This window comes from Anopheles merus, chromosome 3R (assembly GCF_017562075.2).
Source record: "Anopheles merus strain MAF chromosome 3R, AmerM5.1, whole genome shotgun sequence".
Lineage (NCBI taxonomy): Eukaryota > Metazoa > Arthropoda > Insecta > Diptera > Culicidae > Anopheles > Anopheles merus.
This window is the reverse complement of record NC_054084.1, coordinates 24,825,064-24,897,152: the sequence shown is the minus strand read 5'-3', so window position 1 is coordinate 24,897,152 and position 72,089 is coordinate 24,825,064. Positions and strand designations below refer to the sequence as shown.

General features: G+C 41.7%; 1 protein-coding gene and 1 long non-coding RNA gene across 5 annotated transcripts in view; both read left to right on the top strand.

Annotated features, from left to right (window-relative positions):
- Positions 1 to 6,320, top strand: part of LOC121597540 — an 11,549-nt gene extending 5,229 nt beyond the window's left edge. For both annotated transcript variants that reach the window (XR_006005428.1, XR_006005427.1), the window contains 5 exons: positions 1 to 91; positions 517 to 607; positions 795 to 911; positions 5,461 to 5,558; positions 6,091 to 6,320. The exon at positions 1 to 91 is cut by the window's left edge and continues 362 nt beyond it. This is a non-coding gene — a long non-coding RNA (uncharacterized LOC121597540). The remainder of the gene's footprint in view (positions 92 to 516; positions 608 to 794; positions 912 to 5,460; positions 5,559 to 6,090) is intronic.
- A 7,896-nt stretch (positions 6,321 to 14,216) lies between these two features.
- LOC121595913 (netrin receptor UNC5C-like) lies at positions 14,217 to 70,185 on the top strand. Of its 3 annotated transcripts, none has more exons than XM_041920306.1 (11): positions 14,217 to 14,478; positions 29,867 to 30,907; positions 31,120 to 31,336; positions 35,138 to 35,334; positions 36,332 to 36,410; positions 37,470 to 37,640; positions 38,192 to 38,443; positions 49,480 to 49,605; positions 56,409 to 56,775; positions 63,133 to 63,239; positions 63,665 to 70,185. In XM_041920306.1, the coding sequence occupies exons 2-11, from the start codon at positions 30,233 to 30,235 to the stop codon at positions 65,068 to 65,070; spliced, it is 3,597 nt and encodes a 1,198-aa protein (XP_041776240.1). In that variant the 5' UTR covers positions 14,217 to 14,478; positions 29,867 to 30,232; the 3' UTR covers positions 65,071 to 70,185. The 3 variants fall into 3 exon arrangements, with proteins under 3 accessions (XP_041776240.1, XP_041776241.1, XP_041776242.1); XM_041920307.1 differs by having other exon boundaries at positions 14,219 to 14,307; XM_041920308.1 differs by having other exon boundaries at positions 14,224 to 14,334.
- Positions 70,186 to 72,089: the final 1,904 nt, after the last annotated feature.

Sequence of the window (72,089 nt, the reverse complement as noted above, 5' to 3'; positions counted from 1 at the left end):
TAAATAGAGACTTTTAATATCAGGAATGAAGAAACCTCCAATTACCATTCTATTTCACTATAACACCGATTCTATATCGTATGGTGGTTAGGTAAGAAACAATAAATATTCAAGATAACCAATAAATTTATTACCTGAATGTAACATGGTGAGGCATGCTTCTCTTATTTCACCATGGCTATAACTTGAAATGAATAAAATATTTAAACATTTGATTGAATTCATTTTCCATCATACAAAGGCACCATCATAGAAATTTAAGATTCCCATCCAATAATCCTTTTCATCACGAATACTCAGAACGTTAAAGAACGGACAGCAGTCATTGGACTGTGAAAACCCCTACCAACAATAAAAGACGTGCAGAAGACGGTATTTTCATTGTTGCTTTTGATCGTCTTAAAGAACTTTTCATTGACGAAAATCCTTAAAGGCTTACTTCATGCTTACATAAAATGAATACACTTTTCCATAAGACTGAAATTTCCTTGTTTTTTTTTACTCTCATTCGTGTAGCAATGAAAATGAATAGAATGTTTACCAGCTGTTTCAATCACGTTGGCAGCTTCGTTCTCATGATGGAATACAGTTGGGAATACTTGAAAAGGTAAATTTATTCTTTATTTGTTCATATTTTATCGCATAAAAGTCGCTTATATAATATATTAGTTATCCAATAGTAAAAGGCTTAGGATCACGGTTGAGCTTTTAATTTAATATAACTGTATAGAATCGACAGCTATCGTTTGCATTCTTTCATTTTTTTAATGATTTCTTTTCCTTTCATTAAACAGGTAATCGAGACCGAAAATATTTTTTAAAAATTGTGCAGAAATATCTTGGATTAAAGATGCCCAGGATACAGAAGCCAATAACATACGTTTCTGCATACAAAGAAACTAAGTCGTTAGGTAAGGTACAGCAATAAACTTCATTCGAGTTAAGTTTAATTTTAATACAGTTTTAAATATGTCATGTATTGATCACATTAAGAGTATTCCCTTAACGACAATGTATGAGCTCGTTAGAAAGGTTTGGGCCACACAAGAATCTATGAGATCATCAGCTCATGTGTTTCGGATGCAAACAAGACGATCATCTATCTTCCATGGCTAAACGGAATTGTTTGTGATGTACAATCAAATTTTCATTAGCTGCATTGAACAGACCGAACTGCGCTGCCCATTGAATATTAAATGAATAAATGTTGTGGCTTTCTCCAATAAATATTAAATATATTGTATAGAATTGCAAACTGAACTAATCGCTTGCTCTTTCTTGGGTCATGCTAATTGCCCTCTTTATTTTTCGCCTATTTTGAGCAATGAAGCAAAGGCATTCCTGTCCAATGGTTCACAACATACTCACAGTGCTCATTTTGAAAATTATTTTATTCTTTTAATGCAATTTACTTATGTGATTTCATGGGATATGCACTATTATTTGGAGCATAAGGACATATCAATTATTACCGTAAACTGCATACATTCAATATTCAAGGTTGATAAATGATCACATCCAGATTCCTTAAATTTGAGCAACTTAACGTTTTGGCATTAGTTTATAACGAAAACAAAACAAGATACAAACCAAAACTAGCAGAAAATCCATAGGCCTATGAAGTATTACGCATTGGGCCAACCAAACCCCTTTCAGTTCGCTATCTTCAATGACACCATTTGATATGTTCCATAAACGAAACGGCTGCAAATGCGTGTGCAATATGGAAGACCAACGATTATCATAAAATGATAACGTTTTCATCAAACTAAACTATTCACCGCACCATTACAGTCCTTCTGTCCCCATCTTTTTGATGGTGATGCTCGCCCATTTGCTTGGCACAGATAACGGCCCGAAAGGGCGATCCACATTAACAGACCATCAAGCGGGCCAGCACGAAGATCGAAAGGACGCCAAAATACCAGATGGAGACTTATCTTATCTGCAGCCCATCACTGACAGTGAACATTGTCCAGGCCGTCGAAAATGTCCAGCGAGTTGGAAGCCACGGGTTCGACAACGATTTCCCATTAGTGGTGTCAGCACAGTATGAATGTCTACTACCAAATGTCCACTATGTGCATACATGCAATGATACATTCAATGCAAGCGAATTGAACCGCTTCATCTTGCCGTTATGCGTTCCCTTTTTATCTCTTAAAGTAAGATTTCTCCACTAATATACCACAAAAAAAAACATCTCAGTAAAATCATCTTTCCGTCATCTAAAGTGGCCCACGGGTCTTCTTTCTGCTTTTCGTTTAATAGCCCATTAGTCAACACCTGGCTTTCCACATTCGTCATCATTAATGGTTGATGTTGGATGTGTTTTATACGCTCAAAAAGGAAACCATAAATTATCATTGCTTTTGAAATCACATGAATCCACCCCCTATGCAAGACACACTGACATTGACAGGCTAGAAACGCCGTACCGATCCACGCGCTGATCCATTTTTATGTCAATCTCTTATGGTGTCCGATTCAGATGCAGTCGATTGAATATTAAATAGGGAGGAGCAGTCATTGATTATACTATACTGAAAACAAGTTGTTAAAATGGTATTATCAGGTTTGTGCAAGGAAATTTAGATACTTGTTATTTTACACTTGTTTTTTTTTCTTCCATGCCGAAATACTTCTATTTCTAGCACCATGAAAGCTATACTTAGAAGCAATTCGACTAGTATTGGTTTATTTTTTAACCTCAATACTTCTACATAATTTGAAATAGAGTTAGTTTTTATAGGCCTAAAAACGCATACATTTTTATAGCGTTCCGTTTATGAGAGCAGAAATTAGTGCAAACGTAGATCGCATCATTGGCATTGAGACCATCATATAATGTTGCGCTGCTCTACGATGATGCCTCTCTACAATGAAACTGCATCAATCACAATCAAATCAATCAATCAAAATTCGTTTTGAAAAATCCTTAAATAGATAAATAGCTTCAGCCAGCATAGCATAAAGGTAAATAGTCAAATGCTTTTTATACCGAATTATAAGAGACACTATGCAAAGTTTTGTTGATTTACCGACATTCTTTGGTCAGTAGGAAAACATAGCTTTGAAAAGATTTATTGTTGTTTCGTAGTGGTCTCAAAATATTTGCTTTAAGATTTTATAATCTTCAAATCATTTGTGAGATATTGCCTGCAGCTAGCAGGAAAGAGAGAAGCTCTCTGTCCTTTCTAAAAATAAACTCATTTGAGATCAGCGCAAGATTTATTACAAGATTAGCAAAATTTATATCTCACTCTTATATAATAATTATTTAACTTACAACGGTAATTATATAATAATAAAATACCATGTCTAATGAAGTTACAAAAATCAAGGACTTTGCACTCAGTCTGCTTTGCCAAACTAACATGAAAAGAATATTTAATAATTTACGGACTTTAATTGCTATGCTCCAGAAATACTTGTTTTATATTCTCTTCGTTTGGTCGGAAAAGATTTGTAGACTTACATGACATGTGCATCTTACTCCCCAACATTAAATATCATGCTGACTGGTGATGTAATTATACGCACGTCTGCCACGCTCGACTTGTTATGCGCACGTGTCGTTAGCATGTCACGTCACTTAGTCGGTTTCTCCTTTTTTTCTGTTAGCCTCATGATCGCTTTTGTCACTTGACAACTATATACAAGCACCAGTTTGCTTAGTCAACAATCATTTCAATATTAATGCAAGAAATTCTTTTTTCTTATTCTACTTTAGGCCCTATGTTTAATGCTAATTGCAAAAGTGCAATTTTACATTTGCTTCCCATTTTCTCTCAACATAAAATAAGACACAACTTAACATTTACTTAACTCAAAATATTCAACCATATTATATCGTTGAACAACCAAATAATAGTAGTATCTGTATTTTGTATTCTTCACAAATAACAAATTAACTTTTACACAAAGCGATTTAACCGAGAAGTAGTGTCAAATCCAGTTCAGAGTTGATTTATATATTATCCCAACTCATGTTATTACTATGGTAAATTTAAAAATCCCTAATTGTTAAGTTTAGCAACTTCTCTAGAAGTCCTCATGTGATATGTTTCAAGTGTTTCAGCTGGGACTAAATCTACGTTGTCCGACAAAACGCGAACGCATCATTCTCCATCCATTGAGTGGGAAGAAACTCAAACAATTGATTTATGAGCTCGAAGCACGTAAGTCGTTGAAGAGGCTTTAATGCAACGATACTGGATAGGTACACTATAGCTCCAACCGAAATAATTTAATCTCAACCGTTTAATCAATCGACACATGTATTAGCGAGACAGGTAACAGGGCAACTATAGTTTATTACTGTTCAAACTGTCTAGCCGGGCAAAACTGCTGACATCAAATGCCAAACCACATAACAAGCTTTCAAACTATACAACGTCTTAAATGACAATCCGCCGTCCTCGATAAAATAACCACCGACATCGTGAGTGACCTTTGACAGCTCGCAAAAATACTTTCGGGAACAAGTCGTGTATTTGCTTTATAATTGGGATTGTTTTAAAGTAAAGTTTAAGGGAACTTGATTCATTTTGGATACGATATCAGATTGCAGTTTGGATATCTATAACAGTTTAGCACAATATTTGCTCCTCTGTTCTCCATTACCATTTTTTGTGAAAATTAAAAAATATTAGACAACCAACTAATGGTAAAACTTTGAGTATGCGAACTGTAGTTGGAAACAATGAAAAAGTGGTTTTGGTACCCATTAAATAAATTTCAAAGCTCCTTTGCCGAAAATTTTGCAAAAAAACAAAGAATAATGAACCGATTGGTTATGGCAACACCTCCGAGCAGTCAGAATTAGATGTGTCTTCCATCAGATTACAAAGACGTGCACTTTTTAAATTGATTCCTTATGAAAAAGGTAAGGAAAAACGTCACAATTCCTGTCACACTGCTTTCTTTAAGTTTCAATGCGATAAGTTGTCATGGCTAAAACAGTTCATTTATGTTGTCATACAGCCGTATATTGCATCAAGAAACCTCTCTCGTTTCCCTTAGGTTTGTTTTTAATTGCCAACTAGTGATTGCACCCTACACAGTGACTGTGTACATCTCCATGCCACATCTCCGTTTCTGCTATTTTTAGTCCAATTGCTACCACACACTTTTCCTCAAGGAATCATAATTTCTTTTATTTCTGGAACGAGCTGTTTCCGCTACGATCTCTGTTACAGAGAAAGAAACACATCTATTGAAGGAAACGTCTCAATTCAGACAAGAAAAAACAATAATTACTCAGTTACGCAAATTGAATTCAATACATCGAAGCGTTGAATTGTTTTCACTGGAATATTTCAAAAATATCAACATTTTGTTGAAAAAAGCTATTATTTTTAAAAAACGTAATAATTAAAAAACATAATAATTAATAATACATCATTCCCTAAATCGTAAAATTAACATAAATATTGTCCATTTTTTTTTTCATTCTAGATGCTTATGTTGGTTTTGCTTCAGGAAAATTGTAGTAATTACACGGTATCTTAAATTAAGAGTTCTAGTTGAAAGCCGAACCATAGCAAACAGTTCTGGTGAGTATAGTATGATTTTAATTTATTATATAAACGTAACAATATTTAACCAGTTTTTTCGTTGAAAGATGCGTAACAGCGTTAAGCATGTTAAAATTAAATTTCTTGAATATATTTGAGTATCCTATCCGCGCGCTTTAACTTTAAACAATAAATTTCCTCTGCAAAAGCTCAACCATGGTAAAAAATAAAGCAGTAGATTAATTACAATCTCTTCCTTTCCTTGCGAATACTGTTCCTTAAAGAACTTGATGAGCTATCTATGCGAAATAATTACCCTTAATTACTTACTGTTGGGAATCTTTTCTTCACCATTGTTTCTCCCGTTGGTAATTAACCTTTTTGTGTGGGATCATGTACCATTAGTGCCAAATGCTTCAAGCGATCGTAGATCACTGCTTAACGAAAGTTCTGAAACGTGCTTCTAAACGCTGCTAGTATATGCTATACCTTATATCTTTTGAATAAAATATTCATGTAACTGCAACAACAATCATTTGTTTTTAATACCTTTTTTCTTCATCTTTTCCAGGTTGTATATAACACATACAATAGCATGGAAAAAAGTACTGTACCATAAATCATAGAATTGAATTTTGCAACATCGGCTAGAAAATTATTTACAGCAAGTATGAAGCGATGTTCTTCTAACCCATATACATTTCCACTGTGTTGACCAAATAATACACAATATCCAACACTTCTCAAAAATATGCATTTATCACAAATCATACACAGACACAAAAATAAAAGAAATAATTAAAAAATGAACACTTTGTTTCTCAATTTATTTCGAAATACTCATTCTCTTTTACATATATTTGGTAAACATTTGAAAGAAACTTTTCTCAGAGGTGGCATCAACGTTGTATCGTGAAGGTTTGTTTGTTTTAAAATTACATTGATTTCAGATTTTGCAGAGCGTCAAAATAAAATGTATTACAATATTTTGATCTTTACCAAACACAAGTTGCAACAAGATATCTTTCGACAAATTAGTAATAAAGTCCCAGAAATGTATATCTCTGAGTTGAAGGAACATGATCGTTCATGCTGAGGATATCACGCGAAGAAAGATGGTTCATTTTAAAAATGTTTTTATTTCTTGCCTTCTGAACGCCACCTCGTTAGTTGCAGCTATACTTACGAACATTCTGAGAACTAACAAAACTGGAACGCATATACAAGTCGCTGGATCATGGGACATTTATCATCCACGCAATCCGTGACAGAAATTAATGCGACATGTGAGTAAACTTCAAGATGCTGCAAACCTGAACGTATTTTAATTCTAAACATATGTAGCCTTAACGATTGTGTTTGTTGGACGGCCATTAATAATTACTGAATCAGTTCTCATTTATAAGACGATCATCTTCATTTGTTTAAGACAACATTTCAGTTTCATTTATAAATTGCTATTTCCTTCGTTTTTTTGCAAATAAATCAGATAATTACACACATTTCTCATAATAATATTATTTTTGTTGGGCTTTCTTTATTTTAACAAGTGTTGCACTAGAAGAAATCGTTGTATATACCCTAAAATGTATAAAACATTTAACTATGCAATGCGCATAATGTTTGTAGTAAATCTTAAGACTGGTTTTCCATTAAAAACTTTATTATCAAACAAAAAACTGAGCAGCAAATGTGGAAAAACCACAGGAAACTTATCCTCGGAAGTTCAGACAGGGCATTCCGTTGGTGCACAGTACAAATTAACCTTCGCGATACGGTGATGATCCTTTCCTTCCTGGTTTGCGTTGGTGGATGCGTTCGATTCTCACGACCCATGACCGAAGCGCTGGCCATTTTCATCGAAACCATTTATCTTTCCTTCCTTCCTGTGCACGGTTTGAAAATATTCGCCGCGCCTTACGGTTTGAATTATGCACGCAATCGTGGTTTTATTTGCGTGAAATATCGCCCGATCTCCAGGGCCAGGGTAGGTGCGGAGATACGTGCCGTGGCATAAAAAATGAATCAGCGGAAAAGATAATCTGTTAAGCACAATTAGCCGTAGAGTGGTGTACGGGCAAACTAGTGAGCCTTCTACAAAATGAATGAAATTTTCTCGTTCGGATATTTTTTCAGCGAATTTCTTTCAGTGTGTTGAATAATGCTTTGCACTAAGAACAGGATGCCAGAATGGATTACGTTACAATTCTTTTTTTATCAAGACCACATAGTGTTTGCTGTGCAAAACACTCACATGTGGTTTCCCGAGCTTGTAAAAGTTAGTTTTTCTAGATTTCAACAAACTGTCAAAAAAAAGTGAACATGTATCGTAAATTGTCGTGAACCAAAAACATTGAGATAAGAACAATTTAAGAAAAATGGGTTAGAGATAAAACGTAAATCAATCAGCGTAAGTTCTTGTCGCTTGATCTTATTGTATTCTACATGCAGTTTGGACATAATTGAAACAAGAGTAAATTCGGATACTAATTGCCAAATCCTAACCTCATTTCCATTAAAATCATCAGCTGAAAATAGTTGACCTTTGATCGAAATGTTTTTGTAATCCTTTAAGGAAAACATTAACTCACTCTGTAACCCAAGCAGTTTAGCAAGCGTAACCCTATCTCTGCTTCTCCTCTGACTGAATGATTGCCTGGGAACGAGCTTTACATCTAACACATGTGTTTGAATGCGCCTCTTGCTTTCAACTGTGCGTGGGATGAGAACGTGGGATTCACATGTGATGGATTTAATCGACAACCAAGACAAGAATCAATATTAATCTGTCAATCAAGTTTCGCTGCTTTTTTCACTTTCACTCAAGATTCTGCGGTTTCGTGTTTCATTAACAGTGTGTGCTGAAACGTACACAGGATGCAAGATTTCGATTTTTGATTGACATCTTCATTGGCAGCGTTGATGGTTCCTTCATCACATTCGTGCAGATATGCTAATGACGAAGTTAAATGATATGCATATTTCCTTTCCAAAAACCACTCAACAGTTGCAATGAAACCTGATATGTACTGTTTGCTTAGTTTGTTGGGCCGAGAAATCGAAGCAAGATGCAAAGAATCAATGAAAACAATAAATGCTAAGTTATCGATTTTATACAACTTATTCCTAAACCTCCACAACGAATCTATCACATCGATTACTTGTTTTGAACAACCTTAAACAAATAAACAAGAAAACACATGCATAGCGAGGTGAACGTTGCCGCCTCTACACAAATGTGTTTCGTTAATCCCACTCAAAACCTCAAAAACGGATACCGCGTACAACCTATCAAAGTGCATAATCGTTTTCTCACACACAATTCGAAACAATTCAATTTGGTTTCGTGGGTAGAGAAACGCCCTTTCATGCGTGTAACGAAACTTGTTTCGCTGTAAAATCTGCTAAGTTCGTGTGTGGCATAAAACAGCAAGATTAATTGTTTTTCTTGAAGGCGGTGTTCGTTGTCACGAGTTGAAGTTAATAAACGATATAATTTATTTTACGCTGTATTATTAGCAAGAGTATCGTGGATACGATATATATATAGTGAATTATGTTAACGGATACTTTGAAATAGATAGGTACAATTCGTGTAACTTTAATATTGTATAGTACATATTCATTTTTTAGTACATTACGGTAAGAGACAATCGTAAATACAAAATATTAAACTAACTCCTGAAAACATACTAATTACAAACTATAGCAACACCCTTCCAAGCCAAGTGTGAACATTCTGTATCTTATTGTTACGATCTTACCACAGTAGTAGAGCACCATAAAGCATTATACACGATCTTGATGACAACAGCCACATACTTCTTTAGAGCACGTTCATCTTAACCCACCTCTTTTGACAATGGAACCTAAGAACGAAGATATCACAATCCGAACAAAGGTAACAGTAGTGGTTGATTGGATGACAATCGTACAATCATTTCCACGTCTGGCTCAACGTTTTTGTACGAAGATCACCTTTGTTGTATATTATGTCGTTTACACCTTTGTCGTCATAATTGTTATACCAGGCTCACATTAGTCTTATTTTAGGATTGATTTATAATGCCGGAACAGCACAATAGTAGCTTTTTCAGAATATATTCACGTAAGTAAAGGTCACAAGGTATAGTTATTCCAAGCACAATTTAATATCATATTCGTCCATCATGAAAATCGCGTATGATTAGCATAACTTTTTCATTACTAACATTTATTTGAAAAAGAGAAAATATTGCACCCTTTCTAATTGAAAACTAATAATTTGATTCTGTTGAAAAACAAAACTGTGAAAATCAAATTGAATTTGTTAATTTTACTTGAATGGGAATTTTCCGAGGCCCAGAATGCCTTGCTCTAGTTAATATGCATACATAAAATGCAAATGCAAAATGCTCTCCATTACTGTGCTTCCGTATAGCAAAGCCGAAATTTCAACACAGCAATTTAAATCGCTACAAACACTAACTAACTAGGTAGAGAACAGCATGCACATTGGACTACACACTCCTTCCCGTCCTACAAACTATCAGTGACTGGCAAACTACTGGCATGCGCAGCTACCAATCACTCCTCGGAGTGTCCTTAAGAATAAGTTCTTCCACATTAATATTCATAGCATGTGCAAACATTTTGAGCGAAATAGATTTTCCATTCGCTCTGCTTTAACCAACGAGGATCATCTTCAGAGGAAAAATAAAATCGTAACGGTACTCTCGTAATCGAAGCAAGTACAAAATCGCATTAAAGCGTAAAAGACCCTTGACAAACGTGCCATCCTGTATTCTACCTCATGACTTCGATATTATGTATGCAATTTTTTGCACTAAAAGTCTGACTATCACAAGCAGTAACATTTCCACTGGACTATGGCGAGTGGGAAAGGTAGAATTTTTCCCACCCGGAAATGATATGCAATTTAGTTTTGTTTAGCTTTTAACACCTTTTAGCGGAATGAAGTTTTGTTTTCATTTATCCTTTATCGGTAATTAATATTCACAATGAATGAACAATATTTTAAATGTTATTGTATAACTGTTTTGTTTCGCTTGTACCGCTTAGGTTCAATTATCTTAATCCTCTTATACAATTTTACAATCAACAATCAGTTTTGCTCTTGTCGTCAGAATGATCGAAACATTGTTAAACAATCGTTCATGATTGTACGTTGACATTTTCTGCCACGTTGTGTGGGATTTCGCATTTCCATAGCCGTACCATACAGACAAAGGATTTCCATTTCGAAACAGCTCAGCTGATGATGCAGGAATTAACACTAATTAAATGTTTGTCGAAAGGATTATGGCACGTTACGGTCAGCCCATTCCTCAAGAACAAATAAAAGCAAGGATTATATGGATGGCAGATCTCCCTGAACAGCTCGTAAGACATGTGCAATGTTTGCAGATGCTGCATTGAATGTTGCATGGAATTTGACCAGACTATTGTACCTTAAATTATGTGCAATTAAATATTTGGAACGTTCTGGGAATTGTGCTCATATTTGAATTACGAATAAAATTAAAGGTGAGGAGTAATATAAAAAATCGAAATATACTAAATAAAAATAAAATATTTAAATTTAGTTATTCATGAACTAATTTTGCCCCCCCCCTGTAGTAAGAAATATACAAAAAAAGACTACAGCTATAATGATCTCACACGCTTATACTTCTCTTGGATATATTACATGTTTCAATTATTTGTTCAACATGCTGGTAAAGCGAAGCGTAATGCATAACCATTGTTTTCTCCACATCCATCTTAAATATGCAGCACACGTTTCGAGTATCACACAGGGTGCAGTTTTATCGTAAACCATCTGCTGATACCCACACCAAAAACAAACCAAGCTGCCACCTACCTTAAAGTGGATAATCTACAGTGGAGTGACTGTAACACAATGTTTAACACTGGCCACCATTGAGCAGACGAAACATGTTGCAAGAGCAAATATTGTAGCAGTTTGTTTTCGTCTACACATGTCCCAAACTGTACCTACCATTTTGTGGCGTCTTCACGGCACGAACACATTGGTTTGCATTGTTTTGTACCATGATGTTTCATAAGTTTATAATCTATACAGTAGCACAACTCCATTATTCCTGATATTTAAAAAAATCATATAATATTCAGGATTTGTGCTACAGAGTTCTAGCAACTACTTTTTTATTTATTTCGTATGGAGCTATAATTGATTGATTTCGTATGGAACTTTCTCCAATATTATCACTAGAATAGTAAATTGAATTATTATGTTTTACTCCGACAATTTCCAATCATGCACAGTAATGCTATAAACACGCCTTTTCATATGAAAAACAATCAACAATAACGTGTTTGTGATTGGACTGGCAAAAATCCAAACTATACATTTAAAATCGATTAATCAATTCCAATCCTCACCTTGGGAAAAGTATGACAACTCAACAATGAGCAACAGGGATGGGAAAAGTGTTGATTTAATTAATGTGCACAGAATTTATTGCCGTACCGACAATCCATTAATACACGTTTTGATCTCGTGTCCTGGTTCTGGTGGGTTTTATTATGTGTATTGTCACCTATTTTATAAGATTCTGGCAGTTTATTCACAATAAGTTTATGCTGCTTAAAGTGCATTACATTGGCATAAAATCGCATTTCAATAATGTTTTCGGTGAATATACACCGAAATTTTTGCTCAATATTGATGACACGATACACACAATACCTTATAATAATATTAACAACCAATACAAGTAAATCACCAAAACGCAAAAAAAAAAATCTGTTTCCCATGTCTGCACAATTGCATCACATCCTTTCTATCAACCGTCACTTGGTTTCTTTCATAAGCCCAAGCGCTAGCTTTCATGAATGGGACCGTAACATGATACTTTCATTATTTCATCACATCCTCCCACCATCGCTCTTTCCCATAATTCATAATTAATCCTTTAAATTCACCCGCAATAAAAGAGGATGTCAGGAACCGCAATAAAGGATTCAGTGCTTCCCGCATGAAACAAGATATTTATTTCGTTTCTATTTAAACTAATTCAAAAGGATCATTCTCCATGCATAACCGAGAGTAGAGCAATGACCAGCTTATATGGTGGTTCTGGCCTTTAGTCTATCCGTTTTGTCCCATCTTAATTAATTGATGTCAATTATGAATAGTAAACGGAAGTATCAAATTACCTTCTCAGCACAACAATATCGCTTGAACGCAGTATATTTCAGCAGACAAAAAAAATGTTCAGTTACAGATGCAAAACATACCTTTGGCTCATGGCTAGGCAGTTTTTGTGATTGTTCCAAATTGAACTCTATCTGCAAAATCAACTAATGCTAAGCTTTTATGTTGTATGAGTTACTTCCAAGCGAAAACAAATATTCTTTTAAACAGATTGCTAATTTAACTTCTTTTGATTTGCCCACTCAATCTGATCGTAAACCACCATCATCATAATGAACATTATTTCCAACAAATGAAGCGATCGACACTTCAATGCAATAAACCTGTTCCGATTAGTACTGAGCGCTTAAGACAGCAAAAACCACTTTGCCTTGCATTGCAACGACTACATTACCTGTTTCTGTTACAAGCTATCCCCTAGATGAGGATATTGCTCTTTTGATGCAAAGCTGGTCTACCGTTCGCTTCTCATTCAAGGTGCGACGCCAGGACGGAAGGCACGTACTCATTAAGACATTTGCTGAAGCAAACGGAGCAACTTGCCAACGTTTATCTCTGCCTTTACGTTTTGCTCATACGCAGACGGGTTGGATCTGTACACTAGAGATCGAAGACAGTTGGCAGGAATACTCTATCCGGATGCGTATTCAATCGATGGTTCGAAAATTGCATTCCGATGCAAGCCAATTTGCATGTCAATCATCGTTCCGAGTGTATTTGCATACTATGAGGCCTGATAGTTTATTCAATTTGCAACAGTCCATTAGTCTTAAAGTTAAATTCTAAAAGGCTCAATACAGAAGCATATTGACTCAATAACGACGTATGTTTAATGTAATGTTAGATTTATATGAGATCATTTCGTCTTAAACTTAATTATTGCTCCATTAAAAACCTTTGCGAGCTCCATAAGGACCATCTTACCATCTATTCGCTTAGAAGAATGTTAATCAGCTATGAACGCATATTGCGACAACATCATTCAGCAAACAACGCATGAGTGCTAAAAATACGCAACACTTCTCTACAGCACTAAATAAAATTTCCATGCGTTGTGTCACGGTTGTTACATCTTTTCTAATTAGCATTTTTGTCCAACGCTCATCTGATACTGCAGTTATAAAAGTATGCAAACAACTTTAGCTTACAGAAAATTACAAGAACTGACTTTAATAAATTACATCGGTTGTCGTTGATTACTGATTAAGGCAATACTTTTATTAAATTACATATTTTGTTATGCCGCTGTACATTTCACTTTTTGAATCGGAATTTCAAAAACTCGTCACGCTCACTCCCATACGCAAAGTGCGTGAGTTCTTCCGCGCATATGCTTTCTCACATCGTTCTCACTATGGAAAGATCCACTTTCTCATTCAATGCTCTCTGTCTTTCGGTTGCTCTCACGCATCCATCCCAAACTCTCATTCTTCGAATCGCTTCTCTCCAGAATCCACGCAACGCTCCGCTCATTTCCATGCTACAAGCGAGCAGCCCGTAGCATAAACTGTTTCCTTCCCTCTCTCGCTCAGTCTCATCGAAAACATTCACCGGGTAGGACGTGTTTTCGTCGTCGCGACCATTCAACGACTTTCGTGCGCATTTGGTGTGAGTGTTGAGCTGTTGTATGGAAGGGTAAACGTATCGAGAGGAAGAGGGTTCAGTTGTTGTTTTCGTCCGTGCATCGTTCGTTCCTTGACAACCCAGTGCTCAGCGCCGTGGTGTGGAAGCCTCTTCTAGCACTGTCTCCTATGTGTCAAGGGTTGTTGTGATCCCAAGGTATAAGTGAAAAGCAACCGGCGGCAACTCAACTCAGTCACAGGCTGTGAAAATATCGCCCAAAAGTGTGCATAGTATGATTGGGAATGGTAATTTTATTTTTGCATAAGTTGGTGCGAAAAGTTTGACGTGCCTCTTCAAGGTCGCCTGTCGACGTTCGCAAATGAAGTGATGTTGAAAATGCTGCCATGGAAGGAATAGTGCAACGGCATGCAAAGAGTGGATAGTGAAAACATAACCCCACCAACAACGGCTTGTCTGCAATGTGATTTGATGCAATCGTGACCGTGAAAATAATGATAGTGCCCCGACCGGGGGTGAGAAAGTGTGAGAAAAAGCCTCCGGAAAGATGCATCCGATACCGCTGCATCAGTGTGCATGATCAACGACCTCTTCCGTGGCGGCAATGCAATAAAAAAGTGAAACGAGAAAAATTATAGTCCTATGAGCCGCGTATCTTGAAGCTTACAAAAAGGCACAAGAAGTTCTTCATGTGATGAAAGAGGTGTTTTCTAGTGAATCGTTAACTGCTGCAACGGAATACTTATCTGCTTTTGGGAACACAGTACTGTGAAATGATATACGCGCCGGATTACAAATGACGTCTGATAAATCGAATTTGGATTAACAACGAATGATTTATCACCTTTGAACGTCTAAAACGTAGATAACATAATCGCATCGACCAACGCAACCATCGGAGATAGTTCCTACACGGTAAGTGTATTGTAGGACGTTTTTACACATCACTTCACCCGTGTATCTCTTACATCATGATGTAATGTGCGCTCGGTGAACTTCTGAAACAAAAGGCCCCAGTTCCCCGTGCGTCTTCTGTCTCTGCCATACTTCGTCCGCTATAATGAACATACTCTTCTGGACAATTGCGTGCTTTGCCAGTCCTTTGGTTCACAAATTGGATTTAGATGAGGTGGAGCCTGCCATCCAATAATTCCGAAAATGCTTCACCGATATCCCTGTGGCACTTTGGAGGAAATTGTATTGCTTTCCTTCTTTCCTTTATGTCAATTCAATCACGGTTTGATTACATTTATTTTGTCAACCTTGACCGCAATACCGGCCGGCTCTCATGAACCAGACGCAATACTTCGATCCAAAGATCAAGTATATTTGCTCCAGCAATCTAACATAAACTCGTGATCTACGAACCTCTATCAAGAATGCAGGAAGCTGTGGTTACTTTTACAACAAAAATAACAGGCCAAGTGTTCCCTGAAATTCATCCATTCCGAACAACGCTCACGAACGTCTTTCTAGCAGACGCTTTATCTGTATGGTATGAGGGTAATATTCTACTACATAAACCAGTCCAACAACCGGTAGAAGGAGGAGGACCGTTTTATGTCTGCCATATGATACGGCGTTTTGCCTCGTTCGATGGAATGCCAGAGATGGTTGGTCTTGTACGACCGATAAGATGAGCGGAGGATGGGATCAATAATATAAATGATTATTTTCGGCCTAATTCGGTACGAGGGCGCTTCTGTTTTGTTATCGATGGAGAAAGGGCATGTTATGTGAAATTTGCCCTTTCACTCGTCTGTTTTGGCTCCTTTCGGTCAATAACCGGAAGGAGGTTCGTGTGTTTATGTAGGAATCGTATAATTTTGGGGTAATATACAAAACAATGTTACCGTTTGTACTAGTTTTAGCCCCGTTTTATTAGATGGAAAGTGTTCTCATACGTTGTTATTGCTAATAAATTGATTTTGGAAATGTACCATAAGCCTGTTTTCTTTTAATACATGCATAACCAACATTCTCCCTGTGAGCAAACGGAGCTTAAAGCATGTTTTTTATGGAATCCATTTTTTCTTCTCAAAAAGATCGCTCGCAGGAAGGACATGCGATCGATTTCAATCACGCCATGTCATAGCAAACGTCAGTCTGCGGTTGGTCGCACTCATTCTTTTGATGTCCGGGTCTCACCGACCACCGTGTTGAAATCTTTGATCGTCGCACTTCAACGCAAACAAAACGGTCGCCACTACAGGCGATCTGTTTCAAAGCGTGTTGAGCGTTTAACACGTCATTAGTTTACAATGTTAATGTTTTATTCACATTCCGCCGAACATTTTTACTTTTTTTTGTTAATAGTGGTGTTCGTATCTCATTTTGCGATAGAAAAACTACTGGCAGATCTTTAAGCTTATTTAATATCTCTTGCAAAACCGATCAAACTCGCTCAAATACTTTCACTGTCAAACTACCTTTTTTTCTTCTCCTTCCCCCTGTTTGATTCTCGCGCGTTTTCCCCTCCCTTGACGGGAACGTGCTTTTTTGCCGATTTCTTTTCTGCTACTTACATGACCCAAATCATCAGATTAATGTTTCAATTGCGTGATTCAATATTTGCATGCTCAATCTCCATCGATCTTTCTCGTTCCCGCTCACGTCCCGCTCGGGCCGGGATGCTGCGTGACCAAGTACGGAGCAAGAAATCCTTCCAATCGGCACGCTTTATACATGGAACGGGCGTACGGTAAATAAAATCGCGCATTTTACTCTTTGATCTTGCCCCGTGTTTTGGTGCCGTGGCCGTGCAAAAGGAATAGGAGTGCTTTGAAACCATGGTGGTGTCAACATATCGGGCAAGTGTCAAGTAGCGGACCAAATTGACCGCCGTTCACCGGTATTATGTGACGCTGGAGGCAGGACTTGAACTTTAGTTAAATGTATGTTTTAAGGCTAATTGTTGAAAACAGCTTGTATTGTAAAACACATTTTTGTCTCTATTTTCGATAATTAAAAACTGCAGATTGCTGTTTGATGCAATAGCATGTGATAACAAACATAGTTTTAATCAGTACCCCAAGAACAGAGACAAAAAATTATGCATGTTAAACAACATTAGTCATGCTTTCTCTGGACGGAAGATTTTGCAAATATGGAGGCTCATTGACGTATCAACATTGATCAATCGCCGTGATTGATGGGTCAAGTTCGAAGTCATACCGATGAACAATAATTTTAAAACATACATTGGCTAGGAATGCAATTCTTGATAAGGTTGCACTTGCTGTACAAAGGAGCGTAGTATGTATTCGCGATGACTTCCTTTGTTTTATATAGGAATATTGGTTTAATCAATTTATTGAAGAGACGCTTGAACTATTCTAGCACACATTACAAAGAAAATATAAACTCTGCGTTACAGTCGTGTTATCTTTAGAGCATGTTTAATGCAGTAATTCAATATTATTCACATTCAGAGAATATTCATTTGCTTTATCAATTAATGTTACTTATCCTCGTGCAAGTAATGCTAGCATTTCTACTACCAATCTCGAATATTTTACACTTCTCAAACTCGTTGCGTATATTTTGAACATGCTAGTTTTATTTAATATCTTCCGCTCTTTTCCAGCATTGCTAAACTAAGGCTATATTTTATAGCCTCGTGCCAATTCACTTCCCTCTCTGCGCCTCTCGGCCAACCTCTCTTTCTATCCTTTCTTCAAACACAAGCACCATCTGCCGTGTTGTATTGTAACCGGGGCAAGTGAAGCATGTTAAACCGCGTTCGCGGACGCATCGAAGCAAAGTCACTGTGTTCCGGTGCGATATCGGGTCAACCGCTGCAGGCGCGAAGCGGTACACAATCAGCCCGTTTGTCCAACGGTTCATCGGTTTAATTTGGATGCCTACATGGGCCTCATTTTGGTCAAGCAGCGCGATGACGCGAGCACTTTTTTGAACACCATTCACAGAAAAGCTTCCTCTGGGGTGTAGATGTATCAGCTGCTACATTTTCTGTGTGAGTTAGTCTTTTTTTTGTCTCTCTCGTTCTGCTAGTCGTACGCAATGCGGCGGCTAAACTGCAATATTCCCATATGCGTTTGTTATGGCGACAACACACAGGATGAAGTTGTCTGCTGCTGACGAAGTGACGAAAGAGGGATTTGAACAAGGCGAGCAGCGCTCTCAGCCTCTCGCTCTATTTTTCCATTCCATTTGCCGGGCAAAGGGACACAACAACGGGCGGCCCTAAACATGCTTTGCATATTTGCCCACAGCCTCGACCATCCTTCACACATCCTGACACACAACCGGGAGCAATTTGTGCACGTTATCGTTCGTTAGACCGATGCCCTTTCCTGCCCTAGCCCTGTCTTGCGTACGCATCCCGTCCAGGCTTATACTCTCGAAAGTCTGTTACTGGTTCTGGTTATTGGTGCGTCTGGATTTGTTATGTTTCGATGAGCGGCGCCACCGAAGCATAGCAGCGCCAGAACTTTCTGCAAAGGTTACTAGCTGAGCGAGCGATTGATTATGGGGTGGGTTCATTGGACACGTGTGTGGTTTTTTGTTTGGTATGTGTGTTATTTTATTATGTTCCGCTATAAACTACCAAGCACTGTTTTTAGTTCTCTTCGTTTCCATACCATTCTATAATGTGTTTTTCGTGAAATGCGAACGCCCGGTTTGGAGCACACACCTGCACGCGAACTGTTCCCGATCCGCGTTCTCTACGCTACATCGCGTGAGATTGATGAACATGAGTGGTTTAGCACTACCACAAGCGATGCTCGTCGTAACGCTTGAATGCACTTTCATGCAAAGCGGTTTACAGAATTAATTTATCCACGCTTACTTGCCCCGTAACCCTACCGGGTGAGTCAATGAGCGTGGAGATTGGAGAACTGCTGATGCAATAACAAACCACTAATTGATAAACTTTGGGTCGGGTGTATGTTGTAGCAAACTTTTCGTTCAAGTTGCTCATCAGGCTCATTGGATCTGACGTTGATATTCCGTTTAATATAGATCGAAACCCAAGCTGGCACAAAGTTAACCGAAACCGGGGTAAACATGTACCAATCGCTGCCGTAATTTTTATTTCACCCTAATCCACTCACATCCTTCCTGGTGCGAGGAATTTTAACAATCGTTGGAACCATCTTTTCATCGATATAATAAACGGCAAAGATTAATTCAATGGCTGATTCCACACTTCCAGCTCTAAACTGATGCGAGCGCCATAAAACCGTGCTTCTCCAAATATTTGCCAAATTATTGCTGCTATATACAAAACCCGACTGAAAAATGCAAGTCGAGCATATAAATATGCATCAATCTTGACTGTAGAGTTTGAATTTTGTTAAACTGTTCTGTGAGTTTTTCAGATAATGTAATGTGATGTTTTGTTGTGTAATAAACCAAAATTCAGTTCAATTTTGACGTGGATTTCATATAGAAGTCTAAAGCGACCATAGCTATACAAATGATCTATATCTTGTTCTTCTCTGTAGCAGTGTCACCAAAAACAACACGAAAATGAAACAATTTAGAATTTTGGATATACTTTTATACGTATTTGTCGGGATGCTAGCCCGTTTGGATTGAAACGTAGCGAACAATCTTAATGCCTGCCACAAATGATGCCGTCTGGTCCAATTTCCTGTTCTCTCCATGTTGCTTCTGCTGCCATTCTTGTATACTTCATGAGGCTGTCGAATGTTGACTGAAAAAAGCACGTCGATCATAAGCCTGGTGCGTTGTTTTGGCAGAACGATTATGATGATGTTTAATCAGGTTAATTTAAATAAATAAATAAATAAATTAACCTTACGGTGGCCAGCAGAGCAACCAATAAAGGAAGTCGGGGCACCATGCCGTTTTCACAGACTTGATTGAATCATAAGCCCGATTCTACATCATCGGCAACCTTCCGTTGAGTTTGTTCAATCCCAATTCGGTTACAATGCCGAATACGAAGCAAATGTTTGCTGGCTTGCATTGCAAGTTGATTGTACATGATGACGAAATAAACTTTTGGCACGATTTTCAACTCTTAGCTCGGAAAGCTTATGTTGTATGCCTTCCCCTCTATACCATTTGTTTCATTTAGAGAATTGAGAAGTTATTGAGTTGTTACGGGATGATAGAGATGCAAACCAAAATCTGATCAAAACTGTATTTCACCAGATTCACGCAAATGTTCGAGAATTTCATTCATACTGCTAAAAAACTAGAAAAAGAGGCCGGTTTTCGATGTTACTGTTTTTTTTTATAAAAACTACTTCAGAGAATTATCAGCTCATGAAATGATTAACAAAGACGTCTATTCAATTATACTCTCAAATACTTCCGGTCTTTATTCTTCATCCATAACAATCGCATGGACCTTTGTTGGAAAGAATTCCGATTTTTTAGAAAGTATTCCGAGCAAAAAAAATTTTTCACAATTAATTTTTTAGATGTGCATTTTCAATGTAAACTGTGAACAGTGCAAAAAATCTCCTTTAAACACGTGCACAACAATCATTGACAACAACTGAAAAAGTAAACTTTCCATAAGTGTGTCCATTGAAGGAAGGGCAGTAGTGCCGGCACGCACTTAGCCGTAATCGGCATTCGCAGTGACTAAACTGTCTCGCTCTACACCATGGGCTGCATAGGCAATAAATCTTCTTATCATGCAATAAATTAACCGCTTATTCCGCACCCTTCTCTTACCACAGGCAGGAACGGGAACCGCACGGCAATCGCCAGGGCGATTGATTAGAATAATAATGATGTACACAAACCGATAATCGCATTCTACCACCATGAAGAAAGCTTGTTTCATCGTGGTTTTGTTACTTTTTTCCATTTTTTCCTGTGTTGCAAACATACTTGTTCGTATCAATCGTAACATAGTTGTGCCGGATGATTGAATCGAGTATGGCTCTCGCTCTATCAGCTTCATTCATTTTAAATATTCCTACCTAGAACCAGACTCTGCCCGGCACACATGCATCGTACTCGCGCCTACTGGTGCTCGACAGCAAGCGAATGTTTTCATCGCGCTGATATGAAAACGTAGCGTTTATTAGACCATTAAGAGGCTGATGTCAGTTCAGGGTTAAAACAACCAAAAGCCACCATATCATCAGACCACCGGAGTATCAAAAAGCAAGACAAAACACGTTTTAGAATGCTTACGATTACTCATGGTTTCCTCTGCTGGAGCGTATTTTGTTCTAGCAAACAGTGCTTTTGTTATATTAGAAATATTTCAACTGCAATTCTGCAACAGAAATTACCTTCTATCTGAACAAACTGTCAGGCTGCCCATGTAATGATCATATCATTCGACGTAACGAGAATCATTATCGCTAACGATCGAAGCTTTTTTTCTACACCGCAACCTCCTTCTGCAGACAACCTTCTTTGAGACAGCCGTAACTTGAGCACGGAAAAGCACGTAATAAGAATGCAAATTAATTTGCTCAATCATAAATTGACCCGTTTGCTGCCCGCCAGCCACACGTAATAGGTGCGGCAAATGCATTGCGTCGATCGACAGCTGATAGCTGGCGTACAGCAGACACGGTGCGGCGAACACACATACACACTATTAATCATAGTTCAAAGCCAATGCTTCTCGGATCGCGGATCGGTGTCGACAAGTTTTGCGACCGGATTGCCAATAGGTAGTCGCTACGACAGGCGATCGAAACGATCAACCCCAACCGCACGTCAACGCTGCGGCTGGTGTGACGCAGTCAAAGAATGATCGATGAGTGGTTCGGCAAACGCTAAGACACAAGACAGTGATTAGACGATAAAAATCTCATTTACTGATCGTTCGGGATGTGACTGCTTCTATTTAAACATTTCCCTTTCAGCACGGGAGAAATCAGCACTCCAGCTGGAAGCTTGATCAAACGGTTGAAGTTTTGATTCGCTAATAATTTGTTTGTGTCTGTTTCTTTCTTTTTTCTTTTTTATATTTGTGCCTGAAGGCTTAAATCAGGTTATGAGGTTAAAGTATGTATCACACTTCAATCGTAGCAGTGATTTGCATTGATGGTTAGCCATTTTTCTGTTTATATCCTTATTGCGATTCAATATAAAGTGGCTTTATCAACTTATTTCAATCTAGATTGCCCACATCTACATCATTATATCGTATAAATGCTCCATTTTATTGTACACCTTAATTATACTCTGTTAAAGTGAATATGTTTAAATTTTATGTGAATAATGATGTACCGATGAAACGCAGCTCAAATATAAATTGAAAACCAATACGACCAAAAACCAATTTCAACTCAAGCCGTATTTTCATCCATACACAACGATTCACAGGAAGGATCCTATCTCATTGTTCCAGCAGTTGTCTGGAAAGTTTTGTTCAGATAATACATATCATATTACAACTATAAAATGCGACAAGAACTTTCAACAAAAAGAAGCCTTAGATTCAATTCATCCAGTCACAGCTCATTAGTGAGTTTCCAGTCTACATTTTTTGTTACATGAACAATTTATCAAAACCATCCCCAAACCCAGTTTCCCACTATTTTTCCTACGTTATTACCCAAAGGAGCTAACGAACTGTACCATATTTTAACGAATGGCTTCAAAATTTTCCCCCAACACTCAAATTAAAAGAATAAACACACTTCCCATGCGACATCGTTTATGAATCCAGCGGCATACTCGTTCCTTGCTTGCCAGTAGGGTCATCTGAATATTTATTAGACCCGTTGCAGTTTGCTATACACGACCACGATGGAAACATGAAGTCTCACGTTACAGAAATACGTATGCCTACTCATCGACGCAATATACGTATGTGTATGTAATTTTCCAGTGCTTGGGCTCGAGCTCAATGCTCAGTGGCGTGAACATTGAAACCGTGTACCGCACTCTGTGTGTCGGTGTCCAAACCGCATTTCAATGTCATCTGGGAAGGGTTGGAATAAAAATTGAATTCTACAGTGCGAACGACTTCGGGAAACCTTTTTGCTGCGCAAGGGAAGTGAAAAATGGTGGAAATAATCTATAAAGGGAACACTTCCGGTTCGGTGCAGCCATCGTTGCTCAATGACCAATTTCGGGGTTAGAAGGGGTTAGAAGTCATAAACTCGCACCTTTGTCTCGGGTTTTATTTCTGGCTGACATGCTCGGAACAGCTGACGAAACCTCCTGGCGGGGAAGTTTTATTTCTATATCCAAACCCCGCATGTGTTTGACTTCAGCATTAGGGAACAATAATGCAATCATGCTGCTTGGAATATTAAAAGTGAATTCGATGGTTGTATGAAATGACTGACGCAAGAACAAAAACAGTAATTTCGATCTAGCTCGCGTAAGTTTAGATGAAACCTTCTTTCATTTAATTGCGATACGATCGTGTAAAACTGGGTAAAAAGCTAACTTTGCGATTGAAACCAATGAAACAGCGACGGACCCTTGACGATGAAATTCGAAATAAATTCTCAAGTATTCACTGTTTTGTGTAATTGCTTGGCCTTCCACAAAGTCTCGTTCGAAATCTAATCAACGAAATTGTAATCCCTCTTACCGACCTTGTACGGAAACAGTGGGTGTTAGAACCGTCTCGCTTTCTATTTAAAACGATGGTTTGGGTTCGGATGAGAAACGCCCGCCGTGTAACAGCTGCAGCGCCTCCCATGTCAAAGAAAAGACACGGAAACAACCTGTTTCTCAAATTCCAGATCGCTAAGCATAATTGCCTTCGTATCATTCGGAGGATGTTGCTGCAGGTGACCGACCATATAAGAGCTTTAAAAGCTAATGTCACAGAGCGGCAACTGCTGTACAGTAAATCCTGATTTATGGTACTTTTATTGCCCTCAGGTAAGGCTAGATGCGTTATTTTTTCGCTCTCACTGCCTCTTTATGCTGCCTGGAATTGGTTCAACGTACCGACCGGCGCACATAGCCTGGGCAGCGGCTGCCTTAAGAACATCAGGTTTTGGTGAACAACCATAAACGATTATTTAACTTCTGCCGGTTTTTATGAGCACTAGAGAGAAAAGGTGAGATTTTTTTCGACCCGTTGGTAGCTTGAGCTTGTAATCAGCTTGAAAATATTAGTAAAACGAAGCGAGCAGCCTCCTTCACTTTGCTGTGTCTGGCCGTAAATCTTTTTCCATCATCCGCATTAGATGGTGGTTAGAAAAAGGAGCCGAAACTAGAACGTTACCTAAGCTACAAGCATTAAAAACATGTAATTGGTTGAATACAAATCTACATTTTACTTATTTATGTACCTAGATAAATAAGAATGTTTCCACATGTCATCAACAATATGATATAATTGTTTTCGTATTCAAATATTTTTTAATCAAGCAGCTGATTTGTGAAAGTAGGTATCAACAGTAATGGATACTCTGGTCGTTTGTCAGTTGGCTGTTGAGCGTTTGGCGCGATCACATTTAAACCGGTTTATGTTGGTAGCTGGAATTGTTTTTTTTTTTTCGTTCACAAACTATAATATCTTATGCTTTGGGAAGAGCTTCCTGTATGAATTACACCTTTGGCACCTTTGGAGGGTTAGACAAAACGTATCAATTTCAAGCCATTCTCTTCCTTTGCTGGTTATTTATTTTACATGTTGGGCTTTATCATTTCATATCAATATTTATCATCATTATTTAGCGCATTTTGAAAACAATTTATTTTTATTTCCAAAACTAATTTATAATAAAAGCCTCAACAACGTCCATGTAATAAAATAGTTCATACTACATCAACCAATAAGAAGTGAGATGGGCATTGCTCTGTAATCTATAACGTTGGTGTGTTTTGCTTTATTTATTTTTATTGCTGGGGATAAATTTGTTTGTTTTCAATATTGATTTTCATACAAAGAAAATAGACATTTGGTAGTGTTTTCCTTTCTAGCCATAGTGCTCCCAAACCATCACTGTCAACCCCGTATTTAAAATGGAGCAAAGTATCACGAAATTTGATATTCCAAATAAGAGCTCTTCAAATTTCCTACTGTCCTTCCTCAAACAAATTTTATCGAAAAATGCTTTCCCAGCTAATGTTCAATATTTCACGTGATACAGCATGTTATTGAAATGAAGCTTCTGCCAGCACATCTGCAACAGTCAATTTACCATCATCCTGCGCTTGATTAGGAGTGTGAAATTTCGATAGAAAAGGGTGTTTGGCTCTGAAGCGATACAAAATAGCGTCGCATCCGTATCCTAAGCCGGTAGACCCTGACAACTGATACGTTCCAACGTGCAGCAATGGACTGGAGAGGTATCTTAAATTAATAAAAACGAATCGATCAACCCTTGTCACAGGCACGGCAGATCCATGTCATTGGGAGTTTTTTGCTTTGTTTAAGCGTTGGAATACTCCAGAGGTTGTGAGCTGTGATTTATTTCCCCTGCCAGAAAAAGTCACGAGCGAACTCTCTAGGTGCCGTGATTTCAGCCCAGGATAATGGTATTTATGTGTGGCTTACGCTGAAGGGGGCACTCGAAAGATTGTCATTCCCAAACACTCACCGCTGTCGTATGTATTTCACTTGTAAATATGTCGTCCCGTGAAGTACTCTCAACGCCACTCTAGTGCTTTTTTCCATTGCACTGTTGCCGATGAATCATACACGAATCTCAAACATGCCGTGGTAATGATTGATGGGAAGCCACGATGATGGGATTGCTTTTATCTTCCTTCCCTTAGGAATTCCAGTTACGTAAGAAAAGGACAATTCTTTGCCTCAACTGTGTGTTATTTGTGCGCTTAGGAAACACTCCCATAACCCAAAATTTCGACCTTCAAGTTTTTGTGCATCTTACACTTCCTTCCTTCTGGACGCTGTGTGAAAAGTGAAGACTGTACACTCTTCTCTCCGAAACTGCTGATCCCTTCGGTTTTCAACCCTGGCGCCAGCATTCTTCCATCCGCTCGCTTTGCACCATTGCGCATACCCACAAAACGGAGGAAAAAAGAAACCTAGAACTACGTTGGGCCTAGGCTCGGAACAAAAAATTGTCGTTTATTTTGCTTCGTCGGCTCTTTTCTCGGCATCAGCCCAGCGAAACACGACACATGTTCGTAATTCGATGCCGCTCAAGATGAACAACACAACAAGAAACTTTGTTGCAAGAAACAAGCGAACAAGAACATCGTCTTGCACTTTTAGGGTTCAGCATGAATCAGCAGCAAGAGTAATATTGCATACTTGAAGAAGAAAAAGCACTAATCCAAATTCTTGATTTTTTGTCGTGTTTGCTATTGCTACCATAATCAGCGTTACACCAAAAACAAACTTATTCTCTTCGGTATTCAACTTCAATTTTCTAGTTTTTTTTTTCGGTTGGTAATATTTCGGTATATTACTCTGATAACTATTACTAGCTTAACTATGTCTTACTTGTATACAAGTACACACAAACTACACAGTAAACAATTGATTGCTAATAGTAATTTCCGACAGTTTCCGTACATCTATCGCTTTCCCTTTACGTACAACATAATCCTGTAATCTCAGCTCACGCTCGAGAGTCTCTCGAGGACCCTCCAAAACGAATCAATCACAATTTAATGGCTACACCTATAATTTAACGTACAATTCCCATTACTATTCTGTTTTTCCTTGGCACAAGGGCGTATCAATCTGGAAATCAATACTACTTAGAACTGAACTGTTTCAGCTGCAACCCTTGTTTGGTTGATTTTTTTTTAATGCAGCCCAGAAAAGGCTTTCTCACGGACACAATTGATCTATAGCACTGGTAACCGGGGATTGAGATTAATCATTGTTATTTACTGTGTTATTTAATTTGAGGTTCCGTAAAATCCCAATCGAACCGTGTGGTTTGGAAACGCAACCACTATGCCGTACATTGTCAGTATTTAAATAAAGTTTTTTAAGCCTTACTATTACAATATTGGCATAAAATAACCCTTAATGAAGGCTGGTCAATACACCGCAGGGTTTAAAAATCATACCTTCTGTTCGGTCGCACACACTCAGCCTATTGTGTTTTAATGTCGATAGAATCATCGAACACAGCCGTTCTGGGGGTGAATTTTAAAGAGTATTCTCCCGGTGCGATGGGTATCACCACCAGTTCCAGCGCTATTGTGTGAGAGTGTTATGGCTCATATAACTTGCACAGCTATAAGCTAACACGGTAGCATATCCCTGCGGGCAGAGTAGGTACGGCGACCCTGCGTTTTTCGCTCGATATCGATAGCGCATGGGATTGGAGGGAAAATTGTACACCCAAACTAAGGATGTGCACCGGGAGTCGAATCAAAGGTATGTGTGTGTGTGCGAGCTGTGAACCTGGTGGCTCTCACACTCACGTGCTGGTTTTGTTCCCCTTGTTAGAGTGCGATTTAAATTGCAGGCAATCGGGGGGTGTACACAACCGTGCTAGCTGTAGTTGGTATGCAAGGCGAAGAAAACAAGAATACAGCGCCGAGTCGAAGAAACCCGTTGTGACGAGTTCATTTTGCATAATTCATTGCAACGCCGTACACCTTGTGAATGTTACATCGGGCAACCTTGCTGATGGAATCGGACGAGGGATCGACGTACCGCTCTCGTTCAGTTCCTTGACGGCAGCAGACGATACGGTCTTGCCCTCCCGTGTCTGGCAGGTTTGCCGACTGTCGGGAGCCACCGTTATTTATAGTTGTCATTAAATAATGTGTGCGGTAAATTTATTTTTCTCCCTTCAAATCACCCGTTCGCAAATAGGCCTCTCCCGTACGACTCTGCATTTTTTTCACCACTCAACATTCCATACCTAACTGGTTTAAAGTACTGCTCCGTCTTCACCTTTCATTCATGAAATTTTAAAATGCTTCATTGATTGCTAAGTGTAGGGGCAGGGAATGCAATTTTTGTTCAACTACACGCACTTTGTAATACAATTATGGTGCTAATTTTTAGTTGGTGCAGTTTTTGCCTTCAGGATTCCGAAGAAGTGTATCCAGCCGTGTTAAAATTTGCAAATATATCGATTGATGCATAAAAACAGAGGCTAGATCGATATCGCCTTGCGGCTGAATTACATTGCATTGGCTTCAGCTTAACATTCGCATCGTACTGGCAGCAGATACCCGATACTGGTGCATGTTAATATTTGCTCATTTGCCTGCTACCCAGCATGTTGAATTTACCATAAATGCATCTAAAGTAGCAAATGTCACACGGTGAAACCAGATACATTACAACAGTCAAAGTCTGTCCCTGGCGGTGTGAGAGCGTTCTCAAGAAGGATCTGTGGACTTTTGCTGCCTCTCGTTTTCATCGACCCTGTCGGGACGTTAAACGAGTTTCTATCGTGTGCAATTTCTGCTCAGCATGAAGAAAGAGAACGCAAGGGAGTGAAAGACAGATTTTTCATTCCTGTGGGAACATCGGCATCGAAAAATGTCTTCATTATCTGGAAGATGTTATCGGACCGTTTCATCGACATCAGGCTTGAATTCAATTTATTAAGATTGTGAAACCGTCGCACCGCTTTTGGGGGTATCAGTTTCATTGCGGCCACAATCAACAGAGCTGTGACGATTAAATCTAACATCGCTTTCGCCAGATTGAATTGTTTCCGTTGTGAATCAAATCATTTGCTTACCACACAATATTCAAATACGCAGCGTGCAATATTTCTTAAAGCGTGCATATTTGCAAACCAGATCAAATATGAGGTAGTTTATACAAATATCTCACCCTGCAGCTGATCTGGATAGTTGAAACCAAAATTTGACTTGTAGTAACAACCGTGTGCTTCTAATTGTCCTATTCTTGATACTTACTTTCCCTGATTGGTTTCCTTGCTACAGCTCCACTGCTGAACTTTCCACTATCACGCTACCAAATTCAATTATACCTTCGCCTCACGCTCCACACAAAAACCATAAACGAAACCAATCACTAACAAACACTTTATTCAATTTACCAATTACAGGTATCACCTGGCTTGACAAGCAGTTACTCTTGGCAACAATAACCGGCAACCGTGTAGTGTCATCCACCGGCAGGAGAGAAAAATGCTCACCATCCTTCGGCAAACCAGCGCCGACGTCACTGAACCAGACGGAACGAAGAACAAATTAGCGAGCAGCAGCAAAAAAAACGCATCCCATCTTGCTACACGGCTAGCGAACCTCATCCCTGATCCTTTCGGGACACACTGCACAGTGAAACGTTTGCAGTGTGATACATTCGGGAGTGAAATCGTGGAATGAACGATGTGGTGTTACCGTACTGTCTCGTTTCGATCGCTCGTGGTGTCGTTAAGCCAGCTTGTTGCAAAGCGTGTACATACTAGACACAAAGTATAACATTTTAAAAAAAAATGACACGAGCCATAAAGTCGTAGCTGTCGCAGGGTTTACTGTGGTTTTGTCTTTTTCAGAAAATGTGTTGTTTTTCCAGCAGGTGTTTGTTAAATACGTGAATATAACATTCGTGTAGTGTATCCCAGGATTACTATCTGGTTATCAATTAGTATTTTTTTTAATTTGTTTACATTCGAAAGGATCGTATTTTATTTCCAATACATCCACACGTTTAATATTTTGGCATTTCGGCCACAACCTCAAGTTTGGCGTTGGCGTAATTAATGGTTTGTGTTTTCAATTATAGATCCTTTTTTCTCTGTGAAACGGAAGTGATATGTGAAAGCACCAGATAGCTTGTGAAATATTGTGTAGGAGTTGCTGATAAAAAAAAAGAATCGCCCGAAAGAAATTCCAACAGCCCTTTCGGGGTGGATTTGCTGAACCCGAGAAAAGCACCGTTCGGCGAAAGTGGACACAAGTGAAATAAAAATAAACCCCACCCCCTCCCCCACCCGCGCCTGGTCAATGTCGCTGAAAGTGACTAACGGGTGGCCTAATGTGTAGCGTTGTGCCGTTCCCACCGAAGGGACACTGCCCAGCCAGCACACATACGCCCTGCCGCACGCCGCACTCAAGCTAACAACGGCTACTGCACCCGGGGATCGTAAACATGGGGATATCAGAAGCGACATTGTTTCCATTATTTATCGGCCTGCTCGCCTGCTTGGCGGTGAATGTAATTGCTCTGAAAGTGAATAAGGATCCGCAGCAGCACCAGCAACGGTCACACACAGGTGGTCCGCTCGACCGAACCGGTCGGGCAGGAGGTGGTGGTTACACGTCGGCAAACGACGATTTTGGCTACATTTCCGATGCCATGCTGCCGGATGTGCACGGCGACGGTGCGGGCTCGCCGCTCGGTGCAGCGGTGTCAAAGGGCGCCGGCAGTGCCAGCGGTGTACCACCGTTCAAGTCGGATGTGTCCACCAGCCTGCCCGCTTTCTCTGGCACGGTCACCAACGCGAAATCGCCGTTCGGGGCGGATGATCCGGACGAGGAGGAGCCGGACGATGACGAGGACGATGGGTACGAGGATGGGGGCGAGCTGTTGGGAAACTTCGATGAGGACAGCCGAGCGACGGAAGACCGAGGACCGAGCGGCCACAAGCACGACTCGCTGGATTACACCGATAACTTCGAGGTAGCGGCAATCGATCAGATCGAGAGCTTCGGTGCGGGGAACGATGGGACACCGCTGCCGGTGTTTCTGGTAGAGCCGAAAGGTGCTTATGTCATGAAGAATCGACCCGCCAAGCTATACTGCAAAGCGTCCCATGCACTGCAGGTAAGTAAAATTGAGCTTTTTGGTTTGGTTTTCATTTTACCGTACGGCAAAAAGCCACCAAATTGAAATCGCTTCAAAAGTGAGTTATTGTGGCTCACATCCGCACAGCAAATAAACGTTCGGCTCGTTCGATTGTACGAAAGGCGAGAAAGAAAAAAAAGAGCGCAAATGTTTGATATTTTTCGACATCTTTCGCTCTCCGCTATCTGCAGATCTCGTTTAAGTGCAGCGGCAGCACAAAACCTCCACCGACGGAGAAAGAACACCACACCGATCCGCACAGTGGCGTCCAGCTGCAGGAAGCGACGGCCACCATCACCCGCGAGCTGGTCGACGAGTTCTTCGGCAAGGGCCCATTCAAATGCGAATGCCGAGCATACTCATCCCGTGGCCACGTCAAGACACAACCGGTTACGATCCAAGTGGCAAGTAAGTGTTAATTACCGACTAGTTACCATTTCTCCCGTGCACAGGGGAAGTTAGCGCGTACGTTGAGCACGGCCCCGGGGTTGGTTATTTATGCACTTGATGTTCATTATTTGCTCTTTCCCGAACCCGAACGATGCTTCGGCAGGAATGCCATAATGAACGGGATGATCATGGGCAAGAGGAGGCTGTGAAACGTTGTAAAAGACGGAGATAATAAAACAGACATTCGGGAAAAGGAGTTGGTAGTAGGCATGATGCTTTACGTTAATGCAGCAAAAGTAATTTAACAAGTTGGTTCAATAATTTAATATTTTTTATCGTTTGTCTCAAATCCATCAAACATGCGGTACTGTGATGTAAAATTTAATTACAGATATCATTTCAAATATTCGCCTATAATGTATGGGTTTCTGGATTTGAATACTTTTTAACGGAAAAAATACTGTTAGCTAATGGAAGGTGCTGTGTGAACAAGCTGCAACGTAATACCAGCAATTATTTCAAAAGCTTCTATTGTTCAGTTTTGTTCCCGCGTGTAATCATTGCTTATGAGGCAGTTCTGTTGGCAATTCTTCGACGTAATTTGAAATTTAAATTAGCATTTCGAGTTGTCCACCTTCGGGTACAGGTGATTATTTCAGCTGATCATTCCAAACATTTAGAACGTGTAAAAATTTGCAATAGAAGAAGCAATATTCCTGTATTTAATAATCTAAGTTTAACTAACTGCTTACACTGTAAATAATAGCCATTCATTAATTTTTAAGCCTCAGTCGATATGCCTTAGTTTATGAGTAAAACAAAGATGAAATATTCGATTTAAATGACTCTAACTGGAGCTTCATTATTGAAAACAGCAACTCCTAACTTTGTCTACTTTATGCGCCTTCTGTACGCACTCCCCGTACTATCCCCGTAGTTATTTACAATAAATCTACAATGGTTTGAATGTAGGAAAAAAAATAATTTATTAACTTCACTCATATTTACCGCATCGATTTTTTCTTTCTTTGTAAGGGTTGAATCGGTTAGACCCTTCTTCTGGGTAGGGTACCAGAAAGCGCGAGATTTATGAGTTCCGCCTTCGAGGGTCTGAAAATTAAAAACAAATGTCTGGCCCCAAAACCATACAGGCAGCGCAGAAAGAAGGCAGCAGCAACCGTAGCAGAAGGTTATTCTGGCAACATTTCCTTTCCCCCGAAAACAGAAGAAACCATTCTGGCACATTCCTCAAGATGAAAAGGAAATAACTAACAACAAAGCGGCAATCGGGTTGAGTAGATTGGCGAATTGTACCACTAAACGTTGCTAAAATTGCAGTATTTAATATTTTTGATGAATCAGCAAGATATCTTAGGGCGAAATAGCTGCGAAAATGTATTAAAAAGTTACAATTTTATGCTATGTTAATAGGCATTAAATTTAGTTATGAATAGAAACACTGTGCAATGTTTTTTACAAACACCATACAAGGTTTGTAACAGTATATCGATGAACGCTGTATTTGCCTTCATTTGAACCATCTCGACCAAACATTTCGTTAGAAGGCGAATGTTACAGCTGTTGTAAATATTGGATCTTAGGTCACAACATTTCTCGTACCGTGAGAATAGTGGATGAAAAATATCCATGAAAGACAACCGTTGTTTAAAAGCCGATTCTTACACCCACCATCAATCAGGCTGGCAGGGAAGAACAATCAGAACGCGCGCGGCCCTTGTCGTCAAATTAGTTTTGGAAAGTATCATTTTTTAATGTCTTACATTCTTCTACGACGAACAAACCAGCAAACAAGCGCTGTGCCGTTTAAGAACGATGGTTTGACATGAAAATCGAATGGTACCTAATAAATATTCGAAAAACATCGTAGAAACACAAGATCTCGCCTGACTGAGGGCACAAGCAGACTGAGGGCAGTGAACAGAGCAGAGGAATTGTGAGAAACCCCACCATGGGTCGTGTCTTGGGTTTTGGGTGTCCCAAGACCACCGCCGGGTTGGAGTTCAGCACCGGAAACGTCATCGACAGCGATGATCCGTTACGTATCGGAACGCATACGACAACCCCGCGCGAGAGAATTCATTTTCAAACGAATGTGTTTTCATTTTCTTCTCCGAACCCTCGAAACGCATCAAATTATGCTGACAGTTTACATAATTGAAATAGAAATAGCCGTTTACCACATTCATCACCTCGGTGAGAGTGTGTGCAACCTCCGATGACCTACGGTTTTGTGCCCGATGACAACAACCTATCAAGCTAACCGATTCGAATGCAAATTAGCCGCATCAATGCTGCTCGAATGCTGCTTTGTGTCCGAGTCAGTTGTCGAGTGTTGCAACGCGCACATCATGTTATTTAAATGAAGAAGAAGGTACATTCGAAATGCGAACGATTTGGTATACCAAAGAGCAGGAATAATCGACAACATCACAGTTCAGATCAAAGGTGAATGGCTGCACCAAGGCAAGTCTTCGTTACATCAAGACAACCAAAATTTATGACTATATAGAAAAATGACTCATATTGAAGCATTTTTTGGAAACAACGACTACAAAACATCGTTAAGAATGTTATAAATAGTCTAACAATCAAGTAGAGAAATGTGCTCTTTCACACTCTTTCTCCTTCAAGTACACTTTATGCAAAATCGCAAAACAATTTCATGGTTAACAAGACTATACCACCAAACGCAACCCTTGACCTCATTGAACTGCAGCATAATACGGCTTATTATTTACACACTCGTTCGCAACTACACGCATCGTTGACAGTCTGTTTGTGCAACCAATGTTTCCCATGGTAAATGCTACCACAAACAATCTTAACTGACCAGCTTCAAGAGCAAGTAAATGTCTTCAGGTAATTGTTAAGTCTACCTCTTAACCTCCCTGGAGCGTGTTCGCTCTCCTCCTTTTACTACTTCAACCGTACTTCACCACCTTGCGCTACAAGCATGCCCCAAAACAGATCGCGTATCGGCTTGACCGCTGCCAGTGACACATGATATGAACACCTTCCGTTGAATGTGACACATGATATTTGAATGATTCGATGGGCTGATGTACGGCAAAGTATCAAAGAGGTGCGACCCAACAATAACGTATTCAACATTAAGCTTATTATTCTTGGAGTAAATAAACTTCAACGTGTGTCACGAAGGTCGTTGTCAACCATCTCAAAATCTACTTCATCGACGGGCAGTTGGGCATGTCTAGCTATTATTTACTTCATTCGGGCTCATTCCATTTGAATTAAATTTGCTTCACATGAACGGATTAAGCAAAGAACAGCCTAGACTCATAACTGTGTGTGTGTTTGTTTCCAAATATTATCATACCTAACGTTGGGTCATTCCAGAAGTGCAGTCTTGTAGTGTTCTATCGAATGAACTTTGAAGCAGAAAAAAAGCAGAGAAAAAGGAAGTTAGTGTTGAAGTTAAAAATTATTTATACGGGTAGAAATGTTGATAAAGGAGCATCAATTTCGTTGCACAAAAACCACCAAACAAGTGCGTGTCAGATACAAAGTAACCTGAAAGAAAGCAAATAAATATAATCATATTGATAGACAGCAAGGGGATGAAGCAGATGAAAACACAACACAAACCAAAATACAAGCATTCATTAATTTTTACAGGGTGCATCTCATAAAACTACCGCTTCCTTCTAACCACTCAAACGTTCATTGCTCAATTCCGCGTGCCCGTTTTCGCATCTTTTTGCTTAACCACATTATTCCATCATTCGTTAACGTTGCTGCTTCTTTTCATTTCTCTGTACTTCGTTTTTTTTTTTGCAGCCATTAAGAAACAAATTAGCATCTCACCGAAGATCGTGCGCGTCGCCACGGGTGGTCGGGCCGAGCTGAACTGCATCGCGAATGCAACACCGGCGGCCAAAGTCGTGTGGCTGAAGAACAGTGTTCCGGTCCAGGCCAACCCACCTTTTGTACTGCTGACCGAGAACGCGCTGCTGATTGCTCGAGTCGAAATACAGGTAAGGTTTCTCGATTGGTCTCACCAACATTCACGGTGCATATGCTGGCAGGCAGAGCAGAAACTGAAGCTTCCTCGTAGAATGTTTTTCACCGTCTTTACTTACTTTTCAACAACGCAACCTGATGCCCCGGCGGTTAGCCGTCATAAGTTCGAGAACCAAGCGAAGCATTTGCTGGTATGAAAGCATCCTTTCGATGCGATAGCATTGTGGGCTGGAACGCAGATCTTTCTTTCGTTTCACTATTGTTATTTCATCCGCTTCCTTCCTCCGTCTGGCGTTGCTGAGAAACGATCTATATTTCTGAGCTCATATCCTTTTTATTATTATCTTACCAAGATGAAATCGGTATCGGATATTGTGTGCATTTGGGATCAAAATAGTAGGCGAAAAAAAATGAAGGGATATGATAAAAATCCCTAGGAGGAAAAAAAGCACACCAAAAGGATTCGATTAAAACTCGTCGAAAGACGAACTTTTATCCATCAGAGATATGGATTTCCTGCACGCTCGCCCAGCTTTGATCGTCTTTTTGCCGTCCTTCCGTGGAAGCCGAAACAGAACAGCGCTCCTTTGACCGAAACCTAACGATTTCTCGTGAAAAAAAAACGTCTCCCGACTGAGAACATTGTTTGTGGTCTAGCGGCACAACGAAACGAACAGCATTCACAACGATACAACCGATCTTTTTGTTACATAATATTGGAGTGAGCGTTTTTTTTTATTATTCGAGAATTTCTTTTCTTGTAAGAAATAGAAACCCCACGCCGACTGATTGCGAAGGAGGGAGAGGGCGGGCCAGCTGGCATTATTCTTATTTTTGTACTCAAATTTCGCTTCATTGTTATTTCTCAACCCATATCAAAGACAACAATACAACATAAGGCTGTTGCGCCGTTGGGCATTCAACGCTGCTTGCCGTATCCATCTCATCGCCGTAGCCTGCTCTCATCCTGGCTGACTGTTCATCTGTTTCGTCTGCTCTTACCTTTCGCAGGACATGGCCAATTATACATGTGTTGCGGAGAACATCGCCGGCAAGCGCGTATCAGACCCAGTTCCAATCACCGTGTACGGTAAGTGTCCGGAATCACTTGGTTGCTCATCCATCCCACAGATTTGTCATCTGGTCATTTGTGTTACAACCGAAAAGCACTGCAGTAGAAAGACTATTCCCAGCAGGACCCTTAAAAACCTCAAGGATGCTCAGCATTGAAACATCATAGCCGTGAAACAGGTCAACCGTTCTGTTCGGGGTTCGGTTCAGTGTAGCCTTACCCCCGTGGTCTTAAGGAGGCTGTGCTTGTCAATTCTAACTTCATTTACTTTTCTTGTTCGAAAAATTATGCACCCCTACAATTTGCTCACAACTGCTCTTTAAAGCGTCCCCTAATGGACAGGCGTCACTCAAGCTGACAGGGCGAGAATTCTTCTGGGAATATTCTCTTAAAATTCCACGACTAAATTATGGTACTCCATTTACGCCGGGCGACACCACACCCGGTGCTCGAGCGGCTCTCGAAGAATCTTTCGAAAAAAACCGTCTACACGAGGTCGATGACAATCACTTTCCCCTCACTTGCGCAGGAATAGATAAGCATAAAAATGTGGGTTATTTGTATGTGCTGATGATTGATCTGCATAAATTTCTTCCTGCCGAGCGGGGCGAGAGCCTCGACTACCGAAAATAATGCGAGCGTGGAAAGCCTTCCCACGGTGCGCCGGTAGCGAAGGATGGGTTCGAGACCGTTTGAGACGGTTGACATCAAACATGTCATTTTTCCATCATCAGAATGTCATTGTTTTCAGCATTTCCCTCCACCTCGTTGCGGGAGGATGAAATTGTGTAAACTCATTTACATTTCAACTACAAACTGTTATATACGCTTCTGCTTGCGGTAATGCACGAGGGTGAACTAATGGTATTTTGATGAAATAGAATTGCATTAGAAATAGAAGTTCATAAGACATAGCTATGGTAAACTATTTTCTTCTGAATACTTTGAATACGAGTTCATAGATAAGGCTTTTATTTGAAGAGTTGTAAAGCAGTTGACTAGAGTTTCAATATTATCTCGATTAATTCCTTGTGTGTTATAATAATGTTTACCATATGTATTCATACCATTTCACAGTTGATGGAGGATGGAGCTCATGGGGTCCCTGGACGGACTGCAAATGTCCCGGCCATGGCAAGCAGGGCCAAAAACGTACCCGTGTGTGCAACAGTCCAGTGCCGATGAATAATGGTGCACCTTGCAAAGGTGCTAGCACAGAGTCCACGCCCGACTGTCTGCCTTGCTCTGGTAAGCAAACTTAATTTGAACTTTATTGTATTATCCCAAATTAGTTTAATCATTAGATTGAATTCATTTTCCATTTGTATTAATCCAATTTATACACGAGTATCCTAGTAAATATTCATTAATTCATACTATCATCATTGATCCATATTTACCGTCCATCTACCATTGTCAAGTAGACGATGTCCAGATTGTGAATCCTAATGGATATCAATTAAGCGGTAAGGTTTCATGCATTCATTCACATTTTGCATCTGTATTTTCTTATTATTTCAAACTCTTGCATGCATGCTTTAAGTTTGCATAATTTTGGTCCAAATTTATTATGTGCAATTTTTATTTAGTAACCTGTTTCTTCAAAACTCCAAATTCATTTAAATTGCATGACTGTCATCAACTATGCATGACCATCACCACATTTATGAAATAAAATCACATTGAACCTTTTTGGTGGAAATACTTTACCTTTGGAATGTCGACTTGTGTAACGTCTTCGTCAATATTTAACGTCAACTCTAACGCTCTCTGCCTTTTCGTATAAAATTCAATTGCAGCCGGACGATGGTCCAGTTGGTCCGAGTGGAGTGAGTGTGGCCCAGACTGCACCCAAATTCGACAGCGCTCCTGTGTCGGTAGCTCGCCGGCCACTCAACTAGGGTCCGTACCAGTGGCTTCGGCTGCCTTGGTAGCTAACAGTTCCTCAGCCCAAGCATTCGCGATCGATAGTGGAACTATCGTCAATTGTGCCGGAAAGAGTCAACAGTCCATCAAATGTACCGGGGGGCTATGTAACTACACAGCGCAAGGTAAGTTATAGTGCATACAATATGCATATTTTCTAAGTATATTGACACTTTCGAAATACCTAAATCATTCCTTACTTATGATGCCTAAAATTTGTGTACTGCGAACTAAGCAGAGGAAGTACTTTTCAGTCTTACTTTTAATACTGTTCAGTCCAAGCTTTTCTAATGTGAATTTCAAGCAAAAACTAAATATGTTACGTTATTAACACGATGTTTATTTAAAAAAAATCATCTTCGTTTTGTTTACGGTTTTCTCGCAAAAACATGCTGACCTTCCAACTGGTAATTGAATATGAACTGTTCATTATTCATTAACAAGATTTTCATGATGGGATGCCACCATTCAGCAATGTGGCTCTATTCCCTAACAAGAGGCGAATCTAGTGCAGTATCGAGCAAAATGCTAAAACGGCAAAGAAGCTAAAATTTTCAACAACGTACAATCGTACGTACCTTCTTCGCTCGTACTCTTATCATTCGAAAAGTCACGTGCTTACCCTTACCATTTGGAAATCTGGACTTAAACAGCAACGAAAAAAAAACACACACAACGATCAAAACGCTGTAAAAAAGACATCCAAGACGTTTTACTCCTCCTCGTCGGTCATCCCAGCACATCTACAACCTTTTTGGATTCGCTAATGAGATTATCAAATACATTGTCCTCCCAGGGAATGATTGGATGACAAGACAGAAAAGCAGGAAAATGTCACGATCGTTAGGATTGAGATGACATCTACAAAATCCAGTAGGCAGACAGGGCAGACTTTAAGGATTCCAGGGTACGTTGCGTTCTCTATTTAATGGAACCTTTAAAAAACGAGCGCTCAGCCGATGGGTATAAACAATTTTCAAGTGGCTGTTGGCACTGGTGTAACACCGGAAGGGAGAATTCGCCTCTTCGCACCTTTTTGCTGCTAAGTACACAAAAACCAAAAGTCACCTCAAGTAGCCGGGTGGGTAAGGTGCTTTCAATTATATTTAAAGAACGCAGCGGGAAACTTTCGCCCGCGGTTTTGGGTGGCTCTTTTTGCTGCATTTGGCACTTCTGGGCAACATAAATCTTGGAAAAGGTACGACATAAATCACATTAACCCAGGTCTATAATAATTCAATTTTCTTGCTCAGCATGAAGTCTAGGTCGTGTGAAACATAAAGAAAAAATCGATTCCGATCAACCGTTGGGCAAAGTAAATACGAGATAGCAGGGAGTGCAGATCGCTTTGGTCAAAACTATAGCAAGCACAGATAATTGATTTTTGAAACAGCTTAATTTAATAATTCGTCTCCATGAAATTCATGAAAATTTAAATATTTTCACGCATAAAACAGAGCTCTAAATTCCAACACATAACAAAAATAGAGGGAAAAACAGAAATGTACATAAATTTCTTTGCACTTTGCAGCGTGCGTACTATCATCCAGATGGGCTTGACTTAAAAGCGTATTTATTTAAAGATTTACCACAAGAATTTTCCCCCCACATTCCTCTTTAGCGCATTCGTTTCTAAAGATACCGCGTTGGATTTCCGTTCGTGATTCATTATGCCGAATTAACAGCCCATCATCTTCAACGGAAAAGTCCTCAGGAAAAGAACGCCACTGGCATTGAGGGTGAAATATAATTAATGATGCGAACAGGAGCAGCTTCGCTACGCTACTTCCGTCAGCCCGGTGTCGAACTTTGTCCTCCACCATGCTGATGATAAAAGGATAGATCAGCGTGCTGTACGGTGCGTGGATGATGGTAATTTTTTATCGGTAATGGAATCATAAATTTGGTTAACATATTTGCGCAAGGACGTTAACCAAACATAAATAAGCAAAAGCAGCAAGGACTATAAAACCGAAGGACTAAAACAAATCATTCAGGATGGCCAAATTGCCGCCGTTATTCTGCATCATTTTGGAGGTGTTCCTAGTCATAAATTGTATGTGCTTTGGGCTCATCCAGCGTGTACAGTGTATTTGGCCCAGGACAGTAGCACAGATGAACATATTCTCTCTTCATGTGGCAACACACGAATGGTATGTGAACGTAAACAATGAAGACACTGGTCATGTGCCAACGTAAAGTGAATTTATTTTTCTCATATTCGTATGGAGTTTTACTTGTCCAAGGATTATCATACTTGATATTTATGCTACTAAGCACAACAAAACGTTTGAGCAGTTCATTACTTTTAGTGATCTCAACTTATGTGTTGTTTTTACTTTTTCAAACAATGTAAAATTACCTCACAGTTGTTCGAAGTATGCATACAAAACCATTTAAAATGATTCATTCGTCTAAAAGTGTATCACTATTGAGTTCCAGCTCGCTATCCCTAGCTCCTACTGTGACAAAATGCTTTGCCATAGTTCTGTTGCCTTCAAATTTCATATCGGCCGTTTTTATTACCATGTTCGATTGAGCAGATGGTTACTCCCAATATGATGTGCAAACGAGTTCATTTATTGTCAAGCGAATGTACCAAGCACCATTTTGATCGCTTCGAAAATTTGATTCTCTTGACTAACTGTACATCAATTTATGAAGTGCCTCCCTTTGCCGAAAGAAGGGAAACTTTGTTTCAAAGCACTTCATGTCGCTCGCACCAGTTATAGCTCTCCTTTATACTTTCGGTGGCGCCATATACCTCGTATCCACTTGCATATTGCAGCATAATGTTGGTACACTGTTGTGTCTGGTCTGCATCAATGTCCGAGGCGGCGGCTCATAATAGGGAACGACCGATCTCATTCCCCCCACTTTGATGTTGCCGATGGACAATGCTTTAGGGTTGCTAGTAAACTCCAGATGCTTGAGCCACTCGTAAGTGCATTACTTGGCTGGCATCAGATGGTTTAGGATATAAATTTAATTTCAGGAGTTTTTGGAACACATATGCTCCTACACTCGAACGAAGGGAGCAAATTGGATCGGTTGAGAAAGAACATCCACAACAAGATGGAACCTACTCTTCCCCAAGATGAAAATAGTAGCATAGACTCACGAATCGTAACTTTTTCCAATGGGTCCGAATGTTTTGTTCATATTTAACTTCTTAAATTAGCCTTTTTTTGGGATGAACACAGTTTTTGCTTAAATGTAACATATAAAGTATAAAGTTAAACAGAATGCATTAAATAAAATGTATACATATATTCTCTTCTTCGTTAATGACTCTGTTCCAAGGCCAGTAGTATGCACAACATTGTAGAGTCAAAGTTTATTGAAACTAATCGGTTAGTAAGTTAACATCAACATCATCCATGACTGATGGATGGAGTGTTGCATCCACACTCAAAACATACACAAAGTGGGAATAACAAACAAACACACCCAACAAGAAGCAGTTGTTCCGACTGACGAGTTTACAAGACACATGCTGAGCAATCAACGCCGTTCCGGCAAGAAAACATTGCTACCTAGAAAATAGTATCTAAGCTACAGTCATGGCGAGGCAAAGGAAGGCAAAACCCTCAACTCATCACAAGAAATTGGAGAAGCATCATTTCAGTCATTGCATCGGAAGTGTTGCTGTCACTGCACTGCACCTTTACGACCTCATCAAATAACAGTATGCTTCTTCCCCGAGACAACGGCAACGAGAAAGACTGAAACACAAAAAAAAAAGTTAGACATGAGAAATGTTGGAGGCGAACGTTGAGTAATACCTAACATCGAACTAACTAGCCGTTCATTCTCACTAGATATTAAGAGAAATCGAAAACTCTTCAAACCAAAAATATTCAACGAACATTAATTGTTGTTGATTTACACAAACCCATCCGAGCTAGCCTATTTTGAGAATTCGTTTTCCACTTCATCATCGCTACGCGGCGGAGACACTCTGGAAGATGTCGACTTCTCTTGTTCGTCTGTCGTCAACCGCGACGACATCATTAATTATCGGTGAAATTTCGACGCGAGGAAATTGATGATGAAGTGGCTCCGTAGAAGTCAAACGTTCATCAATGTCACAAACATGCCAGTGCAACGAGACAAAGAAATGGCTTGCACTGTGGCATATAGCATGCACGAGGGGCTCGCCTCGAATAGTTTCTTATACGCCTATCTTATATTTTCTTTATTCAAAGGCAAATCGTCGGCTACAGCAATATATTATTCATCGTAAACAACTTCCCACTTGATGAGTAGAATCTTCAAATGCCGTATTAACTGTAATATTATTTGCAATGTTTAGACATTTAATCAGTTATTTCGAAGCACATTCAGCTTCGCAGTATGAACCATGAACGGCCGAAAAATTATTTTTTAATTTATGTTACCTTATACTTCTTTACAAACAAATTCCTAAAATTCCTACTACTTTTCACAGAGGCGTTTGTAACCAGTCACAGAAGATCTATACGCCCATAAACTATTACACGTTGGTCCGTCCAAGACCCTTTCAGTTCGCTATCTTCAATGACACCATTTGATATGTTCCATAAACGAAACGGCTGCAAATGCGTGTGCAATATGGAAGACCAACGATTATCATAAAATGATAACGTTTTCATCAAACTAAACTATTCACCGCACCATTACAGTCCGCCCTTCTGTCCCCATCGTTTTGATGGTGATACTCGCCCATTTGCTTGGCACAGATAACGGGCCGAAAGGGCGATCCACATTAACAGACCATCAAGCGGGCCAGCACGAAGATCGAAAGGACGCCAAAATACCAGATGGAGACTTATCTTATCTGCAGCCCATCACTGACAGCGAACATTGTCCAGGCCGTCGAAAATGTCCAGCGAGTTGGAAGCCACGGGTTCGACAACGATTTCCCATTAGTGGTGTCAGCACAGTATGAATGTCTACTACCAAATATCCACAATCTGTGCATACATGCAATGATATATTCAATGCAAGCGAATTGAACCGCTTCATTTTGCCGTTTTGCATTCCCTTTTTATCTCTTGAATGAGACTTCTCGACTCAGATGCCTCAAAAAACAACCTCAGTAAAATCATCTTTCCGTCATCTAAAGTGGTTCACGGGTCTTCTTTCTGCTTTTCGTTTAATAGCCCATTAGTCAACACCTGGCTTTCCACACTCGTCATCATTGATGGTTGATGTTGGGTGAGTTTTATACGTCCAAACAGGAAGCCATAAATTATCATTGCTTTTGAAATCTGATGGTTCCACGTGTGATGCCACCTCGTATCCAAGACACAACGGACATCGGCTGCCCTCCAACGCAATCTCCGATCATTCCGCACGCACGCTCCCGTTTTTATGTCACTCCCGCGTACGTTGTCCGATCCCGATCCGGTCAATCGGGTATGAAATCGGGCGGTGCAGTCACTGATTACACTCGGCTGAAAACACGCTACCGTGATGGAGGTGATGGTTTGGTTTGATTCCCTTTTGAATCGTACCACAGTGCGCTGGACTGCAACGGAATCGACAGGCGCGATCATCATAGCGAATCAGCAGGTCTATCTGCTGCTGCTGCTGCTGCGGTTCCAAAGATGTTGCTCCTCGAGGAAATGAGAATAAATTTCCATAATTTTAATTAACCTAATCCTCTACAACCGATACGCCCACTATCCTCCAATTACGAATGACACCGGTTTCAATCCGGTTGCTTACAAAAAGGCTGATTGGATTGTACGTGGGCAGCTGAACTATTTTCCCTATCGCGAGCTTCATCCAACGGCTTAAGGTACACTAAGGTTCATTTGCAGCTAATCAGAAAGATGCTGTGAACATTTTCCATTGGACGTTGGAATTTCTAGCTTGAACGACTGGAATGTAAAGAGTCATGAATTCGTTCGTTTAATTACAGATTGATTAAATTTGTTAAATGAAAATGCATCAATAGAGCTAGTTAATGAACTTTCACTCAACACCAACTATTACTTCATGCTTTTTCAAAGGATTTGTACTAAAGTAGTGTGTTTATGGATGTCTACAAAATAAAACAATTTACTAACACTGTGTCCCATTGGCTTTACACAAACTATAAAACACTTAATACGACTTTTTCAAATCACAATCACGGATTATCACAAAACAGTGGGCGCTTGCCACTCACTATAAACAATCTACTACCAACAGTGATGTAATCCGATATGTTCTTTGATAGAAAGCAAAGCACTACAGTTAGCGAAGCTTACTTGAACAAATGATTAATTATACGTTTCGTCCGGTGCCCGGTATCGCGTGCTTACCACACCATTTCCGAATCCACGGTCCGCGCCATTTCGTCCGGTTCGCGGCTGTTGCTTAGGAGAGTTTATTCCTTTTTTCGACAGAAATTTACGTCTAGTCTACTTTACTGCTCAAACTCATGCCCACACTCGCGCATAAAACGTTGCTTTATTGATGTTTATGCTTACGCATCAATACGGAATATCAACGCATGTATCGAATTTTAAGATACTGCATAACTTAACGCAAACAATGGGTGGGTGGGTCGGATTTGGATTTTTAATGCTGCCGGTAAGAAATGTCAGACGACTTTCTACTTTGTAACCGTTTACATAAAACAACTCGTATGGCACTCCATAAAAATTACGATTATCCCAAACGCCTGTAAACCGAGTTTCGAGTTTATGCTGCTGATAAGCTGTGCCATATCGAATAACGCGAAGCTGTTATGCTGACCAAATGCTGGTACGCTGCTTTAAGCATGAGAACCTGTGTCGAAACGGGGCATGAAAGCCATGTTTAGTGACATTTGTTTGATAATCTTTTTTGGGTTTAAGAGATACACATGATGTTTAAAAAGATATAAATTAAAACATATATTTAATGTGTCCATTCACTTCAAAGCTAACATGAAATGTAATGTCAGATGTTTTTATTTACTACTTACAATTGTGTACACACCAAAAAAGACTGTAATCCCTCATCGACCCCAGCGAAAGCCACTGCAAACAGCAAAAGCAAAAACCGCGAGCTAAGAACGGTTAATTTATACTGTCGTTGTAATTATTTCGCCACACTCTGATTGCATTCTCCCAAAGCCTCAAGGGAAGCCGCATTTTTGTTTCATGTTCACTTCCTGTTCGGTTGCTCTTGTATAATGGTGGCTGGTGGAGGAATTATACCGGCCTGCCACGGTCGACTTGGGCTGCGCACGTGTCGCTTCGATGTCACGGCACTTGTGTGCGTGTGGGGCATTCCTTTGATTTTTATTAGCCTCATCACACTCGTTCCCGTCACCGGAGGATTTATTTCAAGTTAGTCTGTCACGACTCGGTGCATGTCCCAGAGCATGAATGTGCATTTGCATCTTTCATTGCTGCATTGCTTCGATTACATGTCGGTTACATTTTTCAAGCCTAATTAAAAGGGAAAGATATGCTTGACGCTTGCAATGTGCTTGCGCTTAGCTGACTAATTTATGGACACTAAACTTATTTCACAAAACTCATCTTCATATTACATTAAAATTGTGCACAAAATATATTATTCACCAACACACGCTGCTCTCCACACATTGTCAAGATTGATAAACACAGTTTTGGGCTAAATGTTAACCCGCAGCTCTACTGCAGAGTGCTCTCGAGTGCTGCATTCGTCACCTGTCATCATCGTTTATCGAATGGATCATCAATATCAATAATGTTATTATGTTTGCTGGAGTGTTCATGATTACATTTTCCAATGCGTGTGGAAAACAAGCCCACCCAGTGCGTCATATTTACCACATGCGACCCAATGCCACCACCAACGCTTGTACTGTGACAGCGGTACATGTTCAGCCGATGATCGTGCTACCCTCCTGCCCTGCTGTCTCCCATTCTCCGTCGTGCGAAGTGACCGACCTCTTGTCCTAATTTATCGATGAGGATGCGTAGGTTCATCGGCCTCGTCCTTGCAATAAAATGCACTAAAAAGCGTAAATGAGTCCAGTGCAGAAGGATGTGATGCCAATATTGACAAACCGTAATTGAGTTGAATGTAAAATCACCCACGGACACGGCAGGATCGTGCCGGACGGGGATGTACCCAACACCCATTCTCATCACACGCACAATGTACAGCATTTATGGCACTGCCAATATATGTTCCGAGCATCGATGCACCCTCATCATTTGACAATAATTGCGTTATCAGAGTCAGAAATGGTTGTGCTTGCGTGCCATCGTACATCGTACCGGTCCGGGCCGATGTTTGCGACCACGCCCGGATGGGGTTCAGAGCAATCTACTCGCAGCACAATGTATGGTGTATATCGGTTGTGTGCTAATAAAATTTAGCGAGTATACGAATGACCAATGACCCCTGGAACCTACGCAAAGCGTAGAGTTTAGCTAACCGAATATTGGGCGTAATTAAACCGAGCCAATTTCAAGCGACGGTCCATAATTGTGCGTACAAACGAATCACTTGCCCTGAATTTTGAACAGCAACGGAGCCATGTTTGTGAAGCTACCAATTATTTGGCTACAACAATTGGTTGCAATAAGAATATGTTTTAAGCTCATCATTTCATCGTAATGCGCTTAGCAATGGCCATTTCAAAACGCTGTAAAACGCCGTCAATAAAAACATGCTTGTTCAGTTCATCTGCATCCGGTTATCACCAAGCTTAAAGTTTATTCAACACATTTACGAGACAATACATCTTTCTGCTCACAGTGTGATCTTGTTAATCAGCTTGTAATGACCCGTAAATGCTTCAAAGGTTTCCCAATTTGCTCGAATGACCCGCGAACGTGGTCGTTTGGTTAAAGCATTCAAAGTTCATCCAACTTTTCGGTGGTTCACGGTTGAATGTTTTCAGCGGCCGACAAAGAAAAGCAGAAAAACACACACACACAACACAAACTAACAGCCCAAACTAAGCTCAACCCGATTGAAAGAGCCTATTATTAATCCACATTCATCATTGACTAGTCTGAATCGATTAGGGCTTCACCGTGAGGTCTTCGCTGGCGTTACCGCCGAAAATCCGCTCCATGGTTGCAGCATTAGCCGCAGGTCCGCGATGCTGTCGTGCCCCGTTTTCATGTCTCAAGACGTCCAGCTGGGACTAAATTACCTCCATCGGTTTGGTCAACAAAATGCGAACACATCATTCTCCATCCCCCTGTTGGCGTGAAGAAACACAGCTGATTTACGAGCCGATGGAGCTTCAGCGTGGCTCGGGTTCGACTGGTTGAGCCAAGGCAACAACGTAAAAACAAACGGTACTCGATGGGCTGTGGCAACGGCCACGCAAGCTTACGTACCCCAACCTTGCAGCGAAATAATTTAATCTCAACCATTTAATCAATCGACACAGGTATTAACGAGACAGGTAACAGTCTATTATTGTTTATTACCGTTGAAAATTGTCTAGCTGAGCACGCTGGACCGATCGGCCGACCGACCGGCGAATTGCTAATAGCGCATGGCGTGTTTCAGAAAACCGTGCGGCATCTTGAATGCCAAGCCTTCACGAATGACTGCGGCGTACCGATAGAAAACTGATGGGCCACACCGTGAGCGACCTTTCACAACTTGTGTGCACACCACTCGCCACTGTTGGATGATTTAAGAATGAGATAAAATAAAATCCCGTGGGGTTAAACATTTGGGAAAGAACATTTCCCTGCGAATGGGTTACGTACGGCGGACGGTGCTTTGCCGGGTGACGTGGCATCCCGTTGTTTCTCAATTGATTATTTGACACACGAACGAAGACTCCCATCGTTCTGCCCTTTGTTCATAATGGAGAAAACGCAGGTGAAAAAGGCTTTAAAATAATTCCGGCAATATAGTAATGATGTTAGTTAAATCCAGGCTTCGTTTGTAGTAAGTAATTCTTCGATTAATGCAACATTATTTCCGTTTTTTTGTATTGCTTTTTTAAAACAACCCAATTATTTTGTTACACTTCAATGTGTACCATTTAATGGTCTTGAACTCATTCATCAGTTTCCAAAAGATAAGGCTTTAAATACTCTTTTATTTGGAGTTCGCGAAAGATTGTACTTCCGTTTTCACTAATTAATGCTCTCCATGCACACTTAGCAAAAGTGGGTTATTAGCGAACGAATAATCTAAAACCCAATATCATTTTTGTCATTTTCACGACACTTGCAGCTGGCCTGCTCGGTAAATTCTCCGTGTCATGGAGCATTTAGCTTCGCCTTGCGTGCGCCACGGAACATTAAATCCTATCAAAATCACACAGATTGTAGACGTAACACAGACCCACAGATGTCAACATGTTTGTGTGCGGTAATCTAACAAAAACCATGTTATCAAAAAACCATTTTTTTGTTTTTGTGTGCTTCTTTTTGGAATTGTTTTGCTTGATTGATAAGAAGAGTTAGGATGAGTTTACATAGCAGATGGTTTATAAGGTGTCGATTTAATCAATTTTCAACCATTTGTTTCCATTTGGTTCTCGCAGTCTACGCATTACTTCTCACTGCGTCTTAGTATGATCCAAGCATTTCAAATCCGTACATGTTGCTTGATACATAAAAAAACAGACATTTATAGGTAGCAAACACATCACCACTTCCTGCCACAACCTATTTCCTATGTTTATGGCGGTGCAATAACGATGCCACATTCCTGCTGCCGTTGTTGCTAGTGATTGAACCAAATGTTAGTTCCTCTTACCTAAGGCTCCGTTTTAATTGCCAGCGTACGATAGCACTATAAAAACACAGCAACAATCACATGGGTGGTTATTTCTTTCCTTTCTCCCGTTTTTATGCCATTTTTGACACAACTCTGTGCATACAGATTTCAACAGAACGAGTTTTTTTTTTCTCTGGAGATTATACTCCCGGTGCAATTTCTACTGCTGTCGGTGTTTACGAAAAGGAAGCATTTTTATGAGAGGAAACGGTTGTATCCGAAAAAAACACAAAACTAACGAACGATAATTGTTTTAAAGCATAAACTATGACAGTTAAGACAGTTTCTCATGAATGAAACAAATTCTATGTCAGTAACAATTTAAGTTTTTTTATCGCTCTTCTGGGAATCAACAATCCAAAATACCTTTAAAATACAAATTTTATAGATTTAAAAAACACAGTAAAGTTTTATTAAACAGCTCTCCATTCTTTCCCTCATTTCGTTGCAGATTCCAACTGGTCCGTCTACCTGTGGGTTACCTTGGTTGCTGCTTTCTGCCTAGGAGTGGTATTTGCCGTGTCCAAATTTCTACGAAGAAAGAAAACCATTCCAGCTTATAATTTGGCTCGTTCAGGTAAGTTCAATCAGATGACATGAGCTCAGCAATAATTTCGTTTGCTCCATCCATCTCCCATCTTGTCCACCCCGGCCGGTATGAAACATTAACCCGTAAGGAGTGCAAATCATCGATGGCAAAAGCGATCGTTCAATTTGACGAGAATGCCATTGCCCTGGTCGGTGAAAGTGTGCACTTTCAAATGGCATTCAAATTGATACATCCTGGGCATGGATTGTACGCCCACCCTGTCCAATAAGATGCTCTCGTTTTCGGCTTTTGTGGAAAATTACAAACAATCAACGATCACAAGAGAGTTAGCATAAGGCAGGCGCCGTTCTACTGTACGCACACATTAATCAATCATGATGTGAACGGAGGGTTTGGTTTTTGCTAATTGGAAAACGGGTGAAGCGCCAAGTGAAAGGTCTGCAAAATATCGCTCCATGAAAGCGCAGTTCCGGAAAAATGTACACGAAAAGTGGACAAAGTAATGCACGTTGGTTTATGTCATTGGTTTGCAGCCACAAGGAAAAAGAGAAGATATATGCCTTCTCAACACAACAGTACATAAAACAGCTGGACATGGCAGCATGTCGGCAACGCTTACAAGACTTACGGTATCACTCACTGCAAATCAATCGTTTTCAGCGGTCAGCAAATCAGACGATTGAGAAATGTTCATTGCTAAGCTTCTTGGCGAAAGAAAGAGCTGGGTGTAGTGTTTGAGGATGAAAAGAACCCGGTTAAAAATGTTGTTTATGTTAGCTGCTCAGGCGGGTTGCTTTACTGTCTTGCTGAAACGCTTAGCAGATACACAATTTCGGCAATCGCACCAGTAATTGAGTGATGACATATTGAAATGGAATAATGGATTCGTGTCCAATTCTCAACTTGCGAGTAATTTGATAGTGAAAGCTGTCTTGTTTTTAGAGGAACGTATTAACATCCCTTTTTTGCTTCGAAATGTGCCCACATAGAGAGTTTGTGGTTTGATGTACATGTCTCAAACAACAGCATAGAACACATGAAAAACTTCTGCCTGAAAATGCATCTTCACAAATACCCAGTCCGGTCGTATTCGTGTGGCAACGTTTATTGCTACCTGAAATGGGCCAAACACACCCGCAAGAATTCAGAAACCCGAAGGCACACTTCGCTGAAAAATAAAAGGCTAACGCTCATAAACTCGTTTGTAAACATAATTCCTTCAACACTCCGTAAACCATCCACTGCCATTTCGTTTGTTTCCTCACACTCGGCACGGGCGCTAAATGGTTTCTTTTTTTAGCCGGTCCCAAAAGGTTGCAATAGTTGGGCCAGCCAACTATCCAAACGATTGCTTGATGCTTCTAAGCACTTCGGGTGGTTTGGGGGTGCGGATACTGTGCGGTTGCGGATACTGTGAATGCACTGCAAGCTCATAAGGTTGCCCTCTGGAGGTCTAATCCGAGTGTGGTGAGTGATTTTTCTGAACGATTACCCAACAGTATACTCGGTTGGTTGTTCGCAGTGAATACATGTTTTTGAAAAGGGGAGTGTGTATGTTATCCGAACAGGACTGGTTTTGCAGATATTCTCAAAGGCAACATTACACTTCAAAGGCAAGACGTTTAGTTTGAAAACGTACAACCATTTTAATCAAACAAAATCTTCGTGTACAGCAGCAAGTATAAAGTAAGGCGTAATAAAAATATAAAGGCAATATTTATGTAAAAGTTCAGCACAGCTGACAATAACAATCATCGGGTATTCGCAATGAAATGGTTTTTAAGATTGCTTTTTAACGAAGTACCTTTCAATGTGATGCCACATCCGTCTTCTTAGTTTAAAGCCGTTTGAAAAAAGTAATAATAATCGATCGAGCAGCATATACATTGAAATCAATAAAAGACAACTCGCATTTATCATGATTTTCAACAGAGACGTTGTTTATAATTCCAATTCAAGGTGGTGCTTGGGAGCAAGTCTCAATGAGTAGACGCTACAAATTCTCCCTATGAATATGTAATGATGTTCTCCAGATAATAGACATCCACAACCCAGACACAAGCACACCCGTCAAGTACTTACTTCCAGTTTCGTTCATTTGCATTTGTTGAATTGAAATCGAAATCACATTTCAATTAAATAAGATTATCCAACAAACAGGTTTCGTGTGCAGCAAGCAGAAACACTTTTTCTTACTTTGTGAATTTGCATTTTAACATATTTCTGCATATTTTATATTTTTGAAGTGAGATAAATAGACACATGTCGAATGCTAGAACTGGTATCATATTTTATCTAAGGATTAACGGTGCTGTTGTCAAACCTATCAACCTTTGCAAGTTTATTTACAATATTAGAAAAAATGTAAATAATAAAAGCATATCATCATCAATACAGTTGAACAACATCAGAAAAACAACCGATAATGCTCAGCAATTACCTACCGCAATACAAAACATAGTGTCTATCACAAATGTTTGGTCACATTGTTACACTTTCTACAAGCAACAATCAATTCTCATTTGCACATTCCAAACGAAATGAATAGCAAGTGGACAGCGTAAAACTAAGATAAATAAAATCAACAGAAATTAACATAATACTGATAAGAGTCCATTAGCGGTAGCGTTTTGTTCGCTACCAAAATTAGCGTATTTACGGCTTGTTTTACATATTCCTAATTTGTTTAAAAGCTTTCGAACAGGCTTACATTCTGCTGTCTTACTGCAAACAACAAGCGATGAGAGTCTCTGTTTTTCTTCAAACGGATGAACCGATTGTCTCAATTGAAATATCGAAACATTCCTCGTTCACTGTATAGCTTTTTGACCTTTCCTTTCTGGCTCATTAGTTGTTTCACGCCTACCAGAAACGAGTTCTTCACGCCTGTAGCGATCTTACACTCCCTTTGCAAAGTGAGCACGAAATGAAGAAATTAACTGTAAACCAATGCCCTCTTGACTTTGTGACATCTAATCGAAGACTGTTTCTCGTGCTTATGCTGTGTCTTTTGTCACGGTGACGGGGGATTGAATGGTACCCCCTTGTGGAAAACAATTATTAAAACCTAGGTTAGCAGCATGCGTGACATGTATGCAGATGTAAAGCATAACGAAATAGTTAAGAATCTACGAACCAGAACTCCCACCGAATCGATGTTGAGTCAATGTCTTTAACACCTCCGACATCTCCAACTACTGGTTCGTACGGGAAGCGAGAAAATTGATTGATGATGGTTTGTAAGTTGTCAAAACTTCTCGAAGGCTAGCCAACTAATGCTTAACAAACAGCCTACGCAATAATAATCCCGCGGTGCGAGCTAGTTGCTCTCAGTATGTGTGTTTAAAATGGCCTTCCTCGACATTATTAGGGTTTTCAGGACCAGGGATTGGTTACTGGATTATTAATGACGTGTTTTGAGATGTTTGAATTTGCGTAGGTTATTTTTTTAGTTACTTTACTTCATCCACGTTTGTATGATTATTTTTGTGATGTGATTTGACTTTTATGCTGTATGATGTTATAAAATATAATATAAATGTTGCTTCATGTCTAATATTTATATTCTATTTTTCGGTTATGTATAAATATCTGATTTCAATAAGTTCAAAGAGGAAACTAATAAAATTACTCTTTAACTACAAGATATCAGAATGCACAACGTTCATACATTTTATGCCGAATATTTTATTCCGTGAATAAAGGGTATTTTTATTTCCCTAGAGACAACGAAGAACGGATTATGAATTATTGTAGCTTTAAATTTGATGCTGTTTAGTATTCCTCATATCAAAGCTTAGGGAGTACTCAAATATCTTTGAAATCCTCATGTAAAAGAATTGTTCTATAAAAAATAACTCACTTTTCTCACTGGGGAAATCAACTCACAGCTTGCCCTGCAACTAGAACATCAGTCTGCAAAATCCGATTATGGAATCTCTGATTGCGGATTAAAATCCACATTTTGGGACTTATTCGATAGGTTCTTAGTAGCAGTTCTCGTGTAAGGAATTTCATTTTTTGTGTTTTAAACACTGCTTTGTACCGTTGCTCTAAATTCACATTAAGTTAAAAAAAATGTATGCTAGATGCATCCTCCTTTTTTCAGAAAGATATGCAAGGCGCCATTTAAAGACATTTATTAGGAGAAATTTGCTGCTAAAGGTTTGATTGATGGCACAGCTGAACGTTTGACAAACAACAAGACCGAACTCTATTCGTCCTCGTACCAATGTATTTATTATTTCATCGCTCAAAACCTGCTGACGTTAAGTGCTTGACATTCCGTCTGCAAATGATTTATGGTGAATTTATGTTTCGCAGTAGCGGAGACAGCGGAAGTTTATGTTTGATACTGACGTAACAGTCCCACAAGGCGCCGTGATATCTGTCGACGATATATTTACACTTTTGGGGTAGATATCGGTGTCACAGCCATACACTCTGGTGTCTGGTTGAAAGTAAAATGAAGGGTAGTTAAGGTTTGCTTCCCTTTGCTGCACGGCCTGACACAGCTTTTAATGCGTTGCTTATCTTCGCTAATCCTTCTTTGACGGATTCGGGGAGGCCAAAATCACAGCACATTCAATTGAATTGACGTGTTTGTTAGTGAAACATTAAAGGCAGGGGTTACAAAAACGGGACCTAGGTAAAAGAAAATATTCGCCATAAAATGTTTCGTGAGTGCAAAAAAAAAACTGTAAACATGTCTCCTCGCCATAAGTTTTATTGGCCATAGTAAATACTAACTGATAAGTTTGGTGCAATCATATATCGTAAACTAAAAATAACACAGCCGGACATGACATTCGTGGGGAGTAGTTAGAGTTTGGCAAAACTTTTCTAGATAGAATTGCTATCTGTTTTGGTTCCACCGTCTTCAGACATTGAAAACGCTTGCTAAGTTTCTTTCGGTTTGTTGATTCTTGCTGTCCATGTATCGTTTTTACGGCAAGGTAATGTCTGTTGGCTGCAGTTACCTTCTAACATCTGTCTATTTCTCTCGTTTCGCGATTTATCACAAACAACTGTATTGATAATCCATTGAATCCAACTACTGCAACATTTTTGTGATATCTTCAATTGCCAAACAAATACTAGTTCCATCGATAGATCTGATATCTGTGTTACGCCTCGAAGACTTAAAGCAACTTTACGATTTAATCAGCGAAGTGGTTTAAATTCTGCCAAACGGCACTATGCTAATTACTTCACTTTCCTTCATCTAGTCCGTTACCGGTAAAGACACTTTTGTTCATTTCGTTTTCATTGAAAGTTTCATAATTGTACCATTTCAACCTAAAACAATTACTTTCCCAACATGGTATTCGAAATTGCAACAAAGTCGTAAAGAGGAAATGAGTCCTTAACCAGAAACTACGCCCGTGACGCTAGTAAAGCTAGTAAAAAACGGTAGTCTGCAACGTACACCATTAATGATGTCAGGACCTGAGACAGTTACAAGAGTTTGCTGACAGGATATGAGGTTGCTGATACCATCTACTGGACCTAGTCTACGATGGTTAATGATCTGCCCGGGATCATCCAGCTCTACCGGGACGAAACTTCTCCACCAGTACGTTTCTCTTTAATTAAGAGTTTCGGGGCGAGTTGAACAGCACTAAAACTCGTTGTATTTGAGATAATGAAACAGCAATCTGTTCAGCACACTTGACTGGCGTTAGAACGTTCTAAGGATCGGGTACTCCAACAAGAATAAAAAGAACGTTATTTTGGGACTGTAGCCAATAACACAAATGGCGCTACAGTTTTCATTCGCTTTACTGATAAGGAATGATAAATTGCTTTCTAGCGTAATGTAGCACATTAAAGCTCTAGTTTGACCAACTGTGAACTCAAACGAATGACTTTGAAATATAGAGTTGGCCATTCTTATCACATTTGCACACAATTAAAACGTGATTTGAAATGTATAACTTGACGGGTCGATCGAATGATCGATTGCAGTAGTGAAATGTAGTCTTGAATTCAATTATAATTGTTCGAGAAATATGAAGAAAGATGTTTCCGTATCGCTGTTGTATCGAGCTGCGCAACAAAACGCACACTTTGGAAGATTGAATGTTCATTTTGATTGGCGTGTTTTGTTTTAATAGCATGAATATTACGTTAAAAGCGTATCCTATAATTAAAATGCTTCCCATTTCAAATTGCACCAGTGGGTCAAAAGAGTCATTTTCAAGTTTAGCCCGATTTGATATGGTTTTTTTTTAATTTCTTCTCTGCTCTTTCAATTCCTTTAAACTCCTTCTGATCACGCTCCACAATCACATTAAGAAAGTGAAACCGCGCTGCAGATGCTGTAGCAAACTTCCTTCCAGAATCATTAAGAGCTTGAAATAATCACCCTAAATTGCCTCCATTTCGGGGGTAATTTCTGTTCGCTTTCATCTTGCGCTCGGGCAATTAACCTATTCGCACCCGTTCAGATTCCATCAACGGCAGATGGTATGCGGAAAGCTACACCGATTCATTGTTGGCTCTACAGTGATGCTGAGTGCGGAGGGTGCGCGCGCACGTCGCCTGATGCTTTCCGGAACTCATTATAAACTTTTCGAGCGATCGTATTAAACGCACAGCAATGCTTAGAATCTATTGATCCATTTTAGATAGTGTTTTTTTCTTCGAGTAACCCCCATTCACCACTGCAAAATGGACCTTCATCAAAGCTTATCAGCAAAACGGAGCGCTCCACATCTGTGACTTCTATTTTACGTGCAATAAAACCCAATAGTCTCACATTTGATTTAACGAAAGCCATTTTTCTCGTTCTGTTTCTTTCTCCCACCGTGCTGCCTCCTGCTCGCCAGAAATGCCGACCGAATATTTCGCCAACGAGAGCAAAAAGCTGACCCATTTCCAGCCAGATCTGACGCAGAACACGGGCCCCATCAATTACGAGTACCCGATGACAGCGTCCCTCCAGCCCCATCTGGCCGGCCATCACCCGCACCACCACCACCTACAGCAGCAGCAGCATCATCATCATCTGTCTTCGCTGCACCACCAGCACGGCAGCAGCCTGCTCGGGACGGTAGCCACCGGACACGGACAGCTTCATCCCCAGTGCCAATCGCAGCAAGCGCCAACCCTTCCGATCGGGGGCCTCAAATCGTCATTGCCTTTGCCACGGTCCAATTCCGAGCACCATTACGACGTGCCCCATTTGTGCAATAAGTAAGTAAAAGCACAGCACCCACGCCCTCGATCCCTCTCCCCTCCCATCAGAATCATTTCCCATCTCCATGGCGGTGGTCAGCCCATTTCGTGTTCGATCCATCTTCGGTGGAAAAAAGAAAATCCGACTGAATTCCGAAGAAATTTGCCAAAAGGACGTGTGATTAATTTCCACAATCAACAATAAATGGTCCAGTGGGTGATGGGTTTGGGTGGCGTTGGAGTGGGACAAGTAAGAACGAGCCTCCTCGGCCCCAGGGTTTTGGTTTCAATTACGTGCCCAAACGGTTTCTGTCCTTGCCATCAATTAAATAGCGTGAGATTCCAGTTTTCTTTTGCGACACGACAAATACGTACTAATTACCCGGGGTGCGCAGGAGAGGGGAAGTGGGTAGAGGGGATTGACCTTTTCCCTGATTCTTGCCAGCACGTCAGCGAACAGACACAGCCAAGACGGAAAAGTTTTCGCAAAATCTTCTCATCCGTTTGCCCGAAAGCGTTTGTCATGCTTGGCCTTCGTGGGGAAAAGTCGTTTGGAGGAATTTAGATCAATTTATATGCGCTTTACCACAATTACACAGATACACACACAGAGGCTTCAAATTCCCAATGCTACAAGACGTGGACGTGCCACAGCTAGAGTCTGCTTGTCATTAATTTAATTATTGCATTTCATTCAATCCCCAAGACTTTACCAACCGCAGCAGGAAGTTCTGAAGTTTAAGTTGAAGCTGTCCAATTTTGCAAAACCGCTCGTCCACTTGTCACTGACGCAAGCGGAACTATTCCGCTGCATTTGCGTGCACTTTCAGTGCAGTGAGTTATCGCCATCATATTGACCGGCCCGTGCTGTGGTGCCGTGTTTCCTTTTGATCCCAGAGCCCTTTAAAACCAGGAAGGCGCCATCCACACTGGATCACTGCACAATTGTTTAATTACCCTGCAGTGCAGCGAGAGAAACGCGCAGTTCTCGCCGTGGTTGGCCGTCAAGCTCGACATTATTATTCAATTGAATGCCATTCGGTTGCAATTTTGCTACTCATTGCACAACTGCAGCGCTCCCCCCCCACCCTGCGCTGTTGGATTGCGTTTAGTGGCTTTGATAAATGGCGTTCAATTACTAGCGCTGCCGTAACTCATCGGCTCAAACGTTCTGACACATACGCTCCGCAAGCAAAACGAAGACAACACTGGCCAGACAACAAGCGATATAATAATAAACAGTAGCGATACGTCGCGATTCGTTCTGACAGCCCGAGTGAACTAGGCCAACTGCTGGGCAACTGCTTGTTTGTCTTCCTTTTTTTTCCCCCTTTCCGTTAATATTCGCACGTGTCCCGCAAGACCGTGAGAAACTTAGATCTCGATAGTGCACAGTCGAACCCATTCGCAGTGCGCATGCTAATCTTCAATACGCGGTGATCTGATTCAATTAATAATAATTTACGGTTGTAATTGCGACATTTGTCATGCGAAGTCGGTGCATTAATCTATCCCAGACTGTCCCGTGGGTCCCCGTGGGCTTGGTGGTGTAGTCCTCCCGGCCTGCTGATGCAAAACTGCAGCTGCATACAAGCTGCACAACCTGACCTAAAGCGCACCACCGCTGGCTACGACAAGAAGAAAGCCAAGAAAGCAAAGAAACAAGAAGAAGCCAGCAAAGAAGTAGAAATAAAAACAAATTAACCGTCTTTCAGCTACGGTCAAGCTTGTTTTGCGCTCTACCCGTTCTACTAAACAGCGCAGCCTATTGACCGTGAAGGAGAAGAGACGCCATCATGTCCCCACCAGGTCCTGGTTGTTGTTCTTTTTTGTTTTTGCGTAAAACGCACCACCAACTCGCCGGGAATAGTTTGAGCTTGTCTTAATCTTACGCCCCGCGTTCACTTACAATCAACAAGCCCGGAGTGGCCGGGCGAGGGATTGCATGTTAACTTGAATAAATAGATACTTTAATTAGATACCACCGCGCGCGCACACTGGCAACACCCGCCGGGCTCTCCGCGCTATAGTGCGCGCTTGGAGTAACCGAGGTACCGTCTTAGAAAATAGGCCACCAGGGTGTCGGTGCGAAATTCCGTGACCGGTGCGCCGGTGCTGCCATGTAACGCCAACTGCCCCCGCTGGCATATTTGATTTCTGTTTCTCCTGGCCTAGGCAGAAACTGCACCGACAGAAATAAATGAGTCGTAGGCTTGGAAATGTCCGCTCGCTCGCTTGCTTGCTTTGAATTTAAATTAAAACGGCCGATTGTACCGGATCGTATCCCCTTGCTGCCTCTAGCCACCGGGGTAGGGCTGTGAAATTGGTTTCGCCCTATCGGGCATCCCCATCGAATATCCCCCCCTTGATTGCGCCCCCTTTGCTTGGGCAACAAGCCAGTGTACGCGGGTCAGCCCGAAAGGAAATCTAATTGCCATGTTCGATTAACCTGAGCCTTTCGAGTGGGACCTCGGGTTGGCTGGTGGCGGAGAGTAATGTCGTAAATTCGTGTAGTGTGTTTTTTTTTCGTACTTCTTACGCAAAGCCTCCACTCGCGCGCGTCTCGCATAGCGCAGCCCCTCGAGGCTATTTGCTGTTTAACTTCTGACACCGGTTTATGTTACTTAAGGCACATTTTCTTATTAACAGTATGTCACTAATAGTTTAATCACTACCGAGGAAAATAAAGGGCGGTACAAGTAATTGAAGCCATACACTCCGCCTCCCCCCTTGCTACACATATCATAACCGTCCCCGGGAGAGGGTTTTGACTTTTTAGTGGACCTTATACGGCCTTAGACGGCCTGGCTTGATTGGCCGTTGTAAACGGGGGAAAGAAATCCCCATTATTCCAAGAGACACCACACACATGGAGGCAAGAAAGTGGCCACAAGCAAGTGACATCTCAATTACAACCGTAGCTCCTCAACGGTGCAGATCGTTCCTCCCGAGACTGTTTGAGCCACTAAAAAGGCGAACCTATAAACATCTAATAAATTAAATTATGTTCCATCCGAGGGCCCCCAACACCCGTCCCGTCAATATGAAGTCACCGGGTGCGCGCGATGTTTTGAAAGTGCATCCGCCGCCGCCGCCGCCGTAACAAGAAAAAGAGCCAAAAGCGCAAGCGCGCGTTACCCCGTTCAGCTCAGCATTATCAGCCGCCAACCAGAACTGCCGGCCAACAATCAACAATCGCTCCCCGTAGTACTCCGGCCCCAGCTCTAACGATGGCAACGACCACGCTGCTTCTGCTGCTTGCTCGTTCGCGGAAATTTATAAACCTAATAACCGCATAAAATAACACCGCCATCATCCCCACTGCCAGCTCCTGCCCGAAGCTCCCGATGGAAGACGCTGCGCGCCGCACCGATGACTGATGTTTCTGTAAATAACCACATCCAATTACGCTGAGCGCGAATGCGCTTTCTCGCTCGAAGTTGATGTGCTGCGTGTGGCTGCGGCGGTGTCTATCACTCCGCAATAACCTTACACACACACGCGCGCAGGGTGGTCATAAAACTCAACCATCGACGTAGGTCGCGGCCAGCGAGAAGATAGGGCCCAGCGCGCAAATAAGATCGATGCGCGCTTTTGCGTGCCGCGTGTTACAAGATCGGTCACAGAGAGTCGTGTGAGCGTACGTGGCCCAAGGTTTGTTTGTCTTCCCATGCCCTTGCTGCCCAGAACATCTAAGACCTGGCGGGCCATCTGCACTGGGTCACTCGCCCGCTAACTAGCCTGTGCGGAAAGGTGATAAAACTCGTTGCGGTGTAATTACAACACAACCTGCCGATCAAACGCAACCGAGAGCATACCCACACACTGTTGCTTTCCTGCTTCCAATGCCCGCTTGATGCTGCCGTCCACTACCACCATCACCCCGGCCTCCGGGACGTACTAATTGAGTAATCAGAGCCATCCGTCATCAGTCAGGCCCGGTGCGAGGGAAGATAAATGCCGGGGCATATCAACACACCAGTTGAAGATGACGGGGACCCGCAACGCCTGGCATCAAAGTGAGTGTGTCCCCTTCGCAGCCGCACATAACGAGGCAGCAGCACTCGGCGGCACTTGCTTTTTTGTGTTTGGGTGCGTACCAGTGCTGCTCACGGTAGGCTTTTTATGGTTCATTCATTTTAATCACGCCCTCTTCGCCCCCGGTAGAAGAAGCCGGTGGACATTCGTTTTGATTACGGCGGAAGTCAAATTCCGGGCAGCCCCACTTAGGGGCGCGAGACGCCGCACAAACCCACACTAATGAATTCCGCCGGCAAAGAGCCATTTCAATGCGTCCGGGACTTGAGGAGAGCTTCCACTTTGATCAGTCCTTTATGGGCCCGGGGGTTTACAAACCGGCATTCCGCGGGCATCGCGCTTGTTCTAAATTCAGCGCCTAACGCCGTGCGCCTCCCATGTGTGTGTGTGTGTAGGCAGGAAGCAGCAGCTGTTGCCGACCCAAATACAACCGTCCTGTTCGACGGGCTTGCCAAACACGGCTAATGCGCCATCAATGAGGTGTCAAAAATGTGAATATCTCTGTGCGTCAAAAACCCCGTTGCAAAATGCGCCACATATGGCGGACCGTGCGAGATGTGCGAATTTGACCAAAAACCGACCGACCGACCGAGAACGGCGCAAAGTCGCGCTCGGGTGATTAATCAATAAATTTCGCGCCCTCGTCGCGCCAATTACCCGCGTTCCCGAGCCAGCCACGCTTGACCGGATGGCGTAACCGTAAGGCCCGGTGCGCGTATGTGGGCCCGCGCGGAACGTGACTGAAATGTCTGAATTCCTGGGCCTGCACACTGCCCAGTCTTCGTGTCTACGATGGGAAGGAGCGGGGGGGGGGGTAGAGGTGTCTTAATTTCATCCTTTTATGACGCGGTCATATTTCTCGCGCGAAATGTCCAAAACGGCAGTCACCCCGAAGCCGGTGTCTCGTTAACACGCGAAACACGCTCTAAAGTGGCGATTAAAATTATTGATCGCCCCGGCGCAGCGCGAATGGAAAGGGGCAGTAGTGGACATGTCTTTAATGTCGCGGGGAGAAGGAGAAGGAGAAGAAGGAGGAGAAGATGGAATGGCGAAAAAAAAAATACCCATATTGGTGTGATGTGTTCCCATCGATCTCGCTCCGAACGCGCGTGAACTCAGCTTTGTCCCTTGTTGTGTTGCGGGAGTGGAATTGGTGGGGGAGAAAAAGGCAACCTACTATATCACCCACCGGTTACGCGCCCCCGGACAACCCCAGAGTACCCCGGGCTCAGATTTCAGCTTTTCAGACTCTTCGGTAATTTGACCTCGGAACTGGAATTCCATCCGTCGTCCGGGGCGGCTACAACCGACCGTCGGAGTGTAGTTACGGAGTCAGCTCGTTAGATGGTCACGAGTTGCCAGGATTTATGCAAATTTGCTTTTTACCTCACAAAAACCCACCCACGCACGCGCATCCAGCACCCGGGCTGCCGGGTGTTCCAAAGGCCTCATCCCATCCCATCCCACCACAACCTTTCGGTCGTCCGATTGTATCAATCCAATTCCAAAACTTCAAAAAACCTCCGCGAACCTCCCAACCTGGGGCCGTGGAGGAGTCGTGATTATATCCTAGGACAGACGGACGGACACAGACACACACATTCGGTGTCATTTGAACCACACATACACACACGCGGAAGGGCACGCGCGGGAAAGAGAACTAATCTATGTCACATAATTCAACTATACTGACACCTCATTACCATTAACTCGTTTGTTTACCGCCATGTTTAACATCAGTCTTCCAGTGTACCAAATGGTTGCGTCGCTGTGGTCACACTTTCAATAGTGAGAGTGAGAGAGAGAGAGCGTAGAAGAAGGGGGGGGGGAGGCAAACACCATCAAACCATTCTACAGACTGACCACTCCATTCGTCTTTTTTTTTTTTTGTTCGTTCGGTCGGTTTGGTTGTTTGGCTGCTGCCGCCGCCATGTGACAACTCCAGCGCGTTCTAATGCCACGAGCGGGACTGGAGTGTAATTTATGGGCTCCATCCATCGCAGTTCCGAAACGCTCGGGCACGGGTCGCCTCCCGCACGGGGAGGCCAACCTGACTGTGGTCCCCGAAATTGACCCATCACCCGGGCCAGACGCGGGCAGCAAAAACAGCAAAAAAAGGAGATCGTGCACAAAACGGTTCTCCTTCACGTGCCCCCGCCTGTTTGCTGACCACCAAACTGATCCTCCCGAGCGGCCGAGTTCTGTAGTTCGCGATGTCTACCTACCTTCTCTCCCTATCCCGACCGTTTTACAAACCTGTCAGCCCATAAATGGACCTTTGTGCACCGCTGTGCCCTGCATCCCGTGCATTCATTTTCCTTCATTTCTTTCCCGCAGCTACATCTACCCGCTGGACAAAGTCAGCATCAATGAATCATACTCGTCGTCCACCTATTCGAAGCGCGTGTGCAGCGTGGAGTCGCTCGAGACATCGACCAACACATGTAAGTAGTAGTCGGTGCCAATGCGTGGCCAGGTCGAGGCGCCGGTCTGGGTGAACGATTGATTCGTTGCTCTAAAGCCTTGTCCCCTTCCAATGCACTACCGCTCGACGTGTCCCCCACTCAATCGATCGTGATCAATTTGCCAGCACAGAACGCTTGTCTCAATTTGACATCCGATTGATTGACGTGGTCGAGAGGCAGTAGAACCTTTTTACCTGGACCCCATACTACCCGGAACCCGGAGTAGTAGCAAACTCTCCGAATGAGTGTAACCTGTCACAATTGTGTCACACAACACAAGGGTGACAGCTACACGGGTTGTGATACTAATTACTAACGGCAACATTTTGTACACTCTCGGCACGCTTTGACACCTTGGCTTTTCTCCAACTCCTACACACACACACACAACAACAAAACAACAGCGGCCGATTCCACCTACGACCAAGCGCCGATGCTCCCGCCCAGCAGCTCGCCCGCCATCCGCCCGACGACACTGGTGGAGGAGCCGTTCCGCGGCACGGAGGTGACGCACGCGACCCTAACGCCCGCCGGCGCCCTGCTCCGGCTCGCCACCTACTCGACCGCGCTGCTAATCCCCGAGGGCGCCATCCCGAAGCACCAGCGGCACAGCGTGGCGCTGTCGATCGTGCGCGACGACAAGCACCACGTGCCGGTGCCGACCGGGCCGCGCTCGACCTACCTCAGCCCGGTCGTGTTCTGCGGCCCGGTCGACACGAAGGTAAACAAACCGATCGTCCTGCAGCTGCCCCACTGCGCGGAGAACCTGTCCGACTGGGCGTTCTCGCTGTACAGCGCGCCGGACAACGTAACGCCCTGGTGCAAGGTCGTGACGATCGGCGAGGAGACGCTCAACACGCCGGCCCTGGTGCAGATCGACAAGCGGTACGCGTACGTGCTGACGGAAACGTTCGGCAAGTACGTGCTGGTGGGCGAATCGGCCACCGACATCCAGGAGCGGATGGCGTGCAAAAAGCTGCGCCTGTTCATCTGCGGCCCGTCGACCGTGCCCGACTTTTCCGACGTCAGCCTGCGGGTGTACATCGTGGAGGATAACCCGGGGGCGGAGGAGCGCTGCCGGCACTGCGAGCAGGAGATCGGCGGCGTCCTGCTCGGCCGCAGCACGGTACTGCACTTTGCGGACGTCGGCCAGGCCGGGCTGAACATCGACCTGCAGTGCGTCGGTGGCTGGCGGGCGAAAAGCTCGAGCGAGCGGCAAACGATACCGTTCTCGCACGTGTGGAACAGCGCCTGCACGGCACTGCACTGCAGCTTTACCCTGTGCCGGACCGAGCACGACAAGTGTGACTTTAAGATCGTGGTGCAGGCGTCGCAGGATGTGCCGCAGGGGTTAGACGAGCGGCTAACCGCGATCGGTGTGCCGGCCACGCTCAGCATCTCCTCGTTCGTGCCGATGGCAAAGGATGGGCGCCAGTGTCAGCACTCCTCCAGCTCGTTCGAAACGATGACGATCTGTAGCGCTGGGTCGGGCGACCACAACACCAACCTGCTCGCGACCGATCGCTTCCGGCTGTCGAAGGACGTCAAGCGGAAGCTGTGCCGGTGTCTCGATCCGCCGACGCAGAAGCGCAACGATTGGCGCATGCTCGCCGCACACCTGAACGTGGACCGGTACCTGACGTACTTTGCGACCCGGCCCTCACCCACCGACCAGATCCTCGACCTGTGGGAGTGTCGCAATCGCGACCTGAACGCGCTGCAGCAGCTGATCGAGATCTGCCGCACGATGGAGCGACCGGATGCGGTGGCGATACTGGAGCAGATCCAGCCGGCGGCCCCGTGGGTGTAGGAAGTCCTGCACGAGGAAGCCCAGAACTAACGAATAACCAAGCGATGGCTGCGATAGTAGGTCAAGTCACTCTTTATAAATATTTATAATTCATTATCAACCAAACGGACACCGCCGCCTTGTCAGTGTGTTGCACCAGCCGAAGAAGGGTGCGGAGAAATTGACTGACAGGCACACGGGCTCCGTTCTGCGGAACGGTTCGTCCGTCCTGTTACGTCCCTGTTTTTTTCTCCCCCTGACCCTTCCTCGCTCTTTCTCCCCCGATCCGGGACTGGACTGGACAATCCTATCGGACAATCTGTTATTAACTCCGGCACTCTCGCGCAGACGAACTAGCCAGCGAACCCGTCTGCCAGTCGGGTAGTTGTCGGTTGTCACTCCACCCCTGACACTGACACGGCAACGGATGCAAGGCGTCATTGTACTGATTGCAATTGCACCGATGTCCGATGCTGTCCGTTTCGGAAAGAGCCCTTTCGAAGCCAGTTCAGGGGCCGAAAGGGTTCAGCTCGGAAAGGTCAGTGGTTGTGTTCGTCCGGGCGGGATGCATACGTTACACACTGGTTCAGAGCGCTAGTAGCATCGAGACTCCTACGGAAGGAGAAGATGTGTGGACGCTGAGACGACTGGCATAAGGTGATTTTGTGTTTTCGTTCTCCGTTTCACTCTGTACAATGTAATGTAGCTGCTTAAGAAGCTCTCACACACGGAGATGCGCACAGTAAATCTCAACCACGTATCCTACGTAAGCTGTTATTGCTCAAATCAAGCAAAAGTTCATCCAGTAGTACCACGCGGAGGAAGAATTTGAACAAACCAGCATTTTTGTACGAAACATTGCCGTCTATCAAGCTATCGAACGACACACCAAACTCATATCAGTTGTTGTGCTAATGATACTACAACTTTCTTTCTTATCAATCTTCACCAATTGGATACCATAATCGATGCATACAGTGCGTAACACAGCTATGGCAACACATTTTGTTTTTGCAAATAAAAAAAAACAAAAGTTGGAAATGTTTGGTAGATAACAGTCAAATTCCAAAGACTAGCAAATATAAATCTTGCCCATTTCTATTAGTATTCTAACGAATAGTTTATTAAACGAATCGAATATTTTATTAAAATGGTATAAAATTAAAAACAAGTAATTTATACCATATACCAGGATCAATATCATTGTTTTCAATCGTTGCATGGCGTATATCATAAACCAATAGCGATTTTGTTTACTAAATTTGTGAATTACGCTATTTAGTATGCTGCGAATCCCTCTTTTCGTAGTTAAATATTCTTCTTCACGTTTGTAAGGACGTGACAGAACGTTTTATTGGAATAAATTCAAAAATTGCACCGAACTGTTCAGTTAGCTGTGTTACGCACTGTAATAGCATTTTATTTTATTTCGAATGATTACTATAACATCGATATCTCCCTTGCATTTCCAAACAAAAGAAGACAGCATCACTTTCAGACGAAAAAAAACAAGAGTGAATATAAAAAAAACCCAATAGAATTAATTAATAAGACTGATACAAAACTGTATAAATAAAAGCGGGCGAAGCGAAATAAGATAATTACGCGCAGTTCAAACCTGCATCTTGCGTGCACTAATGTTATGCTCTGTTGAAAAACGTAAAATACCAAAAGATAAACATCGAACCACACGCGCATTGCATTAGAGAGGATTCAGATCTAGCCGATCCTTTAGGTGGTGTGGCCAATGGCGAATGGAATGGCATCTACACTAAGTACTACTATTCGATATAAGTTCGTACCAGTAGCGAGATGTAAGGCTTAATATGTTGTGCAACACTGTCACAGCCAGTGTCGCTTTCAGTGTCCTTCCCAAGAAAACAAAACAAAAATACGATTGAGTTTATGTACTGTATAAAGTTTATGTGAAAGTAAGTGAAAAATCATACCGTTAGAGTACGTTTCTCGTCCAGTGTTGTGAACTATGTTAAAGATGATTTTATCATACTTTTTTTTTGGGGCGGAGGGTTCGAGAAACACCGCCACCGCAAGATGTAATCATTCAGCACTAATGTTTCCTTAGTAATTAAAGTCTTTGGTATCATGCTAGAGTGTTGCTGCCATAGATAGACGTGCACCTGGAAGTCAAAATCGGTGTACCATCCTTTAGCAGTGACCGTTAAAACAGACGACAGGAAAAGAAGTGATAAAATATTCAAAATATTTTATGTTCGATTACTCTCCTTCAAAGCCCTTATTCTACTATCAACGCTCTGCCCACTGCGGCTGAAATTATTAGTTGTCTAGTGTGTAGTGCACCAAGCAAAAACGAATTCTACCGTATCGAACTTAACCGGAATTGCCTTTGTTCTAGTTTCTATGATTATTCTTAACAATGCTTTTAAATTTAACGCTATCGAGTGTACGCACGTACGCAGCTCATGTTTTAGATGTACTAATTCAAACTTTAGTCTTCTACCTCATTACAGGGTGTGGCAGGAAGGGATGCTCAAATCTTTCAATTTCAAAGTCCAAATTTAATGAATCCTCTGACCAGTGTATACTTATTATAACCCAACAGATCAATTCAGATTACCAAACTGGTTTGTTTGCATCAAAATCTTTACAGAATGGTTTTTTGATGTGAAAATTAGTTTTCAATTCAATTATCCATTTTCAGATATGAAAATAGAGCCTTCAATTTGACTTCAAACACTCTTAATTTGACCATGCTGCTTAATTCTGTGTTTAAAACAACAACACCAAGGTGTATATATTTATTTTGGAGAACCAAGTATTGTTCTTAGAGTTGGGACAGTGTCTCTGAGGATCAAAACGTTGTCCCAAAGAGGAATAAGTTCCCATCTAGTGAGTTATCTTCAAAGGACTTAATAAACATAAGAACATGCCAAAAAGTTGGGAAAAGTATTTGCACAAAATTATAAGAATTTTCGCATTCCTCTCCACCACACTCTGTAGTAGAATGGTTTACCAAGACGCGACATGTTCCGTATGTTACAAATTTTAGGTTCAGGCACTGGAATATGATGCATGAAACAGAGTGGATCTTACTATAGGGACGGAAAAAATCGTAGGTAATGTGTAAAAAGTATGTCCACGTACACCTGTGTGTATTTGTTCAAAGAACCTTACGATAAAAATGAGAAACATGCGCCAGGAAGACAAAAAAGGAAAGAGAATACCTTGTATTACACTGTATAAGAGCAATGCTGCTAAATACTTCACAAATGCCAAGTGCCAAGAGAAAATGCTTGTTTCCCATACATATTGTGCTCCTCTTCTTCTTTCTCTGTCACTGGTACTCACTCTCACTCTCCCCCCTTTCCCAGGAATGGTCACCCCATAACTAACGAACCCTCACACACAGAGTTTGAGGTTCGTTTAGAATTGTCCTTTCATGCACGGTGCGGCTAGTGGCCGCCCATCCCACTGGGATGAGCGCATATTTGTCAAGGACAGCACACACACACACACACACCGAAAAGGGACACGAAAGAATACAACCGTCCCCGCATTGTATTCTGCTCAAACATCATATTTCGCTCCCAATCCCCTCTACTTCCGGCGGGTAGCCACCTCCTGGCGTGGCTTCCTTTCGGGACACGTGCTACAAATCAACCAGCATCTCGCTCGCTTGCATACCCCCTGTGCCCACCATTCACCGACACTCACTTCCGGTCTTGCTCGTCCGTCCGCCCGCCCGGTGGCAATTAACTCAGCTGGAAACGAAATTAATTGTAAAACCGCACCGCGCGCGCATCGGCTGCACCGCAACCGCATTGTGCACACAATGCACACACACACACATGCACAAAAACACAATGCACAACAATGAGTAAAACAAAGAAGCATCCCGACGACAGAAATATGAGCATAAATTGTCAATAAATTGTGGAATGCATGCACACACACACACATTCTACGCCTTTTTGCTCTGTAGCCTTTTGCCCGGGCGCAGTTCCAGGAGATGGCTGGGAGTCATTTCTGCCACGGGGAAGGATACAATTTTAAAATTGTTTCTGCTTTTTAGTTTGATTTCTGTTTTTTTTTGTGCTGTTTGTTCCCCCCAGTTGCGTAGATTCGGCACAGAGCATAAATGGTTGCCATCAGTAGGGGATGATAATGGTGTGTGCGCGTATCGAAAAAAGCCTGATTTTCTTTTTTTTTTGCCTTGGCCTAGGTCTAAAACGAACAACAGCGGCAAAAAAGCGCAACTATTTCGCAATGCATTTGCATACATTGATGCTGGGCGCTATTATTGCTAAAATGTATTCAATTAGAGCACATTTTCGAACAATGGGCCCGTGCCTATGACAGCGTCAGCTCGACCGGAAGACCCGACCGGAAGCCGCACGTTCGGCCTCAGTGGCTCTCTCGGTGCTTTTCTCCCGGCGCAGTCATTAGCTTAAAACCTTTTCACCCATCTCCCTTTGCTCTGGTGGGGACCATTTGTATGATGGGAATTGATTTATGGACGATTTTCCATAATCGATGACAGTATCGGGCAGGATAATATTTTCAAATTAAATATCTGTCCCAAACTGACCTCCCCCCCCCCCTCCCTAGCGATTCAAATGTTGGAGCTCAAATGGAGTGCTAGCAGGCATAACCCGCTAGAGTTTCCGCGGTAGGATGAGAGAACCAATAGTAAGGATTAAAACCGATACACAAACAAACACAAAAAAGTGGTCCTCACGGTAGCGCGGACCGGTTCGTGCGCGAATATGCGGGCTTCGCTGGGCTCGCGAAGCTACGACTAATGCACAAAATAGTGCAAATAACCTAATGGAAGCGTTCCGAAACGGGAATGGGAGCAAGTGGAGACAGAATGGACAGGGCAGATTGGGTAAATGTTTCCCGTCTCGGTGTGTGACAGTTGATGCGTAACGAACATGGCACTCGACACACGATGAGCATAATTAAATCGACATCGGTAGTGAACCGGAACACGGATGGTCAGGATACCGGCCTTAGGTCGCTAGGGCCAAGTGTACCGGGAGGAGAGTTTGGAGTGAGTGCGTGCGTGACAAGTGTGTGGCGCCTCGATGCGTAAACACATGTTGGTCAGCTTGAGAGAGAGAGAGAGAGAGAGAGAGAGAGAGAGAGAGAGAGAGAGAGAGAGAGAGAGAGAGAGAGAGAGAGAGAGATGGAAGGAGAAGTGGCAGAACAATTGGCTCGGGCAGTTTTGTAAATCCGGAGGTTGTCTTTTGCGTAGGAGCGAACAGATCACTCGGCAGGCGTGCGTTTGTGTAGATATATACACTCGAATTCTTGTGTAAGTAGTTTCCAATTGTAATGTGTAATCGATAGTAAGGAATGCGGCTACCATCACGGTTGATATACATATACATCTACTATACTGCCCGTGGAGGCAAACACATTTATATATATATTTGTTATAAAATATAATCGAAAACTATACAGCATATTCGTGTTGGTTTTGGCGTTCTTTCTTAAGCATCCGTACGGTGAGCGTGGATTTAGAGGTAAGTATTGTAAAAATGATTAAATTTGGATTGTTGTGGACGTTACTGTTGATCTTCAATAACCGTGGTTGTGATTTAGGCCTAGCCATGCCCCTTTGAAAAACGACGGGTCTAATTCCTCTCGCTATGTAAAGCTTATTTTGAACCCATCGAAAATGACTGATATGGAACCTTCTCTAATAATAATTCGCACTGATTGGGCAGCATTAAGATACGCGTTTCGCTATCATGCTTCGTTCGTTCTAGAAGTCAGCAATACAGATGTGACATCGAATGAGAGGGATTTAAATACATATTTAGTATTTTATCGCAATGCTCCCCAGGGCCTCGTGCTGCCACTGTCCAACAATTTCTGGGAGGGGCATGTGTCCAAGATCCTCATTCTTTCGAAGTCACTTTCGAATATCTTCTTCTATTTGGCGTAATGTCTTACGCGGACCTGGCGGCCTATACAGGCTTTCGAGACTTAATTTATTACCACGTAGCCGGATAGTCAATCCTTGCTACGAAGCGAAAATCCGGTCCCCATTCTGGGCTTGAGCCCATGCCGGGCATGGTATTGAGTCGTTCGAGTTGACGACTGTACCACGGGAACATTGTTATTCACCGCGTGCAAGATATTAATCCACATCAATCTGACATGTCATTTCCATCACAATAATTTTTTATTTCTCCAGCATGATTTTCTACACGACTCAAGCTGGATTGAGTTTGACAGTTCTTTGTTATCTGTTGAAAATCATGTGTTGAAAGTTAAAGTTCATTGTGAAACAAATAAACCATTTGACAGCTGTTGAAAAACATCTTGGATGCGGGGAATAATTATGTGCACATTCGAAACTGACTAGGAAAACCCTATCAAATAATTTTGAGACTAGTTTGCCTTCTGTCGTACGTATGTCAGACCAATGTCTAATGAAACTCGTGATTATAGCGACACCTTAATTGTTTTTTCACACATCGCCGCAGGTTTTGGTCTATGTCATGCTAATTTCTAATCCAATGTTCTCTGCAACCAGAACCGGCCCAAACGGTGGTGGCAAAAGGAAACGTCCACCGGGAAACGTCCAAGATACAGATTCAGTTACGGTACCACACGGTTTGTATAGAATTCCGCAAAGAAATCGCGCATACAACAAAATTAAATCAAAACACGATCACATACGGACTGACTGTAAAAAGTATTCGTCTAGCTGAATATTTTGCAGAAAAAGGCGAATTATGGCCGCAATAGGCATGGGGTGGTAAAAGTAGTCATGGGGTTTGATAAAGGGACCATCAGTACACACGTTTTGCTAAAAAATAAGCATTTAAATAGTGCAATAGCAACCAAAATACATAAAAAACTAAAAAAAGTCGTTTGATGGGCGCGCAAAAAGTATTCGTCCATCAGACTTTTGGCATAATATGCGTAAGAAAACAAAGGTTATGGAATCAAAAAATGTCCTGATCGTGTTTCTTATTGCATTTATGACTATTGGTGACTACTTGCACAACGCAAGAACTCATTTGAACCTTTAAAAAGGCGTATTT

What these genes read in the sequence shown, in the direction of transcription:
- LOC121595913 (XM_041920306.1), top strand. Translation starts at nt 30,233, where the DNA reads ATGGGGATATCAGAAGCGACATTGTTTCCATTATTTATCGGCCTGCTC. An exon ending in GGTTACGATCCAAGTGGCAA is followed by an intron (nt 31,337 to 35,137) that starts GTAAGTGTTAAT and finishes TTTTTTTTGCAG; the next exon opens with CCATTAAGAAACAAATTAGC. An exon ending in TTATAATTTGGCTCGTTCAG is followed by an intron (nt 49,606 to 56,408) that starts GTAAGTTCAATC and finishes CCTGCTCGCCAG; the next exon opens with AAATGCCGACCGAATATTTC.